Source organism: Oenanthe melanoleuca, chromosome Z, assembly GCF_029582105.1.
Source record: "Oenanthe melanoleuca isolate GR-GAL-2019-014 chromosome Z, OMel1.0, whole genome shotgun sequence".
Classification (NCBI taxonomy): Eukaryota; Metazoa; Chordata; class Aves; order Passeriformes; family Muscicapidae; genus Oenanthe; species Oenanthe melanoleuca.
This window is the reverse complement of record NC_079362.1, coordinates 71,279,287-71,351,375: the sequence shown is the minus strand read 5'-3', so window position 1 is coordinate 71,351,375 and position 72,089 is coordinate 71,279,287.

Genomic DNA, 72,089 nt, shown 5'->3' with positions numbered 1-72,089 from the left:
CTCTCTCCTAAGGTGCAATATTCACCACACAGGGGAAGCAAAGTCAATCCCCTTGAGGAAATAGTCAGTGTGGAATTTTCACCCTTTGCATGTTTTAAGCATACATTTCAGTTTCAAGGCTATCTGTACAGCATGTGAAGGGTGAGGTAAGAAGGAAATAGGAGAAAGGTAGAATTCTTTACCCTGAGAATTTGAAGAGGGTGCTTTGGCATTATCAGATGCTACTATTTGCCTCAGGATTTGGGTTGTGAACTTGATTTGGCTGTCAACAAATTGATCCAAAACAGCTGTCTTCCCCATACTAGGTCCTTTAAGCCATCTAGTCTCTCTAGAGGATAGGTCCTTTTCCATTTGTGTGCTGTGATTTGCTTTTTTCCCCCCATTCCTCTTTTTACCCCCAGCACTATCATTAATTCACCCAACAGCTTACTTACTACACAATTTTTAATTTCCTAGCATTTTGGTGGCTGAAGAAATTCTGCAATGCCCTCTGAGGACTTGCACAAACATGTCACTTCTTTGCAAAACATCCCCTGATTTTGTCAGTTGCATGAGCTAATGCCAGTGAAACTCCAATGCTTTGGAAGAAAATCCACGGGCACCTTGAGGGGGTTTATTTTTTATTTATTTTTTTTTTTTTTTTTGTAAAGTTCAAGATGATTAATTATATGGGACTCAAGATATGTAAAAGTTATCCAAGTTTTCACCATTAATCACATAAATGAACAGAAAATAATTAGTTCGTAGTGACTTTCTGGCTTATTATAATCAGCCCAACTCAAATCGACTTAGCCCAGAGAGCCAAATATAGCAAGGAAAAAAGCTCGAGGCGTTTTTTCGCTATGTGTTGCCTGTTATCACACAGTGAGGTTTCTGTTCAAATGATGTGCCTTATTAAGGCAGGCGAAACCCATTTAAACAATGTATCAGAAATGCAGACAAGCTGCAGAAAAATACATGTATAAAGGGTGTATTTTTCTTGAAATTTATTGATGGCTAAGCCTTTTAAAACTTTAGAAAATGTCTTTTCTAAACCATTTATATTATGTTTTTCTAGTAATATAATTGTTTGTTGTTTATTTTTTTATTTTTAATTTTGCAGTCATTCCTTTCTCTCCTCTTACTTCTCTTTGTAATGGACTTGAAGAATGGCAATTATTCCCTTTTATTTTACTGGCTTAAACCATGTGCTTATTAGAATAAATGTTATCATTACCCTTTTTATTTTATGATTAGTAATTTTTTATTTGATTGCCAATGCTTTTACTGTAGGCTTAAAGTCTTGAATATTACATGTGATTGAACAATAATAAAATGGAAAGATTTGGATATGATTCTTTCTTTCTTTTTCCTAATAAATACATAAATATTTCTTGGATATCTATTCTAACGGTATGTACCCCACATTATGTTTAATTTACTGTTTCTTTTCTGTAATTTATATGAAATGAAACATCATGATCTTTGGCTTTTTCATGTTTTCATGATATAAAATTACATCAAATCATTGGGGCTGGAAAATACAACTTAAGTTATTGAGTTCAACCATTTCCTCACCACTGCCATGCTCACCACTACACCATGTCCCAAGTTCCACATATTTTAAAATCCCTCCAGGGATTGTGGCTCCACCACTGCCCTGGGCAGCCTTTGACCACCCTTTTGGGGAAGAAATTTTCCTGATTTCCAATCTGAACCTCCCCTGGCACAACCTGAGGCTATTTTGAGTTGTCCTGTCCCTGTTCCCTGGAGCAGAGCCCGACACAACCCTGGCTGCTCCTCCTGTCAGGGAGATGTGGAGAGTGAGAAGATCTGCCCTGAGTCTCTTTTTCTGCAGGCTGAGCCCCTCAATATCCCTCCTAATAGCCTGGGACAGTGCTCCAGACTCTTCCCAAGGTCTGTTCCTTTCTCTGGACACACTCCAGCTCCTCGATTGTCTTTCCTGCAGTGAGGGGCCCAAAAATGATCACAGGATTTGAAGTGGCCAGGACTACTGTGATGGAAAATGGCTCAGAGCACTTCTGCCAGTTCCTCAGTTCACTTGTGTGGATCCCATCTGGCCCCACAGACACACACACATCCATAAGTGCAGTATCAGAACACTTCCCATTTCCTTTGGAATACAGGTTCTGCTTCCCATCCCTGTTTTCCACCTCAGGGTGCCTGGAGAACAACAGTTGGTTTTATTTTGTTGCTGTGTTTAACCCCATCATCCAGTAAATGATGGAGGAATATAAAATTGTACTAAAGTTTGCACCCTAAAATTTGGATATTGCAGTGTCACCAGACTGCTGAGACAGACACCCTGACAGGTGAGTTTCATTGCCAGTACACTTAAGCAAGTAAAGTGATAAACTTGTGACTACACAGGAGGGTTGTCAGTGCCACATGTCAACAGAATTGTGATGTTGAGTCAGAAAAGATGCATAATTGGGTAAAAAACTCAGACAGGATCCCAGAACTTTCTGTGGCATCAATAATGGAGAGGTAAGGCTCAATAGATCCTCCTTCTGATACATTTTTGAATTTTTGCCCTGTAATTTCACACTGGTCATGCAGCAATCATTTCTTCTGTTTTGAATTATTATTTTTAAAAGCTTTTTATTTTATTTTTAATTTTTTTTATTATTATTATGATTCCTGTACTGTGTAGAAGACTTGTCAGTTTTAGCATGGAGTTTAAAACAAAGAGCAGGGAGGTACCTGGAGACAATGAGATGAGCAGGCAGCACCTATGTAAGTACCCAAGAAATTTAGAAGACAGAATATTCAGTCTTCCCGATCATGAATTTGATGTTTGCATCCTAATACAGAGCGCAAATGCTTTCTTTAAAAAAATAAAATCAGTGTGCAATGCTTTTAAATCATCACTGTTAGAAAGAAAAATGCTCAGCTTTATTGTGGTCATCCAGAAAATGAAAACATGCAATTTGAATATGCATCCTTTTTGATTTGGATGAGATTTTCTGATTTCAAAGAGTTTGATTCAGATATCTGCACAAATTTTCTGAGAACAAATGCATGAGGAAGTGGAAACAAATAACCAAGTTACAGAGCTCAAGAGCTCACAGTACATGAACTATCACTGACTTTGTACTCCCATCAGGAAACATGTATAAGAGATCATCAAGACCTATTTCTTTGTTTGTTTGGTTGCTTTTTAAATTGTCTTTTCTTTTAACCTTCTGGTAAAGTATGTCACAGAACCATATCCCAACCAAGAATGATTTCCCTATGAGGGAAATGTAATCAGTTCTGGGAGGGACACTCCAATCTGAAATCTAAAACTTGTTTCACTCCCCAGAATATGTCATCACATTAACTCTCTGAGTAGAGGGTCAGACTGAAAATTACAGGATTGTAAGATTGTGAAGGTTCTGTTCTCTGATATCAACCCATGGAAACTTCATCATTTTGCCCCTCTGTTTTTGCACCCCTATTTTGTGCGTTCAGACTAAACTACTCCTGGCAATGCCATCCTGTTATTATATTTGCACAATCCCTAGTACAAAGCATCTAGAAAAGAGCTGGAGCCTCTAGCCACCAGTACCATAAATAATAACAGATTTCTTTTTTCTAAAAGCAATGCATGTACATCAAACAGGGTCATAACATAAAGATTTGTAATAAAATAATAATAAAAAATTGAAATACAGTTGCTAATAAAACATCTCTTCAGGTTTTCTCTTTCATTGTCCATGTGTATATGTGTTGGTGAATGTGTGTGTGTCTGCAGCATAACAGCCAAATTAGATTTTGCATACTATATCAAAGCAAGTGCAATCACAGTAACCATTTATTTCTTGGCATTTTCTTTTTTTTTTTTTTTTTTTTGAGAACTTCCCCTGAGGACAGTCTTACAATTGAGCATTTATTTATTATAAGTACCAAAAGGAATTTTGATTGTTCCAGCAAAGAAATGCACTTTGATAAGCATACCACGGATGAAAATATCAACAAAAGCAAGTAATTAAAAACTTTGTAATTTAAGGAAAAAATTTAAGGAAAAAAATTCTACCATCTCCATAATATTTAATGAAATTATGGGAGAGATTTGGGGCCTTGGAAAAAGGAAATTATCTAATATTTGGCCGTATTTCCCCATTTCTCTAGAAGAACTTGTACACATCCATCCCAGGCAAAAAAAAAAGGTCTTAATAATTTGAAATCTCAGTCTACCTTTTTTTGAAGTCTGAAAATATAAGAATATATATTTATATATATACACACACATATATAGGTATGTATATATATTTTTGTTTGTTTTCATATTTATACATGATGGGAAGTAAAGGAGGAGTGTCACATAGCAGTGTCACAAAGAGAGTCTACATTAGGCATAAGATAATCCATTTTCTTCTGGGTAAGAACACACGAGGAAGTTGCCCTGAAGAAAAAAGTTCCTATGAACCAGTTTAACAGTAATCATTTTATTTATTCCTTTAACTCATTGTGAGGTTTTCTGTGCCTTTTTAACCTAAGAAGGTGATAGAAAAGGATGATCTATATCACATACAGAAGTCAGATGAGAAGGAAATATTGTGGTATGTTGTACTTCTAAGCAACATTATTCATAGAAATACCAATTGGTTAACTGCTTCATTGTACATTACAGAGTTGCAAAAAAAAAAAAATTCTTTCTCTTAAAATTGATGAAAATACAGCTTGAAAACATTTTTTTAAATATTTTGTTTACTCTGCATATGAGGAACCGTAAAATTTCATAGAATGTTAATAGCTAATGTTTTACATCTGAAAAAGGCCCTCCAGATGTTTTTTATTCTCCCTTCTAAGAATCACAGTTTCAGTTTGTTGATTTTTTTTTTTCCATGGAAGTCAAATTATATGAAATGATCAATAGCAATGAAACACTTTTTATTCATTCCAGCATGGCAAGACCTAAAGTTTCTCATGAGAAATGATACAAATTTCTTCCTGCTTTGATTATTAACTCTGTCTCACAGCAGTATAGCTAGTGCTTTTGTGATATAAAATTTGGTGTTTAGATATAAAGGTTTTGGTGTTCATTCATTTTGGTTGGTTGGTCAGATTTTTTATTTCTGTTTGGGGCTTCTTTATTTTCTTTCTTTAAAAAATCTGCCAGTTTTAAGCTGATAATCTATTCAGTTAATGGAAGACAAGGTACCTGAGATAAGTGTCAAATTTGGGAGGATGTTTCTGCAGCTTCAGGAATATCACTGGAGAAGGATTCAGGTGTTGAATGGGAATTATTTGCTCTCCCTCAGCAAAGCATAATGGAAAGCAAAAAAGTACTTTTGGGGAGAAGACTTAGATACCACAGGACTGGTATTTCTAGCAAATAAAATGCAGGTGATATAACAGCTCCATCAGCAAAATGGAGCTGGTGGCAGGAGGCCTCGTTATTCAAGGAATGAGTTTGTGTTTAAGAGTGCTAACAAGGTTTATCTGCAGCACTTTGTCGTGAAGGGAACTCAGCAGTAGATGTGAAATTACATGAAAATGTATGTGAGAATTTTTAGTAAATTTTTGGGGGCATTTGCCCAAATTTAGTCACAGCTCAAAATCTTTACTCCCGCCTTATTAGTTTAAAGCTCTGATGGAAACTCAAAGTGACAGCACTGTCAACACACTGAGACAAAATTCTACAGAGCACTGTGCTTCTGGGCCAGCAACAAAACATCAGCTTCCAAGTGAAAAGGCATCAAAATAGGGGAAAAAAAGCAACTGCATGCTGTGCATTATCATCATATAATGCTATAAAGGAGAACAGCACATTTACTAAGGAAAGCAGGGGCAGGAGTGCACATGTAGGGAGATTCTGTTCATAGTAGTGCCATAATCAGAAGTCTAATTTATCTATCTCTAAATTTCCATGATGGTGGGATTGGCTATTGGTAGTATCCTGCTATTAGTCTGAATGGCTATAAAGGAGAAAGAACTTCCCTCTTTGAAAAACATACATAAAACAAAGTGGGAAAATCATGAAGAAAAGTCTTATAGTGTACTTCTTGCACACAAAAGCGAGTGAGACAAGATGAAAAGGATTTGAAATTATATTTAATGCTGTAGCAGCTGTAATGCATTATTTCTCCATTAAACTCAAAAACTGAAAGGATACAAAGAAGCTTTGTCTCTGTGTTTTCTGCTGAAATTCAGACTTTTCACACTTTCTAGGGCTGTTCTCAGGCAGTAGTGTATAAATTTACCTGCAGAGGAGGCAGCACCTTCAGCTGCACTACTTTGGGTGAAAACTCAGGAGGAAACTGCATAGTGAATGAACAGGGCCATGGAAAAAATCACATTTCCTCCTTCCACCTGCTCCAGTCAATTCTCCACAGCAGCCTCCACCTCTAGGGTTGAAAGTTTTGGGAAAGAGGGTGAGAACCAGCAAAGAAATGACACAGAAATGAGCATAGCTTGTGTGACTTTGTGGTCAAACACTGTGAGGTTAAGACCTTAAACAGGTGCATTTCACGTGGAAAATTCAATTTCATTGGAGAGTGACAGTGAGTTAAGATATTCTTAGTGACATACATAAAGATATGAATACATAAAGAAATACATAAAGAGAAAAGAGTATTTCTTCAAGATCTACATGGCTTCTATAAAATCTCTTTAGTGTCTCTGAAGGCAGGAGGGCTTGTTAGCCTGTCAGGAAAGACATGAGGTCTAGGAGTTAAACCTCTGGAAATTGAAAACTGGGTATTTCTCCATTGATTTGATGGAAGACCAAATATACTCCCATCAGAAGCCCCAAAGCAGCTTTACTCCCACTCATGCAAGGACACATACAATTTTGATTGACAATATGCATCATAAAGTTGCCTTATTAATGCTGTTTACGTGTAACATTTTTTACTAATGCAGGTAACTACAGTTTGTTTTTTGTTTTGTTTTTAATAATTGTGCAATAAGGACTTTTAACAAAGATCCAGTTTCTGACCTTCCAAGAGATTTTTAAAAAACAGCTCAGAGACCAACACAGAAGGCAAGAGCCCAATTAGAGGGTTTAAGCCTAAATGGAAGTGCTAGTCTGGGTATATTGGGAGAATTATAGCCACATAATAAGTTGTCATACAGAGCACTAAATATGCCAAATCCCTGGTGTTACAGAATCACTATCTTGAACCTGCAGTCCCCTGGTGAGGTGCCAAAAGGAAAAGGGGAGGACTCTGCCTCCTGCACCTTCTCCCTCAATGACACAAGGTAAGGCAATAAACTCCCTTTGTTGGCTTCACTGCATCTGCTTCAATCATCTCACAGCATAGTGGTGTCAACAAAGTGATGTCATCTTTTCCTGTCCTTCTCTTGCAGCAAATACATCAGCCAACAGTGGGGATTAAGCTTTAGAGACCTTGTGATCAGTACATTCTGAAAAACCTAACAACAGAAAATAAGCAACCCATCATGAAAGTGAATAGCACTGCAATCCTCCTGATGGTGCATTATGAAGGTTTTCTCCTAAAATTCTTTGCTTCTCACTAGCAAAAAAAGTGCAGAAAATTTTATGGATGTATCTTAGTTATACAAAATATAGACCAGGGTTGTATTTAAAAATAAATGCTCTGCTGCATGATTTCTGAAAGAAAGCATAATCAAGAAGAATCACCTCAGTTTTTCAAGATTGAGACAATTCTTTTGGCTGGTACAAAGATTTCATAAGTTTGCAAATGCTAGTGGTGGACAAGGCCCTGCAGACAATCAATCCAATTGCTATGATATCTGGGACTATTTGCCATACCTTGTGTTCAGAAGTCTTAGTGATTTTACACGACACAAGACTTTTGCTTGTAATATGCTACACTTTTCCTGCCTCTGTGCTTTATGTTCTTTATGTAATTTTCCACATCTGTCTGGTTACACATGAAGGAAACAGCCTGAGTACTGAACTGCAGTGTGAAACTAAAGTATGAAAAAGTTGAATTTCAGTTCTGACCTTTCCATGTGCTTCTTTGTTCATGGCTCCAATTGGCACTTTTATTTGAGGAATAGATGTTCCAAACACCACCTCTTTCCTTATTCCAGAGGTCAGCTTAAACATGGCCTACAGATCTTCATGATAGACATCCACGTAGAATCAATTTGCAGAGTTATGATATCCTTAGAATTTGGCTGCTTCACACAAATTGAGGATATGTAGTTGTACATTTTTTCAAGAAAGGTATCTGCAAATTAATTTAATGAGAGTTATGACTAAATAAAGTCATGGAGCCTCCAGAATGTTAATAAGAGTACTTAATGACACATCAAGATTTTCTTTTCACTGTTTTACTTATCATTTTTAAGGATATGCAATAACTGTTGTTCCATATCTGACATCCCTGTGTCTGTAACAGTAATTAAATAAACATTATTTGTCATTAGAGAAATTTTTAAAACCACAAAAAATATAAAGCACTTCTAAAGACTTCAGGGCTTTTGCCAATTCCATCCTTACATCTTTTCATATTGCCTTCAAGGACTGATCAATATTCTAGCATGGAATTCACCTCACTAAGGCACAAACGTAAAAAATCTGATGTTTGAACTAGCAGCCTGGGCTCCCTTCACAGAAACATTGCCAATTTCAAAAGGAATTGAGACATTTTACATTGATCTGACATTAGGAAGTAGACCCACCACTCTATATTGGCAGAGGAGGAAAATTAGCCCATCACCAGCCAGGACTTGATTTTCAGGATGATGCAGACTGATTAATAAACCCCATTCATTCAATTTAGAATTATTCACAAAAGCATAACTGTTTTCCTTTTTTCTCCTCTCCCACATTCAGCATAAGACATGCTAGCACCTTTCAGTGCTTTAGAAGAAAATATTTCTTTGACACAAAAGATGCAGAGCCTTTGAGTTTCTCTGGCAGAGGAAGAGGGGAGTTGAGCTCAAAAGCCCTGCTGATGTCTCACAATCTGGCAATAGCACAGTATTTGTTAGCTGATGTTAAGCAGTGGACTTCATCCCACATTAGAAAGGAGAAATAACTCTACACTGTGTGCTAAACTGACCTGAGGGAAAATTCCTATTAGCAGGATATAAAACCAACAAGTCTACTTGTATTATAAAAACAGAGTAATGCAACTTCTTCCAGGGGCACTGTTTGCTCACACAGCTCACAGGACAATGAGGCCTTATTCCTCATAGTGGCATCATTGCTGTAATGAAAGTAAGAAATAAATGCAATAAAAACACCCCAAAAGGCAGAATAATGCCTGCCTTAAAACTCATAAGATTAATACAGCAAGGATTGATTTCGAGAAAAGGAAATTAACCTGCTGAAGCAAAATACAGTAAGCTCTGACACAGAAAATGCTCCCTAAGATCCCCATGGTAGTTTTGCTGGAGAAGGGAATGTTGGGCTCAGGCTGTGAGTGAATACTGGCAAGATTTAAACACAAAACAGCCCTCAGTGGGGAGAAGGAATGGAGAGAAAGGACAGCACTCTGGTTCCCTGGATAGTAGACCTGGATCCCCAGCAGAGAAAAAGCAGGAGATGACAGATGAAGGACAAACACTTAGGAGTACATGGGATCTGTGGCAGTACGTGAGAGGATTGCAGACTACATTCAGCTGTACAGTGCTAAAAGGGATATATGCACTGTAATTGTCACTGTGCACAAATGGTGCCATACATCTCTAAGCCTTTCAGCACTCAGGATACCCTTTTGGTGAGTCCTGAATGGTTTCTGGTGTTTTGGCAGCTAGGCCAGCAGCAGCATTCCAAGGAAACCACAGCTCTACATGAGCAGAACTTCAGGAGGTTTAGCACAGTCCACAGCAAAAAAAACACTTCCTATTGCCACCTGGACTCTGAAGGTGATTAGAGTTACACTGCAGATCTGAGAGCTCACATTCCTTGTGAAAGCCCTTTCATTATGATTCCTAAATGCTGCACATAGTTCATTGCACTCCTTAGTAAGGTTTACTGGCTTAGGTTCAGCATTTTATGAACATTGCTGAGACCTGCTGACTGGAGCAATATTGTGTCTGGAGAGTTCAGCATGTGCCTGGCTCCATGAACAGGCATGTTCCTCAATGCCTGAAACACATTAATGGTATTTTGGGTACAAATATGCTGGTTTGGATCTAGCTAGTAAATAGATAGCTCAAGGTTACATGCTAAGCCAAAGCTGAGAATTGTCTTCCCCCTCTCCATGTCCAGCCCTAGGCTATACTCTGATCTGCTAGTAGGTTATGCATATTCATGTTTTCATAGCCTCAGGAACCAGGACCTGGTACAAGGCCTCAGACACAGACAAAAGTCTTCTCTTGGTGGAAAGCAGCACAAAGCATTAGAGCAGAAAGGCAGACCATATGCAAAAGAGAGGATGAAGCCAAGGGAGGCTCCCAGACAGCTCTCAAGGACCTCCAGTGAGCTTGAAAGCTGTTTCTTCTGCAGATCTTCTTGCCTGCAGATATGCTGTTTGCCCTTTGAAGGATGAATTCTCCCTCCAGCACAGAGAGCCTGGTGGTGTGGGGAAGGTGTGACTTTCCTCTCTCCTCTCAGCACCTTTGTTCCATCTGTAACCTAGTGGGTTATAATCCCTCCAGGCTATAAAACTGCCACATTAGGGTTCTGAAAGGGCCCTACTGATACTCAAAGCATCTCCCTTGAGCACATGTTGAAGAACCAGGTACAAAGATTAAGCTCCACATACACGTAGCCCCACAGTCTTAATATAATTGGCAACCTAGTTATTTAATTGGATATCCCTCCCTTCTTCACAGACATTTGTTCTTACCTTTGGATTTTTCATACTAATCAAGCATCAAACACAACACAGTGGATCTCTTGTCTGAGCCCCCAACACAAATTTTGTTCATCAAAACACCAGTTACAGACTACAGGTCCAATCCTCATATATTACACTGGAAACCCTAATGGAGGTGTCATTCACCTCTGTTACTATAATAATTATACAATTAGAGACATGTATGCTTTAAAAATTAAAGTCTGTATATTCCTATACACAGTAAAGCCTGCCTGTATATGGGCTTTAATATGCAAACAGAAAAGTATTAATGAAGCCTTTAGAAAACAAGGTGAAAGAGTTTTTCCTTTTCTTTCAATACATTGCTTTGGCAAAAAAATCCCAACTTTCATGGCACATTTTTGATTCTGAAAACTTTCCAAGCACACGTGCACAGAAACAAACAGACCACGTGAATCTTTGATAGACAAAACTGAGTTTCCCAGTTCAATTTCTTCAACAAAAAAGAACATAAAATCCTAAATGTCTTCTGCAGAGCCTGAACAGGTCTTCACAAAGCTTGTCAAGTCTTGGTACATAATACCCTTGCAAACAGAGTTGCCTAATTTGGACTCAGTTTGATAAATCTTTTAAAGTAGGGCTGATTCTCTGCTGGATGAAGTTATGGATGTCATGATGATGTATGATGGAAACAATACCTTCAGTGAGTTTGTACCATTCTCATTAGAGGGTTGCCAAAACCTGCAGATAACAGAGCCAACTCATAAACCAGCACCACCTTTACTGCTCTGATAATCTGGCAGCCCTCGTGTGTTGCAAGGATCAGACACAACAAATATCAGAGGAGATTGCTTTAAAACAGAATCAATCTGCCTTTCACCTTAATCTTGAAGTTTTTCTAGCAGATTATTCACACAATTGTCCAGCATTGTCACACTGAGCATAATTCACTCATCCTGAGGACTATAATGTGCAACTGGGGAAAATCGACTGACAGTGATTCATGTAAGGAAAACAATGTATGTGATACAAAAGTACTTGAGGGGGATCCATTTGATTATCATTGTTTGTTTCACTTTCATTTTTTTGATTGAACAGTCCAGACAGATGTTCTTTATACTATTTTTTTTTTTCATGCAAGACCTAACCCAATCCATTCAAAATCTTTTATATTTTGTAAACTGAGGCATCATCAACAGTTGCAATTCCACATAGGCAAATCTAAGCAAAACAAAACAGCCATTTTCCTCTGATGAAATAATTAGAAGAATCCTAGTCCTAGAGATTGAGAAGTGATTTTGGATCAGAAGATACTGTAATTATCCAGGAAATGGAAAAAAAAAAATTACCTGCACCCTTTTTGTTACAGAGAATTATTACTATCTAAAGAAACAAAATACATACAGAGTATATTGAGAAAGTTCTTTAATTGCTTTCATTTATTTTAGAGATCAGAGGACTTGAGAACTAGGAAATTCTGTTTTCTCTTTGACTGCTGCTGCCTCCCTAACCCCAGGGATGTTGCTCACAGGGAGAACCAACATTGTATTAAGGGTCTTGCACAACACATCCCATTTATATGCTCCAGATAGCAAAGACACAGCATCATAATTTCTTCCCTCCAAGCATCATGATGATGTGTCTGGAGAAGGTGCTGACTGCTGGATATGGAAAGAGTTAATACAGATTCCTGAAGGAAATCTGTAGCTGTGTCTCTAGCACCAGAAGAGTGAAACAGTCTTTATTCTCTCTGTGACCCTGCACTGCCAGCTGCAAGCCTTTCCCAGGCACAGGTTATTACATGGCACTTGAGGAATGCAATAGCTCCCCTCCATTATTCTGATGAGGTATTTTGTATTTTCCTTTTTTTTCCGAGAGCACTGTGTCTTTCCCTGGGAATAAGTCACCAGGAGGGAGCTTTTTAATCTGTCACTCAGGGACTCATATAAGCAAGTACCTGTATAACAGGGTTTGTGGGATCTGGGGAAGATTGAGTTCTTCAGTCAGGACTTGAAGGTGTGACCTCCTGATTTAGAAGACAGAGTGCTACTTCTGGAGTTTACCACTTCCACCATCCTCCCCATCTGTTTTTGTCAAGCTCAAGAATTGTGCTGCCAGTGGAAAAGGCTGCAGTTCTTAATGAAATCAGAAGTGCTGGGAATTAAATCTGTGCTTTCTGAAAGATCATCAACACTATGTTTTAACCCCTTTTTCTTTCCTTTTTTTTTTAATTTTTTTTATTTAATATATTTCAGATTCTTTTTTCCTCTGTTAAAACCTTGAAGACAATAGCTTTTCTTCTTTTTATTTTTTCCCGATTAATTTGCATTATTTGTTTACAAGGATGATCACTAGTATTCCAAGATATTTTTTATTACTCTTCTTCATTACAATGCCAGACAAAGGTGTGAAACAGACAAGCAGGCAAACATAGCTCAAACAAAAACTCACTAAGCCACAGGAGACAACTGTGGAGAAAAGATACAAATACTGATTCTGTTGGAGCAAATCTGGAAAACAAATGGAAGTGTAAGCACCAACTTTTCAGGTGATAAATAGTGGTTTGAATCTACAGCAAAGGATACATTACTCAATTTACTTCTAGGCTTCCTTCCAGCTGTGTGGTAAGATGACCCTGACTGGACATGAGGTTGCCAACAGAGCCACTCTGTTACTTCCCTTCTCATTTGGGCAGGAGAGAAAAAATATAACAAATATAACATGGGTCAAGATAAGGACAGGGAAGGGTCTTTCATCAGTTACCAACATGGGCAAAATGGAATAATTTTGGAAAAATTGGACTCAGTTTGGGAAATTAGTTTATTTCTAAGAAAATCAGAGTAGGGTAATAGGAATAAAACCCAATTCTTAAAACATCCCCCCTTCTTCCTCTCCCCCCCCTCCCCTTTTTCTTGACTCAAATTTACTCCCTCCTTTCTCAACCTCTGACTCCTCAGTGGCTCAGAGGGATGGGGAAAGGGGCTGTGCTCATCACACACTTTCTCTGCCACTCCTTCCTCCACCTGTGCCACCTCTTCATCCCCTCCCCCTGCTCCAGCATGCATCCCTCCCATGGCAGACAGTCCTGCATGAACTGCTCCAGTGTGGGTCCTTCAGGAAAATACATTCCAGTTTGGGTTTCACACAGGGCCACAGCTCCTGCCAGGCCCCTGCCCCAGCACAGGAACACTGTGGGGTCACAGCTCCTTTGGGCATCCCCTGCTCCAGCCTGGGCTCCCCAGGGCTGCAGGTGGATCTCTGCTCCCCCTGCCCTCCCTGGGCTGCAGGGGCACAGCTGCCTCACCATGGGCTGCTCCAGGGGCTGCAGGGGAACCTGAGCTCCAGAGCTGGAGCAGCTCCTGCCCCTCCTCCTGCACTGCCCAGCTGCCTGCAGGGCTGCTCCTCTCACACATTCTCACTCCCCTGTCCAGCTGCAGCTGCTGTTGTGCAGTTTTTTTTCCTCTTTTCTGTTACCCCAGAGGTGTTACCACTGTCACTGAGGGGCTCAGCCTGAGGGTCCACCCTGGATCCAGCTGGCACTGGCTCTGCAGGACAAGAGGGAAGTGTCCAGCAGCCTCTCACAGAAAGCACCCCTCTAACCCCCCAACATCTTGTAATGCAAAAGCAACACAAGCTGAAATAAGAACATGAAGACTTTGGAACTGGTAGTACAAAGAGCCATAGCCTCAACATACATCACCTGCCATAGCAGTACACCTGCCTACAGAACCTGAGGCATTTGACATTATTTTTCATTGAGGCAGTTAAAATCTTTTTCTAAAGATATTAGGCCTTTTGATCATCCTCTTCTTTTTTCCCATTGTGATCTTTTCCTTTTCTTTTCCTTTTTCTCTGTTTGTAGTTTTTTGGTTCATTTTTGTTTTGTTTTGTTTGGTTTGGTTTGTTTTAATTAAGAGAATGCAGATAGTACCACAGATGCACCTAGGAGTCAGAGCTCTTGTCCTGTGGACAGAGCACAGGACAGATGATTAAATTTGTCTTCTTGTCTTTCCTAATTCTCCTCTGTGTGGCTTCAGGCAACTATCTTCCCAATCATTCAATTCCTCCATCTCAGAAATAATAAATGATCATGAGCATGCTTGTAATATCTATTGATATTAAGATTTATTGTGAATCTGCTGTTTGGTTGTTATTATTGTGTTAATTATTATTAATAGTAATAGTAGTAGTAATAGTACTGCATGGTGAAAACAGCTTAAAGCATTTACCACTGTGCTGGGATCTACAACTTGCAATGGAAAAGCCTGAAAGATAACCTTGCCACTAACAAGGAAAAAATTAGAGCACCAAGCAACTCAATAGCCTGCCTCACTGATAACAAGGCTTTCAAATACCCTGAGCCAGATTCTGCTCTCTGCAGGATGAGTGAAAATCTGAGGGGTCCTGCTGAGGTCCACAAGACTATAGAGAAATTACTGAAAATCAGAATTTGGCCCTGTGGTACTTAAAGTAAACGTGCTCACTCTGAAGGGTCTGATATGCCTTGGTGCTCAGTGTGCTACACAGGGAAGGAAAAACAACAGAGACACACACATGCTAATTAAAACTGCAGATGTGACTTGGTGGCTAGATTAAATAACACCTCTGGAAAGAGGGAGAGCTGCCAGCTATAAAAGCAGAAAGCTCCTCAATTAAATTTCTCAAAGGGCTGTTGCTGATCTAATTTCTCCTAATTCCTGGAAGCAGAAATGATAACCCTCTCTTTCTGGATGATGTCTGTCAGTTAAATGCTGACCCATACCTACTCCCAGGTGCACTTTGACTTTTTCTCCTTGCAGTTTACCCAGTAGCTCAGGTGAACATTTAAAAAGGTTTCTTAAACACTCCTATTTCCTCCTGCTTGGGTGAAAATAGAGCAGGCAGTGCACATGTGGGACTGAGGCTACCAGAACAGCTCATTTTTAGCCCTTTTTATTTGCAGAGTGAGCGTGGAAAGCCTGAGTTACAGACAGGACAAAAGGCATCAATGTAGATGGAAAAAAACACGTGTCATGTCTATGTGTGCTTAAGTCAGATCTTCACAGTATTTCTAATCTCACAGGCAAAATCATTCCTATTTCCACTGGACTTGGTTAGTTGGCTTGCAAGGTATTTACAGTGTCAAAATGAAAAAATGCATGAAAATTTTCTATTGGGCTATGGCAGTGGCAGAGGACTTTAAACATTCACATCATTGCTAAGGAAGAAAAGAAACAGCACGCCAAAAACTCTGCAAATGAAAAACTGAAAATGAAATAAAGCTAAGCCTCTCAGCCTGGCTTATCATTGCTGGAGATGATGTCTCCTGTGGCTGCTATTCCTACAGCAGCTGCTGTGTGGCATTGCTCCCCTTCAGATGGAAGGGAAACAGTGCTCAACACAGTGAGTCAACAGCGCTGGCTGTAGTGCTTTTCTTCCAGACAGCCCTATTCCCTGCCCTCATAACAAACTGTTCTAATTGTTATGTTGACTATTATGGCTAAAATTGCAGTGCTCTGCTGTTCAATTTTTTTTTTTTTTTGTCTGTATTTCTATAAAGCTATGGGAAGGGGGAAAGTGTGCCTTTTACAAATTATTTTTAAAGAAAAAAAAAAAAAAGCCTGGAAAAATAATCTGCTGGCTATAAAATCTATTATGAAATATATTTCAATTAAAAGGCTACATAATTTATATGCATAAGCTTTTCTTCTGTCAAGTTTATATTTTTGTTGTCTTGTCATAATGCCCTGAAGTAACTACTTTTGAATTTTAAACTTTAGCATTTATCTTAGCAATCACGCTGTGAAGATAAATATCCCTTGAGGAAGATACACAATTGGATCTTGTATACGAGTAAGTTAGGCTTTGTACCAGTTATTACTGCACTAGGAAGCATGGGGGTTCAATAACAACCATTAGCATTTAGAGATACTCTGTTTATGTTCAGTGTATTGTACATGCACCAGTTAATTAAAGCCATGCAGTGGCTGTGATCCCGAAGCTCAGCTCTGGGATCCTTGGAAAACATTTGGGTGGCATAAAAGGGTCGTAAATGAGTTTAAAATGTTCATTAAAATTTCCCCTGGTGCTAAACTTTCTGTAGGGGTCTTTTTCTTAGCTCTCTTCTAGCACAGGGGATATGGAAGGAGCACAGCTGAGAGCTCCTATGGTAAAGCAATACTTTAGAATAGCAGCAGCAGCTCCTGAAATGGAGGGCACACTTCATCTTTTCACCAGTTTAAACGGATCCTGAACCCCTTTGCATGGTCAGTGTGAGCAAAAGGGTTTCACTGGAAAATCACCTTTTTACCTTTTGTTTTGTTTTGTTTTTGTTTTTGTTTTTTTGTTTGTTTGTTTGTTGGTTTTGTTTTATTTTTAACAGGATACTTTTCAGCTTGCTGGCTCAGTACTTTGATTTGATTTACCCAGTGGCCATGTAGAGATGCTAGGGGCCAGCACAAGGGAACAGGTTGAGAATAAAATGTATTGGGACAAAAGAAAGGTGAGGATAGTCACACAGGTGAGTATTCACCTGTCACAAACCTTAGTTTCAGGATGGCAATTATGCCAGGTTTTAACTTAAGTAAGAACCTGGTCACCTTTCAGCTTATCTGAGACTGCACTGTTATAAAGCAGACAGCTATCCTCTGTAACACTGTGCCAGCACTCAGATGGCCTTGTGGCTGGCCAGACCTTACTGAAAAATCCAGAAAAACAAAATGATTACAAAATGTCCTAGTACTGAATGGGGAGGAGATATTAATGGAGACTCGGCTGTAGGGTAAAATATGTTTGTGCTTTCCTGATGCTTGCAAAGATGTGGAATAGCTGAAACTGATGGTGAATCTGCTCCTGTAGACTTGCTCTAGACTGGCCTTTGAAGGAGTGTTGTACTTTTCTGACCACTGAAAAAAATAAATGACCATTAGACCACCAAAATACACATTAAATTAGCTTTTAAATTAAAATTAGGAACAATAAGAGCCTCTGAGCCGAGGCACAGGCTCAGGTCCTAGAGATAAACCTGATTTCCCAGTGCATGACTTAGGTAATTCTCTGAAAGAGGGTCTCTGTGAGAGTGGTTCTGAAACTGCTTTGACTTACATGGGAACAATGTGTCCCCCTAATTTGGACAGAGAGCCTATGACTAATTAGAAGGTGGCCACTCCACAGGCAAGCAGGTGAGCTGCAAGCTGGTCCCAGCCTCTCCCTGCTGGCTGCTCTCCTCTCCACTTTGCCTGCCAGCCTGCAAGGAGTCACTGCAGTGGTTATTTATCTTTACAGTGAGGACCTGCTTTCAGGAATAGTCTTATTGATTTCAGTGTTGGCTATACTGCTTGTTTTGTAACCTGGACAACTCATACTCTTCTCTGCCAAGTTGCATGAAAGCCAAGCAGGTATCAGAACCCCAAAACATATCAGAGAGTGTTACAACCTTTGTCCTGTGCTGTTATTGCCTTTAGGCTTCATAAGAGGTGAGGATCCAGATTTATGATTCTTATGATTGCCAATATAAGTTCAAGAGCCTTTTTGGTTTTGTTTTTTTTTAATTTTATCTTGATTCCTGACTTCTTACAGAAACAAATTATTTGTGATCATGATCATTCTACTTGGCTCTAACCTGGCTCCCTTTTCCCTGCCAAACTTTTGGAGCTCTTAGCCAGTTTCAACTAACTAGGGAAGATGAGAATTCCTATTTAATTTCTAAAGCCTTTTTAGGAAAAGTGGGGATTGGTTCACAGAAAGGACATTCTACCAGGAAGGATGACTGATCAGTTGTCATCAGGTGTTGCAGCCAAACAAATAATTCTGGACCCATTTCTAATTATACTAATCTTGCCACATCTTGTAGACTTTTAAGGGTATAGGTTGGCAAGAATATTCTGGGACAGTATGGGGACTTGTAGTTAGTTGCTGCAAAACGGGTTTCTGTAGTTTTGTTTCTAATGGATGTTAGATTTATTTCCTCTCTTATCCCTGTTGACTGCTGCCCTGATTGTGACAATCTTGTTTTTATATAACGAATCTAGAGATACTGCCCCAGTAAGCTGTTAGATGCACAGGGAGCAACTGTCTGTCCTCAGCATTTGATACATTCTTTTCCTCTCTCCATGAAAGCCTGAGAAAAGAGAAAAATAAAACCCCTTAAGACTTGCCAGAACTGTGGCTCATCTCCCTCCCTGGCCCAGATAAGCTGGTGGGTAGGAATATTATGTACTAAGACTGAGCTTTGCAACTGACCAACTGCTCAACTCAGATTACTCAGAGGAAATTTCCTGATACCCTACAGGCAAAAATACCCGGCCAGTGTACTACGTACACACACATATATCCAGGTACAGGAGGTTTGACTTTCCTTTTCTGAAGGTAAATGCTGCCCTGATCAATTTAGATTGAGAGTTTAGGCAGTCTTACTTGTATGTGAGAACTTGCAACCTATTTTTATTTTCAAGCATTAATAAGAATTTTTAAAGAAATTCCCTAAAGTACAGTTATTTTAGAGCTTTTCTCTGCCAGTCCAGTTTTTCTTCTGTGTCTGTCACTGTGACATCCCCCAAATAGCCCGGGCTGACATTTGTGATCACTGCTACCATCTCTTTAGCTTCACAGTATATAGTCTTTAACACAGACTGTAGTCTTTAACCATCCTGGGGCTAAATTTCTGTCCACAATGTGTTCTGTGGCACCTCATCTCCAAATGATCCTTCTGGGTATGAAAGAACAGATTCCCCCTCCTCCCAGAGCAGGAGGGAACATGCACATTGTGCTACCACCCCACTCTTTCCTATCAGGAGATTTGTCTGTTCCTGGATGCATTCATGCACTGGAGCAGAAAATAAGAACTAATATATATATATATATATATATATATATATATATATATATATGTATATATACACATTAAAAAATATTCATCTTTAGGGGAAATAAAATTATATCCTGATATTCACTAGATGAGAGTCCATTTTATAATTTGTAGCTGCCGTTTTACCTTCAGCTTTCACAGAACACCAGTATTTTAAGCATCCAACAAAACAGCAAACCACAGTGTAGCCACTGCTTCCTTGTAGCTGGTTGCTTATTTTAGACAGGATGAAATCTGTTCTTTTCAAAATATAATGGAAAAGATTACTAGCCACCAAATATATAGCAGCTGGAGGTGTCAGTTTGAATGCAACACACACATCAAAATACAAACATTTTTAACAGGTTCTAGTGCAGAATCAAAAAAAAAAAAAAAAAAAGAATTAGCAATGCACTTCTTCTATCCATAGTCTATGCTTCCATGTATTTTTATGGTTAAGCATGTTAAAAGAAAATAAAATCTGATGAATGCATAAAAAGAGAAGGATTCATTTTGCAATTGTAACCTAATCGGCTCCAAATCTCTGCAGGTTGTGGGGCACACCACTGAGCTGAAGTCATGTTGAAGAAACAGCTTAAAATGACTCATACTCCCTGGTTTCTGGGTAGATTAGGTATTTGAGGGGAGAGGGAGAAAAGCAGGGTGTTAGGGACTTTTTGTCATTTTTTCCCCAAAACACAGAAAGGAACAGCTTCAAATGCTGCAAGCATCCTGTTTGAAAAGGTGACTTCAGAGTACAGGACTACCTGGATTGATTTTCCCAGACATGGGAAGTGGCACTGGGTGGGCTGCGTGATCTCCAGACAGCTGTGCTCTTTCTTTGTGAAACGCTTTGAGATTTACGATTTCAAGCCACTGGTGCAAAGGAAAAAGACTTAGCAAAATTAAGACAGAGAGAAATAAGTTTTCTATAGGATTTTTAAAGCAATCTGAACAATTCTATTTGCAGGAATATTATTCTCCCTTCAGATTTATCATATGATGCAAAAATTCTACAGAAGGGGTAGCATCTTTTATTAAATTAAGGGGCTATTTAGAGTAATTTCTATAGAATTCAATTTAATTTCTATAAACCCCTATAGGTTTCAATGCTTTTCTATTCTGTAGGATTTCTCCATAGGGACAGTTATAGCGGCTGCAGGATTTGATTCACAGCAAAGTTGTTTTGTTGAAGGGAAAAATGGCTTCACTAGGAAAGATTTTAATGTAAAGCAGTGTCTGCTTTTGCAGGTAACAGCCCTAGGCTGCTCCTTTGGCCAAACTGGGGCTGGAGATACCCACAGTGGTGAAATAAAACTATGCAGGGGTACAGTGAACTTTGCCCCAGTGACATTTGGAGGGTTCAGTCCTGAGAGATACACATTTTTTTTCCCTCCATCCTTTTTTTTGGTTATTTTTGAGGCAGACTCACACAGCCATCAGCTGAATGGGAAGTCTGACTGCTCATAGTGAGTAACTCAGGTATAAAAGCAAGTTCTTTTAAGGGGGAAATGGCTCCTTAATCTGCCATTTGGTGGAAGCTGGCAGTTTCTCAGCACCAAGCTGCATCCTATAGATCTACCTGTGATCGTGCAGCTTTTATTGCCCTCCCCATTACCTGACTGCTTGCCAACAATTTGAGGCTGCATTTTATGAGGCAACAACACACATGGGCTCAGCCAAAGCCGGCTCGGAACAGCGCGGAGAGGAGAAGGGACTCAGCCAGCAGTGACAGCCCCTCTGCTCCTGCTCAAATGACTAACTGGATAGGAAAATCAGATTCACAGACTCTCCTAAACACCGAATCGCGCTCTTGTGTCTAAAGTACTTTGCAAACACATGTTCCCAGTTGCCTTTTCCAGCACACCGTGGCCCTTTGAATCAGCAGCAGTGGGAAGGAGCGCAGACCCAGGGTTTCATTTTGCCAGCAGCCTGCAGCACGGAGACCGTGCAAGTCGCACACACCTTAAGTTTTAGCGGTTGCCATGGCGATGAAAGGAGGCATTACAAAATGCACAAGCTGTTGAACATGTTGCAGGAGCTGAGAGGAAGGGCTAAGAATAAACTTTGGGCTAATTCTCCGTAACGGCGCGCTCCAAGCAGCTGCTGCTCGGCCAGCATCACATCCCAGCATCACATCCCAGCATCACATCCCAGCATCACATCCCAGAGTCACATCCCAGCACCACATCCCAGCATCACATCCCAGCGCCACATCCCAGCGCCACATCCCAGCACCACATCCCAGAGTCACATCCCAGCACCACATCCCAGAGTCACATCCCAGCACCACATCCCAGCATCACATCCCAGCACCACATCCCAGCACCACATCACAGCATCACATCCCAGAGTCACATCCCAGCATCACATCCCAGCACCACATCCCAGCACCACATCCCAGCATCACATCCCAGAGTCACATCCCAGCACCACATCCCAGCATCACATCCCAGCGCCACATCCCAGCGCCACATCCCAGCACCACATCCCAGAGTCACATCCCAGCACCACATCCCAGAGTCACATCCCAGCACCACATCCCAGCATCACATCCCAGCACCACATCCCAGCACCACATCACAGCATCACATCCCAGAGTCACATCCCAGCACCACATCCCAGCACCACATCCCAGAGTCACATCCCAGCACCACATCCCAGCACCACATCCCAGAGTCACATCCCAGCACCACATCCCAGCATCACATCCCAGAGTCACATCCCAGAGTCACATCCCAGCACCACATCCCAGAGTCACATCCCAGAGTCACATCCCAGCACCACATCCCAGCATCACATCCCAGCACCACATCCCAGCACCACATCCCAGAGTCACATCCCAGCACCACATCCCAGTCAAGCAGCTCGTTAACACGAGGCAGATTGGAGCAGGAGGGTGTTGCACCGCTGGCCACTCACGGGTCCTGGTACCCAGCACAACTGGCTGCAAATGGAACGTTCTAAAGAAAGAAAGGGCTAGTTTTTGTTATGATTATTATTATTACTATTTAATTCCTCATTTCCATGGGGCTGACAGAGAGGATTGAGCCAGCTGCTGGGTGTATGAATAACCTTTCTTTACTTTAATACTGGCTGCAAAAGTCCACTCATGACGAAGGCTGTAGTGATGAGCTGGAACAATAGGAAAAGTGCCCCTGCAGCTGAGACAAGAGCAGGAGTTTTGAAGGGGAAATAAGATGAACCTCACCCTTCACCATTTCTGTAGCTGTGTGTGCTCACTCCCAGAACCACACAACAAAACCACAGAACAGAATCACAGAAGGTGCTGAGTGGGAAGGGAACCAAAATAACCACTGAATGCAACCCCTGTCTCTGCCTACCAAAGAGAAAGCATATCAGGGGGCTTGGCCCCTAGCACTGGGACAAAGAAAGCTCCAGGGTGTTTTTCAGGCAGAGTGTTCCTGCCTCCCAAAACATCCTGACATAGGATCACATCGAGTGAGCAGGGAAATGCTCTGTGTGCTTCTTGTAGAAAGCTGGCCCGAAAGACAGCTTTTTTCATTTTCCATATACCTCAGACCTGTGCCTCCACACTCGCTGATCTGAGGCAGAATTCTTTAGCAAAGTCTTTTTTCTGCCTGACAAAAACCCACTAGATGGCAACATCCCTCATCCCCTCGCGCGGCGCGGCCGGAGCCGGATCCCTCTCGGCGCAGGGGCTGAGAGTGTTGGGGCTGGCAGGTCAGACATGGTGTGCTGCGACTTCCAAAGTGCAAACAGGAACAAACCAGCAGAAAATTCATTGCCAAACCCACCCTAGCTTTAAATAGAAATTTAACAACCGGTGGCAGAGTGTGTGTTGCCTGTGTCTGTGGACAGCACAGAGAGTTACTTCTGAGCGCCTGTGCAGATTTCAGGCCCTGTAACTCAAACAGCCAGTTCATTAAGGATATAAAAACTACAAACCCCAACAAAATCTGATCAGCAAACTTCTTGCCCTCTGCTCTCGCAGGCTTTCCCTACTTTTGTGTCATTCTCTTCAGTATTGTCTTAAACTAATTTTAATTACAAGGTTTTTGTTTATATATATGTTTACATATCTGCAAAGTGCTCATCACATTTTGAGCATAATTTACAAGATTAATAGGAAGTTCTCCAAGTTTCTTTGTGCACAGGGCCCATCCTATCAATCTCAAACATACCTGCATGCATACCAGTTCTTGGAGGTGCTAGAAAAGCACCCAAAACCATGCAGGGAAAATAAATGTGCTGCAGGAGCAGCAGATACAAGAAAGTATAGGATGGAACTTAAGAAGAAGGACAAAAACATGAATATACAGAGTGTTATAGTGATCCAATATTAAAGCAGAGAGTAGGATAATATCACCATCTGATGTGGCAGCTTATCATGAAGTAGAAAAGGTCAGGTTTTGAGTCTGTGTGGGTCAATACATGGCACATTTCCCACAGCTATAACCCCAGCCCTGCCACAGGATCTGTAATGATGGCCTGGATGATGATGTGATTTCATCCTGAGCACTCAAACCCATGGAACCCCTAGAGTGGATCCTGCTTGACAAACTGATAACCTTTAATCTTCTGGTTTTATCCACCCTTTTAGTTCCAAGGGCAGGGTGGATGCACCTCTCATGACAAAATTTGCCTATCAGCACATGTTAAATGTGGGTTGCATGTTTGCTCTCCCTTTTCCCAATACAGACTGGTTTTGATATTACTGTGATAGAACCTCCTCCAATTTGCATCCTGAAGCATGAGCAATGTTCAACACAAACTCAGCTTTTTAAAAAGATAAAAGAGAAAGAGAAGCCTGGGAAGGTGTGCCACAACCTTCTCCACAGAAATGCAGGCTAGGAATGAGAAAGCTGTGAAAATCTATGAGATTTAACATGTTGGCTTTTGTCTTTAAGTAAGGTCCTACTAGAAATATCCCCTACCTGCCCCCCCAAAATAGAAGGGAAGGGGAAGAGTGAGATGAAGTTCATTGAACATGGATAAGTAGAGTGTGACTGGCATAGAAAGGTTCATAGCTAGATTGTCTGGAGCACTACAGTGCAAGGAAGACCATCCACATGACAGATAAAACCCAGAGGAAATACCTGCAGGGCAACAAAAACTGGAACTGTGCTTTTGTAATGGTTAAAGCTAATGCAGTAAGAAGGCTCTCAGCTTCAGTAACTCATCCATAACCCTCTGGTGTGGCTCTTACAAGGAGCAAGAGACTGGTGATGTCTTACCTCGTGCTGACCACTCCCATCTTTAATCAGCAGATGAAATCTGTGCCACGGCAAATCATAGACCTGCAGGAGCTCAGGACACTTTGGCAACGGATTCAGATCATTTTCCCCAAGCTGTTTAAGAATGGTCACTAAGGACATATGTACACTGAATGGTGAGGGAAATTAACACTGCCACATATTGGTTATCCACACCTACGCCTGAAACGAACATGTTTCCAATTAAAAGTGAAAGAGACAATTGTTGAAGTCACTTTGGCAGTGAGAACTCTCCAGCTGCCTCTAGATTCCCGAATAAGTGAAATGTTTGACACAGAAGCATATGTTTTTGGCAACGTTGTTTAATCCATGTTTTAAAGGGAAAATTGAAATTCTACAAGGTGTGAAAAAAAAAAAAAAAAGATCACTGGAACATTTTCTGTTTGGAGTGACAGAGACCATGTCACCCTTCTATTCCTGTTCTCTGTAGACTTTCATTTTGCAAGAAGTGCCTTACAAATGAACAGAGAGGGAACATGCTGGGTAGGCACAGAGCAGGAGGAAGCAGAGATAGATAGCAGCAGACTCCCAAAACAGTCACACTCTGCAAGATACTGAAAAAGGGCCTTGGAAGGAGAAATGCAATCTGAATTATAAAATCAGTGAAATCTCCTACAAGATAACGACACATGTTTAAAAATTTGGTCTTTCTATTTGTTGTTAAAGCTGAAAGGTGGGATGTAGATGAGGAAACACAATGTATAAATGTAAGCTGGTGACAAGTTACAGTTTACAAGCATCCCACAGCTCTGCCTCCCAACCCAGCACCCAGCCTAGACTGTCTCTCACTTCAGCAAGCCAGAAACCTGGATAGGCCAAAGTGAATCATCTAGCACTGTCTCTGCTTCAAGCATGTAGCTCTAACTGGAAAAGGACACAGAATGCTGTGCCTGCATGTGCCTGAAGTGCACTTTCACAGGGTTTGGTTCTAGAAACCAACACTCAACTAATTTCCTTTAAAAAATCTACTCTTAATTTGCTGAAATGTAAGCATTTTTTTCCATATATATCAAATTTAACACTATTGAATAATTTCTATTTCAAGCCACAAAAAAAACTTCCCAAAAAAAAAAACAAACCCCACCAAATTAGTTTTTTCAAATAGTAGGCAATAATAAAAGAAAAAAAAAAAAAAAAAAAAAGAAAAAGAAAGTAGATGCCAAAAGAACACCAAAACTATAAAAACTTAGCACATATCACATGCTTCTGCCAAGGCCTCCTTAAAAAGAAGCATTTATTTCCCTTCTAAGTTTTCTGTTTCTTATCCAGTCTTTGCCCCATTATAATGTGTTTTCCTTCGTATTCCATGACAGCTTAGTTTCCTTAACAGCTTTTTGTAAGAGAATTTCTCAAAAGCTTCTTGAAAGTCCTAATAGATTATGTCAGGCAGTTCTCCTTTATCCAATATTTATTTGACACTTTCAAAGAATTCTAGTAAATTAAAGAAGCTTGGTTTTCCTTTACACAACACACATTTTTTGTCTGTTACATATCATGCTTATCTAGGATTCTTTTATAATCCTACTTTTAATTATCACTGCAGTCCATTTGCTGAAGTAAGACTCACTGATGTGTAATTCCCAGGATCATCCCTAATGTCTTTTTAAAAGACAGATAAAACATCTTCAGCAGATGATGTTAATGAGAGATTGTTTCATTTCTGTACAGCTCAACCACTTCGTCCTTAGGTTTCCTCAGCATCTGGTCCAGGTGGCTTGTTACCCAGGTTGGAATGTAGCCAGGACAGAGGGGTTAACACCTCTACCCATGAGAAAAGTGCTCTGAAATCTTTAATGGCCAGATGCATCAAGAACATCAACCTCTATGTATCTGCTGATATTCAGCTTTTCCAGGAGCAAGGTACCCCATGCTGGGAAAATATCATGGCTGTCATCTGTGGATTCACAGGGCAGAATTTTCTTGCAATTTTATAGACTACAAAACTGATAGAACCATTTCAGCCATTTGTATACAAATATGCAGCAATTAGAGTGAATGAATGAAGCTCATTCCATAATTCCACTGAGCACTATAGTATCATGTAATCAGTTTATTCTACCTGCAACATAAAATTCTACTTAGTTACACAAGAGTACATTTTATCAATTATTGATTTATGAACATCTAAGGCTTTCTTCAGTCACCATTTATGCTCTTGGTTTTATCATCTCTGCTGTACTGAGAGCAGTGTCATCCAGTGGCATAGTCTATACTACTTAAAATTCCACATACTTCAGTAGATTACCCCATTAACCATTATGTTTTCCAGGCTGTATAGATTAAAGTAATTAAACTTGTCCTCAAAGACCTAGCTTCTTGATTATGGGATCATTCTACCGCCTGCAGCACATTTGAGGTGATTTGCAGTAATATTGTCTTTGGGAATTTAGTGACCATATTACACTGACAGCAGTGAGAGCTGGTGGCCTTCACAAAAAAACCAAATTCCACCTGTGCCCCTCAGAAAAGATCTGACAGTGGCTTGCTGGGGCAAGGCAGCAGTGTTATGGGTGGCTGGATGGCTTTGGAGACTGGAACTGGCCAGGATTTATTGTTTTGGGCTATAATGAACTTGCAACTGTGTTCTGGTTGGAAGTGACTGAAAGAGGTCTACAGAAGACTGTACACTGGCCTGTGTGAAATGAGCTGGATAGTATCAGCAGAAAAACAGGTGCCCATATTGTACTTAAACCAAAGTATCCCACTCAGTTCTCAGGATAATAACTTCAGCATCAAGGCCAAGGATAAAATGAGAATGGTGGCTAAACTGCTTTCCCCTCCCATAGAGGTGTCCCTTCAGGTTAAATGAATTCATGTTGGTCTGAAAATCTGAGGAAAACTGCATATTTCCTGACTATGCTTTATCTTCTATGGATAAAAGGGAGATTTAAGAATGTCAATCCTCCATCTTTCACTGGAATAAAATTTGCTAAAAAAAGTGTAAAAGAGGCAAAAAAAAATATTGATGCTTGCAGAAAGGCTGCTGATACATTGTGGAGAAATTTTCAAAACCTTTCCCTTTAGAAATAACTCATCTTGTGTGCCATATATTTTTCTCTTTTTCTCTGTACTTTTTCCTCCTTACAAAGGACTGGAAAACAGGATCCTTGATGCTTAAGAGTTAATCTGCTTTTGCTACCTATTCCTCACCTGCAGTCAATATTCCCCTCTGTGACAACCACAGCTATGAATTTATTTATACAGTAGCAGTGCCCAAGTGCCCCAGTAGGGATCAGCATTTCATTTATAATATGCAGCAAAATATAGCAGAGCCCCATGTGACTTTTTTTCTTAATAAACAAAGGATGAAAGGATATAAGTGGTTCTTCCCATTTTACAGATGGGGAACTGAAATGCAAAGAGATTAAAAGGCAGATGCAGAAAAGGATTTAGACAATGTAGTGACTGCCACTTAGCCTGCATCCCATATACTCATTACTCTGACTCTTGGCCATCTGCTTTTGGAATGATCTCTATATTTAATGGATATATTTCTTAGGTTTTTGACTAGATTTCCCTAGAGACATGTATTTCTGCCATAATATAACCTGAATCTGGAGCTGACCAATGTCTATTTCAGTCCAAAATTCCCAATGGGATTCAAAAACTAGATTTTCTTTGCTTGGCTTGTCAATGTTCCTGCTGGATTGAGCTTCTCATAAAACAGAGACCTCTTATACACAAAGAACCTAACAGAAACCAGGAACTTGGATGACTAAACTCATGGGGATGCTTGGTTTTCCTTTCTTTTGTTTCTCTCCCATTACTTTGTATGAAATCTAGAATGTGGGTGTAGGCTTGTGTCCTTTGCATTTTAGATACAAAGTGCAAAGGAATGATGTTTAGTATAGAGATGTCCAGATAAGAGACAAGGAATAAAAATGGAGGTTGTTTGTTGACAATTCTGAGTTTAGCAGCTGAACACAATTCCCAGAATCCAAAAGCCTATTTTTTATTTTATTTATGTCTTTTATTGGGACCTATTAATATTTTAATTAAGACTGCTGATCCAATGTGGTGGTCCAAGCTTACCTGAAACAAGACACAGGTGCTTTGACTGCTACAAATAATACTTAAGTAAGACCATTACAAATTAGTGATATCAGGTAAATTCTACCCAAGTAAGACAGAAGTTTCTGGAAAGGACATTAAAAGAAGCTAAGTATCACTGCTGTATCTCCTTTTGTTTTTCTAGCTTTTTTTCTATACAGCTGGGTTTACAAACCTTGCCAGCTTTAGAAAGTTGCTGGATTTTACCCTGACCCTAACTATAGCTCTGATTCTCTTGTCTTGCTGTCCAGCATTCACAAAGGGACAAGAGTAAAACAATATTTCTCAGAAATTCTGCAATCCACACCAGTGAGGAATATTTCTGTCTAGTGTGAGGTGTACCTTGAATTTCTGTGTTCAGAAATGGTTCCAGGTATCAGAGGCCATATACAATGAAAGTGTCTCTGCTATTGTCAATTCAGGGAAAATTTTATTTTTCTCAGAACTTCTGGGGATATTCAAGACTAAGTACTAGGAGTACTGCCAGAAAGAAGTTAGTTGTTATCATCTATTCTTTGGTTAACATAATTTAACATTATGGAGACAAGCCATTTTGTACCACTTGTCTTCAGTGCTGGAAAATAGTTCCAATACAAATAATAATAATATATATGCTATTGACTAATGACTCAGATGAGGAGCGAGACTTTTATTATCCTCTGTTTCTAGAAGTTCTTGGTTTTTTTGCATAGCTGTGCATTGTAATGAAGAACAAGATTTATATTGTTTTCTTGTATAAAGAATACCAGTCTCTGAGCTACAGTAAATTTGCATGCTTTCACTGAAATCCACAGGACCGTGATTAAATTTGAACTACCGATTAAATCTTTTGTTCAGTTATCACCCAGGTTCTTAGTGCTTTGCAAGATCAAGCTGCATGGATCTAATCCAATTATCTTTGCCAAAGGAAGGTTGACTTTGACTACACCAGGATGAGTAACTGTGTGTCATGATTTCAGAGCCACCGTAATGAAACCCCCCTGTTCTGCAATTATGCAGGGAACTTTCAAATGCACATTTGACAAATGTTGCACTCTTGAGAGGTGTCAGAGTGATGCTCCTGAAGGTTGAAGTGTTTCATCTCACCCCACAGCAGAAAAGGAGCAGGTAGCTGCAACCCACCCATTCTCTAAATTACCCCAAACTGGCAACCCCCACTCCTGGAAATCAGAGATTTGTAGTGACAGAATTATGCATTCCTTGGAAGAAAACCTCTCCCAGGTGTGTCAGGGAAAAAGGCTCAGAGAACAGCCCATCAGCAGCCTCGAATCTATGCAACACATCACTGATTTTGTGCTTTCACTCTGCTTTTTGTGTCCTACCCCTTTTCCTCTCTCCTGTGAGAGAGAGAGTTTTAGTCTTCTGTTTAACAGCAGTCTGGGTTAACCAGACAAGATAATTTCACAAACCTTCTGTGATCTGGTCACCAAAATGCAGCTAAATCAACATCTTAAACAGTTTACCATGAGTACAAATTCCTGGGGAGCTGATAGGAATGTGCAGGGTGGTTCTTCTTCCACACTTTGGAAAGTTGAGTCAGCGTAGAAAGAGAAGCTGAATTTTGTAAGGTTGCTGTGTTTTTCTCTTTGTTGCCTTTCCTTGTCTTTTCCTCCCTCTCCTGTTTCACACATTTGCCATGCTTTCCCTGAAAAGAAGTAAATTAGCAACAACAGCAATCCTGGCCCGTCTCAGTTAAGTTCTTTAAGGATATATTTTGCTTTTCTGTTCCAAATAACATTTATTACTATCTTTAACTCAGTGTTTCAGTGTATTAAAGCACACTATGCTCTCTAGAGGTTTTATTTTTTTTTTTTCCACAGCTGAAGGGGTAATAAAGGATACATTTAAAGCCTCACTTAATAGTTTAAAATTTCATGCTTCCACCTCTTTTTTTTTTTCCTTCATTCCCAAACGACTAAGCTGATTAACTCAGAGGTGCTGGACTGGGAGAAGCAGTGACATTAAACATCGTTCAGTGAAAAAATCAGGGAGTTCTACTGGAGCAGAAACCAGAGGGAATGTCTTTTCCCTGGATCTATTATACTGTAAGATAATGAATTGTGAAAAAAACCCCAAACCCAGAAACAAATACCACAGAACAAATAAAAAATAAAAGGAAAATTGAAGGTGTTTTAAAATGTGTTTTAAACTTGCCTATTCCATTTCTTTTTTCTCAAAAACTTCTACTACCTTCTGGCAGAAGAAGACCATGAAACGTTCAAGCTCAGGACAACTTCAATCCTGAAATCCCATCAACATAAATGAGAGGGATAGAATGCTTTGCACAAATATGCATGGCACAGCACACCTGAGAAATACCTGTATGGGACAGCTGCTCTCCTTAGAATTATGGACCCAAATTTTTCTTGAACTGTAAGCAAAATGTTAGGACTTGGCATGATCCAAGTAGAGGTGTGCTGAACTTCATTTATACATACCAAATTTTAGATTTTGGACAGAGAAAGCAAAGCTTGCCATTTCCAGAACAGGTATCACTTATGGTCTTTTGACAAATATTTTGCTCATACTAACACATGTGCAGCAGTAGCTCAGTAGTGAATATATCTAACAATGGAAAGCTCTACTGCACTTCAATCCATGCTTTCAATTTGGAGCCAGGCAGCTGAATACATCTTCAGTGATCCTTGGATTCCTTTTTAACTCTATGAGTTGGAATCTATCACTTCCCAACATTTTCAAGTGTGAGAATTTGAAAGGTTTATTCTGATCATTAATCAGCCCCTCCAATTAAGCACAATTACACCCTATAATGATAGTTATAATTATTGATTGATTAATCTTTCAACTATTAATTAAAAATCTCAATTAAAGGAGTTTTTTCATGTTATTTAAACTGAAACATGACTAATTATTTTATAATTTACCCAGTATGTGCAAAAACTGCATTAGTTGTGTTGTGTTTTCTCTGTTTCACTGCTGCATTGCAAAAGCTGGGTTTGGATTTTCAAAAAGAGCTATGTCTCCATCCTTGCACAGCCAACTTGCCCATCCAGGTTTGCAGAAAGAGCTGACTTTAAAATGACTTTTGTAACAGGAAATGAAAAGTGATCTCAAGAGATTAAATAGTTAATTTGAAAATCTTGGACTTTGCCTGCAAACTGTCATGGATATTTGAGTTATTATTCCTTAGCCTTCAAGGTGTCTCACAAAAGTAAGTAAAGAAGCAATTTGTACTCTGGCATAAATGTAAGCACAATGAAATCTTACTAAGTGAAGGATGATACAAAGTTCTATTCCTCAAAAAAAATTCCAGTCTCTAGTGTCTTTCTTTGGGCTGTCACAAAACTGAAGTACAGCTGCAGAGATGTATTCATAAAAGCAAAGAAAGGTGATGAGGGACATATACCTAAATAAACCTAAAGGCACAACTTTTCCTATTTGGAAGAAAATATTTTTCAACTAAATTTACATAGACAATAATTTCTAGGACTGCTTATCATTGTTTAATTCAATCTTACACATGTATTACAGTAGACTGAGCTCTTTATCTCAATGCTTCCAAAATCATCTTTTGGGGGAACTATCTGTTTTTCTGTTTTCTGTTTTTTGCTTGTTTGGGTGCTTTTTTTTGTTTGGGTTTTTTTTTTCTTGTTTGTTTGTTTTTTTTTTTTGTTTTGTTTTGTTTTTTTTTTTGTTTTGTTTTTTTTTTTTTTGGGGTTTGCTTGTTTGTTTTTCCTTTTTCCCCAGTAAATCCAAGCTATTTCTTTTCTATGAAACCATGGCCTTACTTCTACCAAAAATAATGGATGCATGTTCAAGTTTTTAAAAGATTCCTATCAACAAAATTTTAGATGCCTACAACTAAGTTAACCTCTCTGGTAGTTACTGGATATGTATGGTTACGGGATAGAAACAAAAAATTCTAAATTGTGAATAATTTGATGCTTAGATAGATCTTTAAAATGTCAGGCAAGTGATTGTCTCTTACAACTTATATTTCCTTGTTGATTGTAAAGGAAGGAAAAAAAGTCTAGCTCAGAAATATAGCTCTGAAAATAAGCAAAATCCACCTCTTCCAGTGTTTTGAATTCTTGCAAATTTTATTTAAAATTTTAACTACAGTCTGTGCCAAAATTTTTCTTTTTTTTTTATTCTGCTGGAATAAACATTCTGAGAATATTCATTTTAACAGTTGTTATGTTGAACATATAATGGGATTATTTGTGTGAACACAAATAAAATTGGAAGAATCACATTGTTTAGTCCAATAATACAACTGATCTTGGTAGAACACAACTTAGAGACATACATTTTTTATTAGGAAATTAATCAACAGGGGATATTGATTTACAAACTAATAGATTCTGTTAGAATAGATTCTTCTAACTGTAAAACTTTCAGTCTGGAGCATGTTATTTTACCTTAAAAACATCCAAATTAATTGTTCCCTGGTTATATTTTTCTAAAAGTTTTACCTCTAGGGAATAAAAGAAAGTTATATCATCTCCAGCTAATCCCTTGCCATTTTAGGAAAAGGAAAAAAACAAAAAACAAAAGAACACAAAACAAAACAAAAAAAAAAAAGAAAAGTGGGGAAAAGAAGCTTCAAAGAATAAGTCAGCTGCATGTATGGCAGATGCAGCAGTGGTACCTCATTCAATTAGTAATGGGGTTTGTTGATAGTATACAAGTAAGCTGGAAATCCTTTAAAGCTCATGATGTATTTCAAAGAACATATAAACTAAAGTGCCAGACAAGGCTAAAAAAAAATTATAGAAGTGTGTGCTTTGAAAATTCACTTGTATCAGACCCTGCTGCACCTGTCCCAAACTTGGCAGAGATCAGCAGGGGCAGAAACCTTTGTACCAAAGGATGTTAATTTCTGAGAACTGTCCTGTGTTTCAGGTTGTGAAGAAACCTGCTTCTGTTTGGGAAGGATTACTGGCTTTGTTTTGTTTTTAACCCAGCCTTACACACCTGCAGATGGTTATAGCAGCACCTTGTCAAGATAAACTCTGGCTTAAATCACCCTTTGCTCTGTATCAGGAGTGGGATGAAAACACTACTTGGAATGGAACTTAAAGGCCTGGGATTTTCACTGAACTCATGATGATGTCTGTACAAGAGAGATATTCAGGAATGAATACAATTCTTATTGTATGAAGTGCTGGTATTGACTTCGGGCAGCTTTTCACTGCAAGTTCTTCTCAGTTCTCATCAGAAGTCCATTGTAGCCAACTGAAAGAGTTTCCTTTTCTGTGAATATTAGCTGGGCTTGTACTTGTCCAAAATGTCTGGTGTGAGATTTATGTGCTGAGACTGCAGTATGTTCAGTCTCCAAGCATAGAACAAATCTCTATATATTTTCTACATTATTTGACCAATTTCCCTTGACTTTCATTGAGTTTAGATGAAGTCAAAACTCATCAGTAAATTGTATAACCTCCTTTACAGTTTGAAAATCAGTGACCTCTATCCATCAACAAGTATTTGGAAACCAGTGCTTGCCAGATCAGAAACCATTTATGAACATAAATTTGCATAAGCTATGAATCATCTGCTTCCAAACAATCTGTGTAAAAATCACAAAATTGAAAAATTACGTTAATTTTTTTTTTCTTATCTACCTTTTCTGATCTTAAGGATATAAAAATATTCTGCTAATCTATTGACTGATAAATATCCATGGTCAGATTCAAACACTCAACAAATCTCTTACTAAAATAGGTTCTGATTTTTAAATCCTTGCTGTTTCACCTATAGCCTTGTTAGTCCAGGTCTTAAATTACCCACTCACTTCCTGTCACTGGAGACGATAAATATTGGCAATCACTAGTTTGGGTGATTTTTCTGTCTCATTCAAATTGCACCACAAGGTGAGTTCTCAGCGATGAACTGAATTTCCCTGAAGTTCACAGAGCTTTCGTTATCAGCATCTCTCCTTAGCACACAGGGCCCTGTGCTGCTCACACAGACAGCACCAAAATGCACTGCAGAGCTTTTAATGCATTCTGAATAGCTCTTGTCATTCAGGATCCTTCATTTCATGTTTCAGATTTTCCCAGGGGGCTTTGATGTTAATCCATTTCACACTTCTAACACATCTGTTCTTCTTCTGGCTTTCTTATCTCTTCTGAGCATTCAAATAAAAAAATAAAAAAAAAAAAAAAATAAAAAAAAATAAAAAAAAGGAGAAGAAAAAAAGTTTTAGCTGTCATTGTGCAGTTTCTGAAGCCAGACTTTAATGATGAAGCACACTCCAGCTAACTTCATTGATACTTGGTTTAAGCCACACAAGGAGTTATGTATGCACAATATATCCAAGGCTAACTGCTTCCACATTACTTTGAATTTCTCTTGACTCTTTGCATAATATAAGAAAAAACTGCCCATCACAGTCCCTAGAAATAAGACAGTGTGGTCCAGTAATTAATTTTTGTACATCAATAGGTTTTATAAGAAGAAGCCACCCTTCTCCAGCAGCATTAATTAAACTGTGACCAAAACAATTTCCAAGTGTAGATGTCAATACAAAGTAGAATGCTGAACAAACACAGAACAATGGTCACTCCTTGTTATAACAGGAGTTGTCAAAATTCAGTGTTCTGATCCTTGATTTCAGAAAAATTAACTGTTCTTTCCTCAGAAGGCCAAGATTTAGAATGGAAATAAGTAATGTTAGTATGAAAGGCAATTCAGAATTCCTTATTGTTCTCCACAAGTGAAATGTAGCTCATGTACCTACACCAGCCCTAGTCAAAGCTGGATGCTCAGTCTCACTCCATAGTCAGTGAAATACTGAGTGTGATTCATCCTGTCCCAAGATTTCAGTCTTGATGGGATGAATCACCATCTCCAGGTGTCACTTTCCATTGACACACAAAGTTTCTGGATGACAGCTTTAACTGAAAGTTTAACATTCAGGTAGCTAAAGCCAACTAAAAATAATCCTAACTTTTGATTTTATCTTGCAGAATAAAAGAACTATTATAAATGTCCTTAGTTTCCTTTTTATCCTTTTTTTCCCCTTTGGCTGGGTAAAGCATTAAGGCTATTAATGATAGTCCCTATTTTAAATATGAAAATGTACTATTTCATGGTTAAACTTCACAGGAAACATTCTATTGTACAGTTGCACCTTATTTGAGGCATGTTTTGTGGGACTGACCAAAACTGGTTGTTTAACAAAGGCAGTAACTTAACAATGCAGGAGAAGAATTGTATTCAAAGCATCTCTGTAGACAGGAGGTTACCTAATAACTTTCTATTGTAGGCCTGTCACTGTCTATGAAAGACATGCATTATCATATAAATGAAAAGACTGCTCTTTTCCATCATCAATATCCTCACTCCCCCCTCAAAAAAAAAAAAAAAAAAAAAAAAAAGGAAAAGTCTGTCCAGATCAAACTTTAAAAACATGAATTTCTTTGCAAATTCTTACCAACACTTGGCAGTTCTCAAGTAGTTTTAAACCACACCAAAATGTAATTATAATGAGGCAACTGTGACATCTTATTAGTGCGTAGATAATTAATACTAGAAAACAAAATAATCCCAATAATAGCCTGTTGACCATGAATTTCCCATGGGATGATTTTTTCTGGCTTAATCCTTTGTTTTCTGTTTTCCCAGTACTCCTGCTCAGCAGAGGCAGGTACTTAATCACAAAACTGCTTGATGTGTCCCCGTGGAAAAAAAAGCAGGATGTTCTCATTTGGCCATTGCAGGTGGTGGTTTGCAAAGATGCTTGAGGCATTTATGATTGTTTAAGCATTTAAGATGATTTAGGCATTAAAAAGTTTGTCATAAACAGCACAATTTCTAGTGAGCAGGAAAGTCAAAGGATGTGTACAAACAGGGAGGTAATGGATCTGACTAGAAAATCTGATTAATATAACAAATGTTATTCACATAATCAATCCTGTTTTGTTCAAAAGAAATCAGCTACTGCACTGTAATTACATTAAAGCAAAGAGAACTTTTCCATGAGGGTACAATCAGAAAATCTGATTTTTCCAAATGAAACACTATACCAGAAGTGGTTTCACTGCTATTTTCAGACAAAAAGGTAGTTGAGAACAGCATCAATAGAAATAAAACATATGGATGAAAAGAACCACCTTGTTTCATCAGAATAAAATGCTCTGATAAGGTCATGTTGATTCTCTTTGTCAGAACTATAATTTTGTGTATAATGTAGATGTCTGGATAGTTAATACTGACTTTGGAAAAAGAGACATTTCAAAGAAGAGAATCTCCTGGGAAAAAGAAAATAAAGTTTCAGTGATGATTGGACTGCTGTGTTGAAATAGTTACAGATATAGGCCTAGAAGTCCCAATGCTTAGGAAATTTTGGGCACCTGCCCCAGAATATTTGAAAGACAATGTATGAAAGAACAGCATAGATGGAAAACAGTGGGACCTTTTGTTTTGTTTTGCTCAAATGGAGCCGTTTATCATTGTACTTTTTATTACACCCAAGAAATGGCTCAGAAGTAGGTTGTTCATATGTATGCATGTGCATATGTTTATATCTAGGATGTTAGGAATTGAAGGAAAAAAAACCCAAACACCCCAAAAACAAGAAGGAGTCAATAGAAAAACAATGCATGGCAAAATAAAGTAGGCTCAACCAGTATTTATACCTCAACCAGCCTTTTATTTTCTCCAATGCAGTCAAAATCCATCTTATTTTTTGACCTGATACTGAAGATCTCTGGGAGATATGACTTAGTTATTTTTTCTTGTCCTGTCCTTCATGGTGCCAACAGGAATTTTGCAATTCTTGCAATGTTTTAATCTCCATTCATAATGAACTCCTAGTTAGAAGAAAGCTCTCATCAAGCATTTCAGGGGTAAACTGTGACAATGGGCACCCTGTGAGATGGGGTCCATCAGAGAAGAAACGGGAGGAAGGGAGCAGGTCATCAGTCAGCAATGTCTCCCTTTGGGTAAATTGGAAATAAATCAGTGCTTCTAACTTCAATCTGGTAATGCAAACTGATTGGACATGAAGGCTTCTTTAACAAAATAAAATAAAAATCCATGCTGACTTTTTCCAGTCAGACATAAGGAATTTTTGACATTTTTCCATGATGTCTTTAAGGTGATAATTGCTTCCTGCTGCTGTTAGATAACAGAGCTACTAGTCAAGTGTATTAAATTTCTGGTTTGAAGCTACACAATTCAAGGTGGAGATGAACATGTGGGGGGATTTTTAGTATTAAGTGTCTGAAGTGTTCGTCATTTTTCTTTTACTCAATACAAAGAAAACTGGAATTCATCACAAACAAAAAGACTGAGACTGATTTTGTCTGGTATGGCTTAATTTTGCACTCTATGTTACCAATGTTCTTCTATGCCCTCCATGTTCCTCTTTCTTTTCAGAAATAGTCACACAGCTCATAATCCTCTGTTCTGTGTTTGCTGGCAATGGCCTTTGAGTACACAGACTCACCTCCTCTGCTTTTGAGTAACCTTTGTTGGCCAGATATTGTCTGTCTTGAGCTGAGTAGTTTGTTTTCTAGGAAAGAGGCAGGTTTTCCTGATGGAATACACAAACACTCCCATCCTCTCTCATCATTCAGTTATGGAACATTTTATTCATTCCTTTTGGCCCCAGTATCTCCTAATTCAAATATGTATGACTGAAGAATATGTCTGACTTCACTTAAAGGCTTATAAAAGACCTGATTTTTTTCTTTTTTTCTCTCTTTTTTTTTTTTTTTCTACTTCACAGTGGATTGAATGACTATTAAAATGAAGAACAAAACACCCTTCTCTGACTCATATTGATATTTTGTTCCAGAATGAAAAATAACATAAGAATGTCTAGGATGTCTGTGTAGTTATTAGAATTATGAACACATCTAAGGTTTCCAAAACAGCTTGCTCATTTGAAGAGTAATGATGCCTAAAGTATCTCAGAAGCACTATCAGTCTCTTCTGACTATATTTTAAGCTGAAGGATAACATAATTTCTTAAAAATCACCAAGTTTCTAAAGAAGATCTTAACTCAGTTACACAAATAGCCAAGTTACCAGTTACCCATATGTTCAAGATTGGGTGAGGACTTTATTTTCTGAGGATGCTGAGTTAATTTGCTAGCCTGGCAAGTGATGCTTTGTTGTAGGAGGCAAATTGTACAGACTTTTCTATATTGAATTTTAGTCTCTTCAAACAAGACAGACAAACAGTACGGAAGTTCTTAGATACAATTTTGATTTTAGACTCACTAACCTCAGATCACAGAATGTTGGTGGGATTTGACTCCCGCCTGCATGCTGGAAATCATGACAGCACATTCACACAGGCACACACTGTCAAGGGAAACAAACTGAAAAGCCTTCCCAAAGCAAAATGGTCCTCCCAGAATAGAAGGCTGATGTTGGGTCAGGAGCTCTTTAGACAGGGGAAGCATGTGACAGAAATTAATTTAAAGGAAACCCACAATGTAATTTAAGAAAGCCAAAAGAGTAGCAGAGCTGATGCAGAGCAGTCCAGTGCCACTGGATGCTGGGAAAAGAGAAAGTTTCAAAAATGTTATGAAGGCAAAGGTTGTAGAGAGGAGAAGGAGAGAGCACATATTTTAAAAGGACATTTTATCCTTTGAAAAACCTGTTTGCTTTGGTCTGTTACTAAAAAAATTAGGACAAGGATTATTGTCCTATTCGTTTCACCCTGTTTCATGGAACATTGTTCTATAAAAATAAGTTACTGTTATTATCATGATAAATAAAGGACAGATCTGAACAGCGCTATAAATTTTGGTAGTTTTAGATCTATTGCATGAATTTAAATGGATGTTTTTGTCACGGTTATCTATTCCCTTGACCACTCTTTTCAAAGAATTAAGGATATAGAATTTTAATATTCAAATAAACTGCATTCTGCAGCATAATTTCTTCAGTGCAGTGCTAATAATAATGATCATGCCAAAATGTAAATACTAACTATAAATAATTGCTGCTAGACACAAGCAAAACACAGAGCTTAGATCTTTTCATAATCAAGTTCCTTTATCCTTGTTCAGTGAGCTGTTGGATTAGGATGAGGATGAAGACCTTGAAAATTCTGACTTCCTAAATGATACAAAATCACTCAGGTCTGGAAATAAAACAGAAATCAGAGAAATTTGTCTACAAAAAATCTTAGATATTATGAAGTACTAAACAAAACCAGCCTGTAAACATTTCCAGCTTTCACAGAACTGTTGGAGACATGTCATGTTCTACAAGTTACTGCTTTTCACCCACAAGACCTTCTAAAGGACACTCTTTAGCCACACTGACATGCACTCCTAAAATTAATTTCGAAGTAGTAAAAAAAAAAAAAAAAATGAAACAAAATCCAGTCAATAGTTGATAACTACTATAAGGTTTCAGAGAATAAATAAGGTTATCCACACTAAACTTTGTGTACCTTATTTTCTGTTTAGATTTGACCCTCATCCAAGATATCATGGAGGAGAAACAGAAAAGTTTCCTGTGCCTATTTTAAAATGGCATGGCTGGTTATGTTTTATTTATTTCAGAGGGAAGAGAGGGCATTGTGGAAATAGTTGGATTTGGCAAGAAAATGCAGAGTCATCCAAACCAATAGCTTTGGATGTGAAGTTTCAGAGTTGTTTCACTGCAATTTTTAAAGCTTTTGTTAGCCTTAAATCTACATTCTTATTGAAATAAAAAGAAAAAAGCAACCACACAGTCCTAGAGAGACAAGGTTCTTTATGTTGTTACTCATCTAAATTCAAATTATTGCTCTGTCAATATTGCAGAATGTCAAAACCACTTACAATTCATTAATGTTCAGGTGTATTTTTCTCAGTCTTTAAAAATTTAGAAATATTCATTCTTTTTCAACAAGTATTCACTGGAAAAGTGTATTTGTACTTGAACTCTTCACAACAGAAGTCAGCTTGACTACTTTCATGTGCTACTCCAGTGAAGAATGGAAGGAGCTGCATGAGAAAAATACATTTTGAAAAAATAATGTATTTTGTAGATTGGAACATCATTTTTCTCTGAGCTCCTGCTAAAATGCCTGATAATTTAGGATCCTTTTCCCTTTTAATTCCCAGAATTCAGTGAATATTCCATGTAAATTGATCCATTATTCCATGTAATAACCTGATCCAAATTAGCCCTGTTTCAGGATGGAAATTTCACTAGGTGACCTCCAAAGGTCCTTTGCAGCCAAAATTGTTGTGCTCCTGAGGCTACTGTTCAGAATGACTTTTTTCAGGTTGTCAAAAAAGGAGAAAGAAGAAGATGTCTAGGCTTCAACAGTTGTGTCTGGTGACATGCAGTCAATTGCTGATCCAAATTTAGTCAATGCTCGATTATATAAGGTCCTAATGGAACAGGGATATAAAACAGAAAAGATGAAATACATATTACTAACTGATGTTATAGGAATATGTCATTTATTCACCTTTAAAAAATCAGATAAGAAGTGTTGGAAACAGCTTTAAATACAAACAAGTGGTGTGAGTGGATTTTACTCTATTTTAACATATTGACCTGCAGAACAAAACCTGAGTGAGTCTAAGCAGTATCTAGAAGTGGGTGGAGGGTTGAAAGTCTTGCTTAACATATACTTGAATAATCCAGAAAAAACATAATCACCTCTACTTTAGAAATTTTTATTTTTGGAAGTGAGTAGCCCATTTTTTCCTCTTCAATCTGGAGATTTGTACTTTAATTATTGTAGCTTATTTTATTCATGAAATTAGTAGAGGCTATGCTGGCATTATAATTACTGATCAAAACCAAGAACAGGAAGGAGGCAATGAAAATAACCTAAAACTTTCTCAACAAACAAAACATAAAAGAACCCATCTGAAACAATGTTAAACTGTCTGCCCTGTATTTTTTTCAACAGAGGCTCAATTCTTCACGTAAAATAATGAATAATACACACTAGGCACTGAAAAAATAGGTCTGTAATTATACTATAGGGGCTTGGTGACACTGATAAAACATTCACCATCACCCTCTCATTGGAATTAGACTAATTATGTACATAGTTGGGTGTCCATTAATCCTATTATTATTATTATTATTATTATTATTATTATTATTATTTAACAGTATTATTCATAATGTAAGTTTTCCTTCCTTTAATGTCAGACCTGTAACACTCAAGAATGTTCCATGCTTAATTAGCAGCCAAAAGCTTGAAAGTACAGTATAATGGGACATTATGGGGCTCTATGGTGAATTAATGATATAGCAACGAGCTAACGAGAACGAGGAATTTCTACAGTGGCATTCTAAAATGGAAACTGCATGGAAACACAAATTGTGCCAAATAACATCATTGCCAGCATCCCAACTTAGTCTCCAGAGGCGAGATAAGGTACCAGAACCACGTCCTGTACTCCTCAGATGAACAAGATTCATCCATGCCCTACCTGTGGTTTTCTCTAGCAGAAGAAAGCTTAGTAAACTTTGAGTAAAACTTGCATTAGTAGTGCTCATCTCTGGGAGTCACCCTAGGAGCCACTCCCTGAGACCAAATCCTGTCTCAAATAAGGGAAGAAAAGCAGGGACAGGAGAGAACAAAAAAGCTTAGGCTGAAAGAGTCTCAAAACAAATACCTTTTTATGAAAATGCCCTTTGTGCTGGATCGTGCTAGGTTAGTCTGCAGGATGGCAGTGCTCTCTATACACTATGGAAAAGGTGATTTCTAAAAAGGGAAACTTTACTGAATTCAGCATAATACTAATATTTAAGGAACCTGGATTATTTGTGTATACTACACCCCCACACAGAAAATGTAATAATATTATTTTACTTCAACTAGATGCTGGTTTACAGAGGACAAAGAACAGTTTTCTACCAATTGTTCATTCTTTGACTGTGTAGCAACAAAGAGCCTAATATGTTCCACAAAGTTTTGCATTATTAGTGCAACAGCAATTCAAATTAGTCTTATTGAAGTAACTATATTTTTACATCAAGTGATTACAAAAGCCTACACAAAATATTCTCTATTCTACTTAATTTAGTAGAGGTTGAACTATTAATTACAACTTTCCTCTGGGAATAGTTCCCTGTGCTTGTTTAAGAATAGTCAGACTTGCAATCAGACTAAGATATTTCTCTATAACTGATGATATTACCTACTTTCCAAAAAATGCTTCTCCTTCGACTCCAGTGCCTTACAATACTGTGATTTTTGTTACAGCTCAAACTCTGAGGTGGCTACATTTAAATTATGTGAATTCTACTCACATATTCGCATGATTTGCTCTTTTAATAGTGCCAATTCAGACTCTTTGTATCACTAGATATGAGTTGGTGTGAGTGTAGATCTCAGGTGATAATTCTTCATGTATTTGTGATAAAGCTCTATAGGAAGGAGTCATGAAATAAAAAACACTCTGTGTTGCATCATTTCTACCTTTGTTGCAGGAAGTATCTGCTCTCAAAACCAGCTCCTGAGTCAAAAAAGTTGGACTGTGAAAGTCAGCTCTGATTCAAGAAATTTTCTGGGTTTTTTTCTGGTTTTTTTTTTTTTTGGTTTGGTTTGGTTTTGGTTTTTTATTATTTTTTTAATTAGTTGTTTGTTTGTTTGGTTTTTTCCTAGTCAGTGAAAAGCAAACAACAACAACAAAAAATCTTAAAAGTTGACTTGATGGAGAAGTTGAATGTCTTTTGCCCCCACCTCAAAAATATGTGGGAAAATAGTCAGAAAAGTAGTTAATACAAAATTGCACAAAAAAAATAAGTGGAAAGAATTATTGTCTCATTTTTCTGTGACTGAAAGTGGGTTTTAACATATGAATAAGGTTGCATGGGAGAAAGCAAAAGGAGCATCAAGCAGAAATTCAAAGTCTCTATTGAACAACATATACCTCTTATTTTTGGGAAGGATGAAGATACTACAGCAGAAAGAATTTTTTTTTTCTGTTGATGCTCTTTTCCTGCCTTCCTTGCATTTGTTTCAGTGATTACATCTTTCCCTTCAAGTTTCTATACTAGTTTTGAGCTAAGCTGAATATAGGAAAGAATAATTTTGATTTGCTATAAAGTCTTGACAAGACATGTAATTGTTTACATTTGAGAATTTAACCCTAAAACCAAAATAAGCCAAAATAAACCAAAATACAATAATTTCTTATTCAAGTGCAATTGGTCCTGCACATATTCTGCATCAAGAGAAAAAAAAATAAAAAATACCACTTCTCTCATTCCCTTTGTGCAAATCAGAAATGAAAACTAAATAACTGGGCATAGCATGCCAAACACCCATAAATCAAATCTGCACCCAAATAAGCACTATTCATAATAAAAATATGCAAATAGCATTGACAGAAGCCATGCAAATAATTTCAGAAGTAAATCATGGTAAGTGGGCAGTAATAAATTCCAGTTTGACTGGAACGGCAGAAATTTAGACGAATTAGTGAAAGGTGGGAATGTTTTACAACCAGATGGAAAGACAGTAATCATTTGATCAAGTGCAACTGGACACTGCAAATTATTCCATCTTTCTCTTTAGCATGAGACATGTGTGGGATATTAACCAGACTCCTTCCAGACTTAATTCTGTAAATCTTTTGAGTGGGAAAAAGAAATGCACAAAAATATCAACAACACAGTGATTCTGAATGCAGACACAAACCAGTAAAAATTGGAGGAAAAAAAAGAAAACAGAAAAATTCTCTTAATCATTGCGGACTTTCAACAAGACTCCCTCCATTATGCTTGTGCAACAGACCTTAAGATAAAATGCTTATTGTATTCTCCTTCCCTGGCTGCATCACATAGGACAAAGGGAAGCAGCAAAGACAGCCCTGAGGAACACAGGAACACATAAAAGAGAGGACCACTTGCTGTCTCTTTGGACAGCACTTAAGCTGTGTTAATCCTTGTACCTGGTGCCTCAGAACTAGGGTGGCAGGAGTCTCAGGAGCTGGACAGACAGACAAATCAGGTAGTTCAATGGGAAGAACCATGAGTTTCAGCATCAGGCTTCTGGTTTTCCCACAGTCCTAAACCATCATAGTATCTGCATAGAAGTGTATCTCCTGCTGGTGTGGATATATTACCTTAATGTTAGAATGGCCAAGTAGAAAGAATATAACCAGCAGCCCGGAGTCTTTGGTTCTCTACCAAGCAACTGGGCCCGTGGTAACGCTCCTACTCTGGAATTAAAGCATCTTCCTTGCTATTTGGTAGGCGTTTATGGCATATTATTTGAATTTGCTTATTAAAAAACAGATGGACAGGTTTTCAAACAGGAGTATAAAGCTACTGCCCCTTTAAAATTTCTGAAGAAAAGTAATTATATACTTCCTAAACAAGAAGCCAGTCCTGCCTTCAGATGAAATAGAGCTTCAGGCAGCAAAATTTTATCAGAGCTTAATTTCTCTTGTACCTTCAACTCCTTCCCTACTGGAAAGATACTTTTTCAATAGGTTTGGGATTTTTTTTTTCTTTGCCTTTTGTTTTGTTTTGTTTTGTTGTGTTTTTGTTTTTGTTTTTGTGTTTTGTTTTGTTTTGTTTTGTTTTGTTTTTTCTTCCAAGGCACAAACCTTAGTCTAATTTCTTAGGTGACTGAGATGCTAATCAAGCAACTCAAGACTGAGAGGCTAGTGAAAATAATCAAATGTGAAACTGTCCAGGGGAAACACTCTGAAGTAAAAGAGAGGAAATTGTCATTTTGAAGCCACTAGAGACAGCCTTCTTGTTACAAAGAAGACCCTGGGGAGTCACTACCTGATTTGCTCTTAGTCAGGCTGGCATCTCAGTGACAGGGCAATTGTAATTAGGATGAATAAAATGAGAGAAGTGCCAGCTCCCCAATTTGTAATTCAGTGAGCGACATTAAAGACACAGTATTATGTTTAATTTTTTGAAGAATCAGTCACTGTGCTAACAGGTAGCAGGACTTCCCTCTACGGGGATGACTTACATAAAATTTGAATCTCTTTCCACGAAGAGAGCAAATATGACACAGGCAAGGGAGCCCAGATGGCTCTGGAACTTTATGGAACTTCAGGCAACCTTTAGGAAAAGATAAGATGAAAAATCAGATGTTGGGATTTGTTTTGCCTTCTGAGATGAGTCACACAAGAGGAAAACAATGAAGCTTCACTGACATAACTGATATTACAGTCTGATCTTTCATCTTTTCATCTGACTAATGAAAATTACAGGGTACAGATGCATCAAAGACCATTCTTATTATTGCCATTAGAATTAGTAAATCCAAAGTATTTTCAGCATAATTTTCTGGGTATTTATAATTATTTTTCAGGTAGAAAATTGTTGTTCCAGAAAATGTACAAATTTACATATGTAAAAACTAAGAGTTCATATTTAATAACTAGACCCTATTCAAAATATTTTCTAAAAGTGGGATGTCATGACTTCAACAGAAAGGCATGCACAATGGGAAAGTTTGATGTCAATCTTCATTTCCAAACATGAACCTAAATTCTCGGAATAAATTTCATCTCCTCTAAAGCCAGAAAATAAACGCAAAACCTTTTCAAATAATAAGTTCAGATTTCAAAGAATATGTGATGACTGATACAAAATAATCAGTCTGTGGATTTATGTATAAAGGATATGGTTCCTAGGAAGCTGAACTTTGGCTTCAACTCTTCGTTGGTAGCCACGAGTGTATATCAGGTACCTTATGAAGACACAGCCAGGGAGTGATAAATATACTGCACATAATTTTGCCTTTTTTTTTTTTTTTCCTGTGAGTTGGAAAAAAAAAGCCCTGAATATGAATATAATTCAAAGATGGAAAAATTTTCCTTTGTACAAATTTGAATGGTCCAGCAAGGCACTGAAATATGCCAATATACAACACACTCACAAACACACACACACACACACACACACACACACACTGTAGTTTCCTGTCTAAACTTGCATTTTAAAATTGGAGGCAAAGATAATTCACATTTGAGTGATTCTGTGACCATCAGCATTGCTGTGGCCATGAGTTCTACACAATTAAGTCCTCTGCCATAGCAGCTCAAAATGATAAATACAGCAATAACCATGCACTGTCACTGAGCTCAACTTTGGCCATGTCTAATTTGTATCAGTGCCTAAGTCTAATCCTAGTGAAGTTCCTGTCTATGTTACAGATTGAAACTGGTTTGTTAGCAGGTGGGTTGGGAGACAACCTTTCTGTGATTGGTCCCTCTGGCAGTTCTGCATCTGTAATGTAGGTGGACTGTCAGGGTTACTTTCAGATTTCTTTTTTTGGAGCTGTCAGCTCAGTCAGTGCCACAGCCATTAAATTCTGTTGAAAATACCAGTTTTCAAAGAGAAAATACCTTCCCTTTCTTACTTTCTCCAATTGTCTTTCCCACCTTGTTTTGTCACAAAAATCATGAAGGCAATAGCTTTGTATTGCTATTACTTGTGTTTGTAGGTTTCTCAAGTTGATTTCTTCTGTTGATGTTTAAGTCTTGGCTGTCTGTCCATCCATCCATCCATCCATCCATCCATCCATCCATCCATCCATCCAGCCATCCATCCATCCAGCCATTCATCCAGTTTTTTCCTGAACCTGGAAATCAGCAATTCCAAACTCTGACATGACATCCCACAAGAGTTGTCCCCAAATTCCAGCCTCATCAATATTACATCATGTGATTTAAAACAAACAAACAAACAAAAATTACAAAACAAACAAAAGCAAACAAACAAAAGAAAACAACAAAAACACCTCCCAAATAAAACCAAAATCAAAAACCCACCCCCCAAAAGCCCAGAACCAAATAAAATCAAACAAAAAAAAAAAAAAAAAAAAAAAAAAAAAGTACCAAAAAATCCCAACAACATCCCTCTCCCCAAAAGAAAACCCCCCAAAACCAGAAAAATGTTCATCCCTTACAATGGATCCCCCCAGAGTCTCACAGGAAATCAAACAGAGAGGTAGAGCTGTGCTTTTTGAAGGAAAAGTAAATTAAACTTTAAGCAAAGGGAAAGAAAACAGGAAGGTAAATCAGGTGATTTCTATTAAGAACGCAGATGAAGAAAAGCTCCTTGGTTATCATTCCTCACCTCCAAATGAGTAATTCTGTTTCTAAGATAGTGTTTTGAAACTTCATAATTTGAAAATCAGGATATGAGACATTTGATTAAAAAAAATTCTTTGAGTCCAATATGCCACCCTTACATAATTGTTCAGAAAGTAATCAAGCTGGGTAAAATCTTAAAATCAAGTTTGGTAATATCTCAAGCCCTCTGTTTTTAAATCCCCCCAGCCCTGTTACCCCATTTCGCTGAATCCTAGCAACAGCTTTGTTTCCAGCTTTCATCAACAACGTGGTAAACTTTTCTGCTGGAACAAGGGCTCATGGCTGTTTTCTAATAGCCCAGCAACAGCACAAGTATAAAATCTGTTAAGGTTTGATGGGAATAAAAACACCAAATAAATAAATAAATAAATAAAGCATTGCAAATTACTGCTAGCCAAAGAAGATAAGTAGAATAAGAGGACTTTATGAATACATCCATGGAAACTGGCTAGAGAGTGTTTAGACCTGCTTTAATGAGCAAAAAGACAAGCTAATGATGGCTGGGAAGTAATGGGAACATTGAATTCAACAAAATACGTTGCGTTCAAACAAACCCATCTTCAACAAAACACTTAAAAAAAAATCAGTAAATAAGAGTGAAACCCACTCACTATATCACTAAACAATGAGAAAACTTCAATAAAAACTTGAGAACCTTTAAAAGTATCCCCAGTGTGAGGAATTCTGGGTATCACAAGCAATGACTACTATGTCACTCAGTAGCAATATCAATATCTCCTCCTACAGAGTGAATAAAATCTTCTAGGGAGGATTTAGGATATCTTAGTATCTCTTAGGATTATGATCTTGTAGGGAGAGATATTAAAACACTTTAAAGGCAGGTAAATGATTGACTAAGTGAAATAAAAACAGCAGATCAGAGCTAAAATATAAACTGTATGCTTGACATTTGGGGATAGCCTATATATGTAGTATAAATCATTAATAAATCATGGAAGACAAGACCTTTACTTCCATTATATTTTGGATAGGTAGGCAGGGTTCACTCCACATGAGCCACAGGATGCCAAAAAATCAACCTCAGTCTGTAAAAGCATGTGCAACTTCCTGTAATAGTCCAAGAGTGTGGCAACACACTTCAAATGCACACAGAGCTTCCCATAGAAGGTAAAAGTAACTAATCCATGCTATTTTCTCCACTACATTTGAAACGTCAAATGGAGTGCAAGGTGTGTTCAAAAATCACTTTGCACAATGTTATGGCAGCCTAATTTTAGGTGTATGTCTGAGTTCTTATTTAGGAAATGATGATGGAGAAACCTCAGGTTCAACCCTCTATTTGTAGGCAAAGCAGAGCTGACTTGCAATGCATATTGTGCATGTCTTGGCCACTAGCTCTTATCTCATAGGGACTGTGGAAGAATCATGAATTCAGGGCACCTCTCCAATGACAAAAAAAAATCCTGTGATGAAAGAGAGATGGCATTTTTAATGAGCTTAATCTTGGGGAGTAACAGATTAGTTGCAGATAGACAAGGGAATATGGGTTTGGGATCACACCAAGTATAAGAACGAGTCTTGGCTCAAAATGGCAAAGTCCATGTAGGCAGACATAAATGCTACCCACTGCCTTATTTAGGGACTCCAGCTTGTAAAAGTAATCCATTCTGTTAGGGATTACACCTGTGCACTAAGCCACAAGGATGAAAAGCTTTGCACTATTGGAATACAAATCTCCTTATTGTGTGCACAGACCAGACACAGAACTGAGTTGCTAATGTGCTTAAAATTCAGGCTCCTGGTTCCAATCAGATAAATCAGTTCTTTTTCAAAGTATAAGAGAAAAGGCTCATTTTCACCCCTGGCATAAGAACATGAAGGGGTGTAACGAATCTAGCTCCCAGTAGAGCTGAAAAAAATCTGTGAAAAATCTGATAAATATTTGTTCAAATGCTTTGGGCCCTGACCCAAAAAAGCATGTGTGCAGATGAAAAGCAGATGAGTGCTCCCAGCGAAATGAAAGGAGTATCTGTAGAAATATTCACAGGTCAAAGTCAAGCATACACTAAAACATTTTTCTGGGTGGCTCTGGTCTATGGCTGGGTATGAGCACAGACTCTAAGCATGGAACTATTGGTACAATTTGTTTCAGGCAGAGAGGAATCATTGCTATTATTGTTCTTACTGATACTTTGCAGCCCTTATAGTGAGTGCACTTTGACTTTTATAATGTTTTTCCTTGATCCTAGTGTGGCTTGTTCCCTTGCCATATATCACAAAGAAGTTTATGCTGGCATAACTGCATCTACAATAGCACTTATATTGGTATTTCTGTAACAGTACATCAGGAGCTGATGAGAAATAAATAAAAACAACAATAAATCTCTCGGTCTCCCATATGGAACATCCATATCAGACATGGAGTACCTTCTTTCTTGTCCTTCTACTTCTTAGAAAGGATAAAACAACCAATAGAAACATGCAGGCAAGACTGAACATAGAAAACTTTTTCTGTACAGGAAAGCATTAAATAGTCCAAAGTTCAGACAAAAAGTCTGAAATGATTGAGAGAGGTCTCTAAATTGTGAAGAATAATAAAAAATTAGTATTTATTTTTTTCTCATGACACAAAAATTATAGGTAGTCAAAAAGAATGATCAGATGTGAAGTCCTAAAAACAAACAAAGGAAAGGACTTTTACATAAAGCAGAATTAATTGTGCAACTTGTTGCCACAGTAACTTGTGGATGTTAACTGCATCAAGCAGTTTCAAGAGATGATTAGACAAATTAATGAAAGTCCTTTCTAAAGGATAGACAAAGATGTAAACAGTCTAGGTGTCAAGACTCTGCACTGAATAAAGACAGGCAATATTGGGAAAGTATTTAGACTGTGCATGTTCTTGTTCTGGACTCTTTTCAGGCCATTGCCCAGGATACTGGGTTAGACAGCAGAAAGGTTTAGATCATGGGGTAAATATTGAGATGCAATTTGCCATGGCAGGGAAACATGGACAGGCATTTCCAGTCTCTTTTTACAGCAAGGCCTGTAGCACCTACATTTACTGTGGTTTTTCACTTACTCTGTGTGTCCACAGGTCCAGTGCAAATAGGTCAGGCTAACTGCAGTCCTCTAATTAATTTTGTTCAGCACAGTCTGAGCTGAAGGGAGAGAGAGGTTCTGGCACATCTGTGCATAGATAACTCATGGAGTCCTAGAGGGACAGGCCACTCCACCATGAATGGATGCGAAAATACAAAGATTTTTTTTTATTGTCATGTATCAGTGCAGTGTAAAATACCTAGATTTGCTTTGACAAATATTTAGTTGCCAAATTCCCAGGACAGCAACTCTGCTTAAGTTTACATTTAGATACCACTTCCATTTCAAGTATCTCAGTTTTCTCTAAGTACCAAATTAGGAGCTACCTTAGAAACCTTAGCCTACTACACTCTTTAACCTGGCGGAATTTGCCAGTATAGATGACTTAAGTTTGTATTTTTAAAGACACTAAGTAGGCATTTTACCTACTCACCTTCCTGATCTTTTATGCCTTTTGATCCATGTCACAGAGGACATTATCCTGAAAAACCTGTGTGAAACAGTTCTACAGTCAAACAGCCCTCCCTTGCAAACATCTGAGTGCTTTCCAGTCTCCTTAGTTGTGATTAATGGTTCTATTCATGTGTGTAAAGTTATTAACAGAAATATTCATAGAACCAGATACTAAACCAATGAAGAATGAATTAACAGGTTAAAATGGGTGTACAGAGCTGATCAGGTTATGCTCCAGCTTAACTTCTTTGTAGTGACCTAAATTATTTCTTTATAGCCTACCAAAAAAAAAAAAAAAAAAAAAAAAAAATTCTCCAAGAAGACTTTAGAGCTGAAAGTCCTAGCTGGTAGATTTCTGTCTTTTTTTGTTTTCCTTGTCATGGGTTCACCTTGTCTATGAGGCAAACTCTCACCCAGATGCTCAGTCCCCACTATCCATCAGAAGCAAAGGGGCAGAAAGTAGAAAAAAAAATCAGAAGCAAGAAAGCTTGTGGGTTGAGATTAAGACAGGGAGATCACTTATCAATTACTGTCACGGTCAAAGCAGACAGGAAAATGAACTTAATTTATTGCCAATTAAAATAGTGAGAAACAAAAAGAGACAGACCTTAAGGCTGCTTGTTTCCTTCTGCTTTCCCAGAGTCTTCAGACTTCTCTACCCATTCCCAAGTTGCCCTGGGTGTACAGTCAGTATTGGCATCATATTAGTGATACCTAAAGATTTTTAGGTTTTTCACATATTTGTAATTTTGTAGATTTTTATTATATAATTCTATGGTTTCTAGGACTTTTCCTGCCTTTTGTCACATCTTAGAATGATAACCTAACCCTTTCTAACACATTCTTGAAATTTTGTTTAATCTTATCATTAACATGAGAAATTCTGACATATTTTTTCCCTTGTCCTTGTGGTTGAACAAGGACATTTAGTTTTCCACCAGAAGTTAAAACTCCTAAGAAGAAATAGGACAAAGAATCCCCAGGATCATCTTCAAGGGGTTGACTCAAGGGTGGATTATGGGGCAATTGAATGCATCTGCTAGACATACTAATTAATTAAACTTATAACATTTGCAGGAATGTTTTAGCCATATTTTGTGCACCTGAAAACTTCCATTTTAAAATGTTTTTTTTGTTTTGTTTTTTTTGTGGGGTTTTTTTTTTTTTTTTTGTTTTGTTTTTTTTTGTTTTTTTTAATCTTACCACTCTTAATATTGTTTGGAAAGTTTTATCTTTTGATTCCAGGCAACATCAGTAACATCCAGTCTCGTTTGCAATGTGGTCCTTCACATGAGTATCTGCTCCAGAGTGATCCTCTTGACTGACAGCAGTGTGGGCATCTGTTCCAGACTGACAGTCTCCATAGGATGCTGGGGGGTCTTTGCTGCTCCTTCCTGCCTCCTTCTCCAATGTTTGCATTGATGTTTTTACTCTTGTTACATTCGCTGAAATCACGAGGAAATTTCATGGAAATGCAAAGCTGAACACCACAGTTGGGAAGGATGTGTGGACAGGCACTTCTTGGGCAGCAATACAGCCATGTCCTCTGCTGTAAAATAAATCACAAATAGAGAATACCGTTGGACATATCAAAAAACTTTTGCTCTCAGGGTAGGTGTTCAGGCTGGAGGTGAACCATCATTATACAATGGCCAAAGATCTGAAAACGTGACCTAGCAGACAGTTAGATATCACACATCACATTAGGCACCAGCTGGGGGACCAAACATTCTCCAGAAGGGATACAGGTGTCCATCTCTCCTTGTGTAGGAGCTGGTAACCTGAGGGAGAAGGTGTGACTAGAGGGACACTGGTCTGACCTCTCTGAAGAAACACAGATTTCTGCACTGCCAAAAGGTATCTGAAGTCAGAAATATGTGGGATCATGGCTCCTTTCTTGATGTTGAGTGTCACTGGTGAAGACACCTCCTGAGCATCCAGGCAGCCCCACCTCAGCTCCACCCACCTGTCCCTGCTTCACCGATTTGTGATAAGGGGCATGCTACACATTTATCAAGGGATAGATGAAATATTACAACAACTTTTCCTCTTTTCTTCATCAAGGACAGAAAAGGACATTTTGTGCTATACTTCAGCTGAAATCCCAAATGCTGAATATGAAGAAAATCTTCAACCAGTCTAAAAGGAAGAGTTCAGGCAATGGAATAAAACACCAGAAAGGGTTCATGTAAAGGAGGAAATAATATTCAGGGCAGGATGTGATAACCAATTATTAGGGATGGAAAAATCTGTGAAGACAATCCTGCCACAATGCAGGGGGATGGAATAGCTGTCCAGAGGCCTCTATTCCAGCCTTAATAAATGTGTATAGGGGAATACTGAATTAGCAGTTAAAGGAGACACCAAGGGTGCAAACACAGAGCTGTGATATTAAAGGACAGAGACAACACTCTATTTACAATAAAATAAACATCGTTTACACATGTGTTACCCATTTAAGTGAGGAGTTCAGAAATGGAAGCAGGCACTGTCAGGCTGCATTTACAAGAGATGTGTTTGATGGAACATTTCAACATGCTTTGATTGAGACCCCTGCTACTTTTCTTTTGAAAATTGTAGAGTAAAATGTGCTGGTGGATTGTAAAGGTTTCATCCCCCTTGATGTATTTTTATTGAACACGACTTGCAGGCTTCAAATTTTAATACTCTGTCCCCAGACTGCTGTCACTCACCATATCACATTTCTCAATTCATAAGGGTTAGAGTTTGGGAGAAAATGGCCCAAACATAATCATTGGGATACTTTGTTTATCATAGGGATATATTGTCAAAATGTAAATTTATATTCTATAATTCCCACGGGAAATAAAAAAGTGGCATTTAAAAGCGAAAGCACCAAAAAAAAAAAAAAAAAAAAAAAGAAAAAAAAATTTTTTTTCTTCCTTGCTAACTGCCATGCTCTATCAGAAAACAAAAGTATTTCCTGATTATATAGCATTTATTTCCCAACTGCTTGCTTCTCCTTCATAGGAACTTTTTCATCAGGGTTTTAGAATAATGTCATGATTTTCTTTCCTCCCTAAGCCTTCCAGTGTTCAAACTTACAGATGGCAGCATCCTTCTCAGACATCATTTTCATTGCTACAAACTTCTGTGCCTCTGGAGGAGGCCAGCTTATGATTCTGCTATGCCACTAATGAGTCTCCCATCTCTTCAGCAGTAAACAGTCTTTTTACTAGTCAATATTTGTGCTGCATTGTGCACACAAAACCCTATGAATCTTGCCCTCACTAGTGAACACATTTTATGGATATAAATAGATTTTTTGTTGTCTTCCAGAGACTCAGGATTACTGGCCTTTTTTGTGTATTCACAATGTCTTGTTTACTTAGATCATAAATTTTCCATGAAAAATGGATGCTTGTGGCAGTGGGCAATCTAAATATCTCTATTATTTATTCAGTTTCTCTGGAGCAAAAACTAAATATATTGACTTTTGGCTAGTTAGTTATGCTTGGTCCTTGTGATTCTACCTAGAATAAAACACAGATCGAGGTCATTTAAAAAGCGTGAGCTTTTCCAAGAAAAGCTTAAATTCAATATTACTTAGTAAACACACTGGGCTTCACTGTAAAAAAATGAATGAAATGGGTTCAAGGAAGATCTTATTGGCTGAATTAGTATTCTGTGAATGTGGGAGCACAGTATGGACACAATAAAGTACAAGAGACTCTTAATTTTTGCTTGTTACATAGGATGATCAGGTAAAACAAAATAGAAACCTGTCTTGCAAAGTCCTCAGAAAATAAATAAATAATTTTTACCAAGCATATAACTTGAAGTTAAAGCTATCAGTAATAGCAGGAAGGGTTCATGAGCTAAATAAAACTAGCATAAATAAAAGCTATATGCTTCCATCTGTGACCATTCCTGAGGTGGAATTTTCAGAGGGGTGCCAGGACAGGTCTGTTGAGCTGCACTGGTCACATTGCAGCTATTCTAGGTTTACTATTATGTACCTCAAATGAGAATTGAATTTTGATCAGCTGAGTCCAAACCCCTAAAAGAACCATGAGTACAGAGTATCTCAAACTATACTTGAAACTATATTTCAATCAAAAGTGACATGGAAGGAGCCCATTCAACTGTTAGCATTGAAAGCATCCAGAATCCTGGACAAATGTTTTTTCCCCAGCCTCCCTTTCCTGCTTGCTTCATTCTTAATTCCAGGTCTCTTGATAGGCAGCAAATACTGCATGGACCCCTCAACCTGGGTAGAAATCTATAGGGCTGGAGGTCATTAAATCAACCTCCCACTTTCATCCACCACCCTGTCTGCATTATGCCAAAGAAAACTTTAAAATACAAATTAAAACTTTACAAACTCACGTTCAATTATTATTATTCATCTTATTAATACTTGCTGTTGTGAGAATTATCAGGAGATAATTGACCTTGTCAGTGTTATGCCCCCTCTGCATTACCGTTGGATTCTTCCACTCCCCTCACACTTAATTATAACTTGATAAAACCAAAAAGAAGTTTATTTTCATCTTCCCTGCTTTAACCATAGAATATCAAAGAAAAGGGAGCAGGGAGGCTGGGGGAGGAGGAGGGAATAAATCTCCTAAAACACGTAATCTGCTCAATTAATAAAGTGAATCTAACGGAGTTGCTCCCTGGGGCCTGACAAATGCACCTGTCGCCATCACCAGACAACTAATATAAAGCACATGTCCAGACATTTTCCCCCTCCACTGTTCTCTGTATATGTACTTTAAAAAAAGAATTCTCAAAATCAAGCTAGTGGACTAATCTGTTTGAGTTTTTTTTGTTTGTTTGGTTGGTTTTTTTTTTTTTTTTTTTTTTTTTTTTTTTTTTGGTTTGGTTTGGTTTGGTTTTTTTGTTTGTTTTTTGTTTGTTTTGTTTTGTTTGTTTTAACTGTAAAACAATGATTTTCTGCCATACTCATGCTGCTCAGCTGGCAACAGTTAGCACAGCAAATACAGGGGGCTTTTCAAAAATGTATTAAATGGAAGAAGGAATATATATACACACTTAAAGAACAGACATTCTATCCCCCATCTGCAGCCTTTTTAAGCACCTTGTGCTGTCATTCCGGCAGATTTAAGACTCACATGATGGGAACATTGATAAGGAAGTGATGCAGGTACTCCTGCGTGTGCAAACTGGTGGCTGTGCCCTGGGGATTAGAGGGGAGATGAAAACATCCAGTCCTCCTGCTGCCATTGACGTCGTTGTCCCCAGATGCAGGGCCAGCTTCCATCTCCCCAAAGACCCCTTCAAACACTCGACACAGGGACTGAGTGGTGCACACAGGATGGAGAAAGCCTTTGGCCCTCTGGGTTTCACCTTGTGTGACCTTCAGCACTGACTAACCCCTTGGGTGGCTGCGTTTCTCAGACTGTAAAAAAGGTTGAGTAGTCCCATAAAGAAAGAATTGACTTACCTGTGGCTGTGACTCTCTCCCTGAGCATGGATCACACATGTTAAAGAAGATTTTTGCAAAAGAGATGTTAGCATTTAACTTCCTATTTAACAAACAAGGTATCCATGGAGATAAAAGATGTTTACTGCAAGTCTTAAGTTTTGACTGCTTGGGCACTACAAAATAGCTTATTCTCTAAAATTGTTGCCATGGATTGATATTTTCCTCATACAGCTGACCAGGAATGTTTCTTTGTTGGTGTGATATTTGACTCACTAAGTTCATGCTCACTACTGGCTGTATATTCAGTTAAACCAAGTATTCTTCTTATTTATTTTTCTTTTTGAATTTTCAGGGCAGTAGGAGGTGAAGAACAAAGACAATTGTATCCAACTTCTTTTTTTCTTTCATTTTTTTTTTCTTTTCTTCTCTTTAGGGGTATTCCTATGCTGCCCTTTGAATCAGCTGATGTTTTTTGCCTTTAGACTGAGTAAGAAAAGAAGTTCTTCTTCTTCCTCTGTATTGGATAAGTTTCACAGCTGAAGCTTGCACTACAGATGTGCCTAAAAAAGTGCTGTAATTGGTGTTTCCCTTTGTGCCACATGACAGATTCAGAGGAATTTTTCTGGGTATTCCTATGGGATTTATCCTAAACACTTTTTTTTTTTTTTCTAATAGATATCTTAGATGAAGTACTTTAGATATTTATCTCCTTGGTCAGAGAACAAGGCCCAAAATTAAATAGTAAATTTTGGAAGTGGGCTCAGTTCTCTTTAAAATCAGTTAGCTTCTGTCAGTTGAGTCTTTGAATACCTTGTTTATAGGATCAGCAGAGTTAATCAATGGGAAAAAGTATTTTGCAAAATATTAGACTTGTCTGAAAATAGGGTCCTTTCACAATTAAATTCTGTTACACAAGAAAAACAGAAATGACAAGATTATAGAACATCTTAATTCTCCAAAATGTTTGATGCAGAATTATTGATTTTTGTAGAATTTTTTCAGAATTTTTTTCAGTGGTATGAGGCCATCATTTTAGACAACCATCCTACAATGATTTTAAAGTGACTCTTATAGTTAAACTAGACATGCTTTCACAGATTATACTGAGTCCAATTCTGAAAAGTACATATGTGATTTGTTTGCTTCTGTGTTTTACATTTTCTATTAAAATTAAGGGACTACATAACATAAATAAGGTCCTATTTAATGCTAATAATCTTGGAAGTCCTATTACTTTCATTGCTTTCAGGTAGCAAGGCATATTTGCTTGTATTGGCAGACAGAATAGGTTACAGGATAGGGTAGAGGGAGCAAGCAACAATTTTTTTTTTTCTATCTGAAGCCATTGAAATCAGACTAAGTCACAGATATAATGAGCTTAACTTTAAGTAAAGGGAAATCCAAAGTAAGTCTCTTGATGCTGTTCTGCTTGCAAGCATATTATTGTCTACTCCTACTCCCACTCATTCCACACAGGATCACAACAGTTTCTCGTTCCATCATCTACATTTAGACTTGTTTCCTGCACAGAAATGAGCCAGTCTGAGCACGCAGACTGAGAAGACTGGATAAATAAAGATCACAAGGTATTTCATCTTTTTATGCTTGGAGGTGGTGTGAGGGTGTGCTCCCCAACCCCTAAATCATAACCACCCCTGAGGCTGCAATGACTGGAGACAGATTGGTTACTGGACTGGCAACACGGTAAAAAGCCAAAAAGCTTTCTGGAAGAGTGACTCAGAAATCTTGCTGTTATGCAAACATAATTCCATCTTCTTGCTCCAGAAATAGTGGGCAGCCTGGGAGCCACTGAGGTCTCCTGCCCTGCAGTTCAAGGGCTCTCCCCCTGAACAGGGACACCTCTCAATGCCACTCTTGAGGCTGAGACTGCTTCCTGAAACTGATCCTTGGTAAGTGATTCATAGCCTGCTTACTTTGAAATCTGAGGTAAGGAATATTAAGAGTTGACTAAGCGCATATAAACCATTAGAAGCAAACTTCTGACCAAGTCTGAGATTAGAAGCAGATGCAGGTGTACCCAGAGTCTTCTTTTAGAACGCTTTTTCTGAACTTCATGTCCCAGTGGGAGTGTCCCCTTCACAGTTCTGTGTGACCCTGTTTCTTATGCAGCAAATAATCCAGTGTACCTCGTCCTTGAATCTTGTTAAATCACTACCACATTCACCAGAGAATCTTGATAGCTCACTGTTTTGTTTCAACAGAGTATTGCACCTTCTCTCTTCAGAGTGAAATGCACCACTCACTTGGTTATACAATCTCACAAAGCATATCCAGCCAGTGTCTGGATTGAACACCTTCAGTATGTCCTGAGATGATCACTGGGTCAAGGAAAAATGAAATAATGTTCAAAAGAGGATTCCTTTGGTTGCATTCCCTGCATAAGCCATCCTGACCATCCTCACATGAGATTTTGTTCCTGAGATGAGGTTGCTGAAGGTCCTGTTACAAACTGTTATAAATCTGTCTGATTTGGACACCAAATAAGCCCATTTGGTTTGGAGGTGGAACTCAGTGCTCCACCACTGCTTGCCCTGAAACAATGGCTGTTTCAGACTCTTCCACAGGCCATATTAAACATCTAAAACATCTTTTTAATGAAATAGGCCTAAGTCTAGTTTTAACAAATAGATAGAATTTAAATAGATTTATTGTACTGGAAAATAAGCAGAATGCTATCAAAGCTAAAGTTAACATTTTTTCAGGGTTCAACACAAACATTTTAAATGTCTTTGACTCTGCCTCCTCTCCAGTGACAGGAATTATTAAAAAAGCAAATTTATGCCTTAGAGCATGAAGCAGCTTGAGATATTATGAAAGCTAGAGTACTGCAGTAGAGTAAGCTCTTCTGTGCTTTGTGAATACAAGGCATCTGATTATTAAAGTGCTGGCATAGATTGCAAGTCTCTTCTTTTTTCTTTGACCATAGATTGCTTTCCTGCCCAGCTTTGGCCAAGTCACTTGAATTTGTTGATTAAATATTAAACAGAAAGAGTAATACTGCCACACCTCACCGTGACAGAGGGGATAATATTTAGATTCTTTATACGGGACTGACAAAGACACCCTTGACAGCTGAATGGTAAATTGAAGAAATATTGTTAATAAGCCCCAACAATTAACAACTATCCTATAAGCCAGTACCTTTGCATCCTCTATATCAAATTCACCATGCATAATCCTTTCTTGTGCTGAGCTCTGCTGATAAAGGAAGGAGTCGTTAAAAATTATTTGTGCTATTCATTATGGAAGCCATACAGGGCTCCAGCATGACAGCAGCAGTTTTAAGAACCAGTCGGAAGACTTTGGGAAAAAAATATAAAAAGTCTCTCCGTTTAAAAGCAGAGGGGGGAAAAAGAACACTTTTCTACACTTCAGGAGGAGCTTTAAGAAACCAGTTTGGTTTTCAATAGTGTCCCTGTGAATAGAAGCCAGATGGTCTTTAAACCAGCATTTCCCCCACCATTTTAGGCATGAAAGCCACTACTCTGAAGAAGCTGCAAGGGGGAGAGATAGGGATGGCAGGATACAGGCAGCACACAAAGGAGAAATAAGAAATCCTTTAAACAGGGATTGAAATAGTCTGTTTGACAGCTAGAAAAGGGGGGAGTGTCAGGAAGGTAAAAGGGCAGGCTCCATAGGGGTAAGCAGAAATAATGGAGTGTAGAGAAACAGGATGTGAAGGGGTTATAATGATCATGGTAGCCAAGTGTGTAATTTGCAGTGAATAATTGATCCAGTGCCTTTTTTTTTTTTTTTTTTTTTTTTTTTTTTTTTACTGCTTCTCATCAAGAAGATCACAATTTTCTTGCATCTGTTCCATCCTGATGATTCAGTGAGTGATTTCTGCAATTGAAGCATGGTCTGTATACTGAACACAAGCAAAATTCATTGTGAATATACAATATCAGAAATCCTAGTTTTGTTTTGATGGAACACATAAATCACATGGTATTTTGTACTTTCTCTAATTAGTGAGTGCGACTCTAACAATTGCTGTGACATTTCTCCCAATTACACATTCAGAAAGTGTTTTTCATGAATATTCTTTGAAAATGGACTTTCTCTCCAAATGCTTATGACAGTAAACTCATTGGCAAGAATATTACTGCAGTGTCTGACAATCTACGGATTTAAAATTCCATGGTATTTTTTTGTTAAAGGGGAAGAGATTACATGTGAGACCAACCCTAATTCCAGCATATAGAATTACTCATGAAAATATCTGATATGGTCTTTATTAAATGAAATAGGTCTCCAAGCCTCTGCTTCCCTCTCAGTCTGGAGACACCGGTGCATGTGTGACTGGAAGTAAATTTGCAGATTTCTCAGACATGAGATGGACTGAAAATACCTTCAAACCAGGATGTCCCAACTGCCTATCATGGAAGCTACAGGGAGATTGCATGCTCAATAAGCAAGTAAATGTTTTCTCGGAATGCTAAGAAGGAATTCTCAGTGCACTGTGGAAAAAAATTATAAATATATGAAGACGGTCTAATTTCAGGACAAACTCATAAAATTCCGGAGGGTAGAGTTCAGTCTAGGGAGACTCATGGAAAGGACAGGAACATAATTAGCACCCAAACAGCATTCCTGGGAACTAACAACAGGCAGGATTAGAAAAAATGATGGTGAGAGGAGAGGTGTCTGGGGTGAGAAAGACTTGCCCTTAGTATAAGAGATCAGGTTAAAGAATTCTTAAGCAAATTAGACAAACATAAATCTGTAAGTCCTGATACCATGTACCCAGAAATGCTGAGGGTCTTGGATTATACCATTGTGAGGTCTCCTGACAGTGACTGAACAATTATGGTGACTAGAAGGGGTGCCAAGGATTGGAGGAAAGCAAAGGTCACTCCCATCTTCAAGAAAGGTAAAAAGGAGGGCTTGTGGAATTACAGGCTGGTCAGTCTGCGGTCCTTGGGAAAGTGATGAGTTAATCCTGGAAGGCATTTCCAGGTAAATGAAGGACAAGAAAGAAAACAGCAGCAGCAGCATGGATTCACTAAGGAGGACTAATATTTGACCAATGTGATACACTTCTGTGGTGAAATTGCTTTGCTGGCAGGTAAGAGAAGAGCAGCGGACATGTCTACTCTGGCTTCCACAAGACACTGAAAATTGTCACCACAGGATCCTCACAGGGAAACTGGTGAAGCATGGACTAGATAACACAGGAAGACAAGACTAAAAAGGGCAGGAAGTGGCAATCTGTGACACAAAGTCTTGTTAAAATCCAGTCACTGGTTGTAGATTTTCATTCTTTTTCTAGGTGATGGAGAAAGAACCGTACAGAACTGAGAGAGCTGGCTGGTACACCATTTGTCATCCAGAGGTCATCTCAACAGGTTGGAGAAATAGTCTGGAAGAAGAGTTATGATTCCTGGACACTAGGAAGTCCATTTCAGGGAGAAGAGAAGGCTGAGGGAGAATGTAATGTGTAAATGTTTTAAAGGATGATGAGAAGAAGGTGAAGTCAGGCTCTGAAAAGAAGGTGAAGTCAGGGTCTTTGGTATGGTGCTGCACAATGGTGGGCACAAACTGGAACACAAGAGGTTCCTGCTGGAAATTAGGAAACACTTCCTTACTGGAACTGATGAAGCACTGACTCTCTGTAGTGGTTTAACCTCAGCCAGTAGCCCAGCCCTACACAGACACTCACTCCCCCACCAGCAGCATCTGGATGGAATCAGAAGGGTAAACACTGGCGAACTCATGGGTTGAGATAGTTTAATAAGGAAAGAAAAAAACTGTTTACACAAGCAAAGCAAAACAAGAATTAATTCACTTCTTCCATGAGCAGGTGTTCAGCCACCTCCAGGAGAGCAGGGACCCACCATGCAGAGTAGTTACTTGGTAAAACAAACACTATTACTTCAAATATCACCCGTCCTTCTTCCCCCCTCCCTTACACACAGAGCATGACTTTACATGGTCTGAAATATCCCATTGGTCAGTTGGGGTCCCTTGTCCCAGCTGTGCCTCCTTCCAACCTCCCAATCTCCCCAGCATCCTTGACAGTGTGGCAGCATGAAAAGCAGAAAAGGCCTTGTCTGTGTAATCCTATTCAAAAATAACAAGAACATCTCTGTGTTATCATACCTGTGCTCAGCACAAGCCCCAAACACAGCCCACTCCAGACACTGGGAAGAAAACTCAATTTGCCCCAGCCAAAGCAAGCATACCCCCCTCTTCATACAGGGCTTGTATAAGGCGATCCCCGTCCTTTCAACCTCCTGGGCTCTCCAGCTGGGGCTGTCCCACAGTGCTGCAAGGGGACAGTCTCTGGCAACCTTTTCAAAACACAAGTCAGGGAAAGTTTTGCACCAAGAAGGTCACCAGGTGCACTTCACTCTCCAGCAATTTGCTGGGCCTTTGTGTTGATGAGAAGATGGTAACATCCTAAAAAGCAACCTTTTCCCCCCTTTAGGGCATCTGCATCCCTGGCTGAGCAGCAGCTGGAAGCAGCAGCAGGGACCACTCTGGTGGCACTGGGTAGTGGCTGTTTCTGCCCCAGCATTGCTGCTCTTCAGCAGACACACAGGCTTTGTCCCTTGGCATTTAGTCCAAAGCTCCTGTGGCCACACGTGTGTGGTGTACATGGATGTTCCGGCAGGGATCTGGTCTTTCACATGGAGGGGTCTCACTGAGGACACTCTTGGCTGGTGGAGGTGTTGTGGTCCTGCACAGTGGCAATCCCAGGACCATAGGCACAAGGAGAGTTCCAGCACCCTCAGGACTGCAGAAGACTCCCAGTAGCTCCTGAGCCTTCCCAGAGCACCTCCCAGAGCACATAATATATAATATAAAAGGAAATGGATTGGGCACTCTGTATCTCTTTTTCCCTCTTCTCTTTCTCCTTTCCTCTTTATTTTTTTCTTTCCCACATTTTTTACACCTTCATTTTCTTTGTCTTATAACCCCAGTTCCAGAACATCAATGCAGTAGCACCAATACAAGATCTAAGGACTGGTGATACCCTTTGTTTTCTTCCTTTGCTTTGTCACGACACATTCTATTCCATTCTCTCATTCTCCATGTGAAAGTTTGCTTTGGGAGGGGAGAATTTGTAGAGATGTTTGTGGCTTGTGAGACAGTACCTTTAGTTGTGGGTTGTACTTTGTGAACCAGCACCTTTTGAGGAGTTTGTGTGGGAGTTGTGAAGTGGCAGAGTCATTCTCCCCATGCTTGGACCTCCAGTTGTGTCCCATATGCTTCCATGGATATCTGCATTCCAAATTTGCCTAAACAACTCCCATTTTGATCTTTTAGCACAGTGCATGGTATTGCAATGCTTTAAACTCTGCTTCTAGGCACGGGAAAGCTGGAATGAAGACTGTGCCACTAAAATCTGAGCAAAGGAAAATTCATGGACCTTTTTCATGTCCTTTGCCAGTGATTTCATTCAGTAGTGGATACAAACCTTCTTTCATCTGTGCTTTGTATTTTATGTGACATTGGAAGTCTTTCTGGTGGCTTTTCTTACCTGTTACCAATTTCAACTCCAGGTAAACCTTTAATTGTCTAATTGCATCACTCTGTACTCCTTCTGCTTTCCCAGTGGTTTTCAAAGTCTACTCACTATTTTTTTCCTATTTAAACTCAGTGAACCAAGTCATCCTCTTGCCAAAGCTGCTCAACATCCTTCACACTGAAATAGATATTTCTTTTGCTCTAATTTTGTCCTTTATGAGCTATGTCACATCTTTTGACTCTTCAGGACAACACTACATGAAATCTTACAAGTTCCCTGAACAAGGTAGGAGTCACTCATTATTCTGCTAGTGGTTTTTCTCAGACTATTTACCTCCACTATTTCATCTCAATGAAGTTATGCACAAACATGGAAATGAGATTTGAAGATAGGTAAAGAGCTGGCCATTTGACCTTTTCTGGAGGGAGGAAATTTTGGAAATTAAGCACATTCTTAGCAATGGTAAAAATCATACAACATTTGCTGACAGAATTTAATAAATATTATCTTTCCCAATCAAACTAGACTGTATTCCTAACTTACGGCTTACTATTTTTAACATGAGCTAACATATATGAAGATGAAAGAAATACTTATTATATCAAAATTAGAATTCAGGTATCTGCAAGTAATTCAAGATATTCAATTGCCACATTAGAACCAATCCTTTTTTTTTTCCAACAAAATTTAGCCATTTCAGAGGTACTGTGTGGAAAGGAAACAAACTACTCTCAGCAAAGGGTCTGCAGGTAAAGAAAGACAGATGTGTCCACCATAAGGGGAATGTGTCAAGACTCTCCTGCGGAGAAGTGAGACTCATCTAATTGCCTCCTGTCTCACTCTCCTTCTCTCCTAGAGAGAAGTGTATTTCACTCATTTTCAGCACAGCATCAGAGCCTTTCTTTTGGTCCATGACCGTCACACATGACAGGTGTGGCTGGACACCAGCAGCCGCACCTGGAATCAGGTGATTCTTAAGGTTACAAAACCAGAGAGAGAAGAGGAACTGCAGTGCCATCCAGTACCACAATGCATCATGTATGGCCAATCTCATTTATTAAGAGGCAATTTACCACAGAATAAACTTTCCTAAAACTGAGGGATTTACAAAATTTTCTTTTCTAAGGGTTCTTTACTATCTACAAAGATTTAAGGTCATATTCAGTTACATTTCTGTAGGGTTTTCGTGGGTTTTATTTTTAATCCAGACATTTCTTTTATGTTAAATTCTAGGAATTAAGTTTCAAGACTAGTTCTCCTCATCTAAATTACTTGAAACTAGGAAGTAAATCAAAAGGTTTTCACAGAATCACAAGGGTTGGAAAAGACCTTTAAAGTCATCAAGTCCAACTGTCAACCCAACACCACCATCACCACCTTTACCATTAAATCATATATTCGAGTATCACATCCATACATTTTTTTTTACACTCCAGGGATGACTATTCTATCACTGCCACAGACATGGAGGGATTGGGGGAAAATATAAATATAGGAAACACAATTCCTAGAAAAATATAAATATAGGAATCACAATTGACATTTTATATATGTTAAGCCCTCCCCCTCCATCGCCCCCCCCAGCAGTAACACAAAAAAACCTAAAATCTAGAGCACTGGGTGACAAAAAGTGCCAAAAGCACCACAGGAGGAGAAGAAGGTACCTGGATCTGTAACATTATCACATCCAAAGCCTTTTAGAATTTACACAGAAGAAAACAGTCAAATGTATTTGCAACAATTTTAACTTGATTCTTCATTGATGATGTAGGCACCCCCTGTGTAATTCCAGTAGCATAGATAAGCAGGCATATTAGACTGTAATAATGTGGTCAAATGTTGCAAACACTGACATAATTCTGAGGCAGCTGGTAAAAATAATATCTAAGATACAGCATGCAGCCATTGATAAACCAGTGCTCATTCTCCTGAGAGACAGGGCAAGGGGAGCCAGGGAACTGGAGAATATAGCACACCATACTGTGTCTTGTATGAGGAACACAGTCACTGCAAAGCTGTATGGAGTATTCTCAGAGAATACAACTTTTCGGAGAGAGGAGATGTTTCTAAGAGAAGCCAAAGTTTAGAAGAAATTTGCCTTTTCTGCCTCTCTTGGTTTGATTTAGGTTTGCCAATTTCAATATATTAAAAATTTCTCTTTGAGATAGGATTTAGGAGCAAAAACAAAGCAGGCCTAAAAGGGTATAAAGAAGAAATTTATTAATAACACAGAGAAAATAAGGAATTTGGAATAAGATTTCCAGATCACTCCCTCCTCACCCCACCTTCCATACTTCTTAACAACAACATACAGAGACACCTCAGTCAGTCATTCACTTAAATAACCATTTCAGTTCACTCTAGAGAGAGAAGCTCCTTCTTAGTTTAGCCATAAGTGTGTCTTCCCTTTCACAATTTGCATCTGCTCAGGAAAATCTGCAAATCATGGAACTCCTCCCATCTTCACAGTCTTCCAGAGCTCTGTTATGGGTCATGTCAAAAAAACTCCTGGGACATTATTTTTAAGAGAAAGCTGTTTAAAGGCAAAAAGTTCTCTTCATTTCTTTTTCCATCAAATGTCTCTGTTCATCTGTCCAGTCTCCAGAACTGAGACTCCCATTCCCTCGGGGCAAAGGATCTTTTTTCTCAAGCACTTCAACCCTCCCAAGTAGTTATCCACAATTTAAGGTTGCCCACAAAAAGGTTCTTTTCAGCCAATCTTTTCATGCCATTTCCTCAGTCTCTTCCCATCTGAAAACTTGGCTCCCACTTGACTGACTAATACACTTCCTGCTTTATTCCTCTCATTCAAGGTAGGTCAGGAGATCTGCAGTCATATCTGAGCTTTGGAAGGGTTAAAGTTGCACAGAGGAGGTGAAGGGAGCCGGGCAAGGCCCTGCTGCAGCCGTGCCAGGCCATGCAGGCCGTGAAGAAGACTGGACTTTGTTCCAGCTGCATTTCTCCCAAGCTGCGTGGGCAGCTGGGGGGGAAACCAGGATTTTAGCAAAGGTTTCCCTTTCCCCGGGCCATCAGGGCCCCTAATTGAAAACGGGGAGGCCTCGGTGGCTCCCCCACCCCTGCCCGGCCAGGCCGCACGGGGAGGGGGCCGGGCCAGGCCGACCTTACCTGTGTGGAGGCTGGAAGACAAAATGAGGGAGTTTTACTTTACTAATATGATTCATGGAGACGAAGTAACTTTTTAATTGGTTACCCAGGCTGTCAGTTGTTAAATTAACTTTTGGATTGGTCCCTGTGGCTCACAGAGGAAGTTCTCATAGAGAAAACAGCCCCAGTGTGTGTCTCTGTGCTCTGTGCTCCTCCTCCTTTCGTACAAAACCAGCACACTGCCTTTAAAACTATTGAGGCAGAGTGCTCCGTAATACTGATCGACCACTATGGAATAAACTGGTGGCCTGACAGGAACTGATGACCCAAGACCAAATGGGTAAACACTTTATCCATGTGAAACTTGCAACAGCATTTTAAATAGAGGGATGGGGAAGTAAATGAGTATCTGTAATTATCCAAACTCAGTTAAGACTATGAAATACATTAGTTGATTGTTAATGTTTACTGCATAGTGCCTGTCTTTTGGGTGTTTTTGTTGTTGTTTTTGTTGTTGTTTTTTAAATGTATTTGTATACAAAGGAGACATGCATAATCCATTAAACTACCTGGAAAATTTTGCCACCATTTTAGAATTTAGGTTAGGAAATGTTTCAAGATTTCTTGATACATGCATGAGAGCATCTCTTCCTGAACCTGAGAACTAGTGACACTTCCAGTATTAGTTATATGTCTGTCAGGTTGATTATTCTACTTCTCAAGTAGGGACTCCAATTTGACCCTCAAAAGTGGAAATTAACAAACTAATAATAAACTTCTGGGATATGAAGGCATTCTAGGGATTATTTGCAGGTTTTAACAGCTGTTTTTTTAGAATTTGTGTACAGCTAGTAAAGAACTGTAATTTGATTGGAGAAAGGGTGAGTTCAGATGAAGTAAAGAAGTTTGTCTTTTAGCTGTTATGTAGACTGTTGTTGTACGTAGTATAATTTTCTTCCAATATTCTTCACATAACTTTATAGTTCAGCATAGTGTGAAAAATAATGTTTATTCCCTTCACTCTGATTTTTGCATAATTAAAAAAAAATTCCCTAGACTTCTAAACTAGAACCAATCAGTGAAAATTACTGAGTTTGAGCTGCTACAGAATGTGTTCTGTCTTTGCAATCGCATCTTTTTTGCCTTTAGATCTGTGTTTGATTTGTCCTTGTAGTAGGCCAAAGTCCATGCCACCCACAGGAGTACTAAACGTTTTGAAGTGTTGTGTGACTTAACTGTATATTCAATTTACTTGCTGTGGCAAATATGATTTTTCAAAAGACAGATGGTTAAACAAATCAGTCAATTTTCTTATTTTTCAAGTAATAGTAGAAATGAGAGGAAAGGTGGGGTCCTAAAAAATGGCTCTGCTATGGCAAGTAGCATCCAGTATGAGCTCTTTCACTTTCCACATTAAAAAATATCAGGATTTTTTCCTCCCAGGTCTCTGGTCAGTGCGTTTCTACAGAACGTAGCTTCTCTAATGAGTGAGAATGCTCTTCAACTTTCTAGTTTAAATTTATTTTCACTTTTTACCCATTTTGTCTTTTGCAAACATTTCCCTTTAGCTATAATCGGCCTTTTCCCTTTCTCATGTTACCATTAATGTTATTTTAGACATCAGTTAAATCTTCTGGTGTATCCCTTTCCTTTTGAGAGCCTCAACAAACCAAGATTTCTAGACTGCTAAGAAAATTTCTCCATTCCCTTGACCTTCTCAGTAGCCTTTTTTCGGCATTTGTCCCACTCTGTGTTTCGTATCCGGGATTTCATAGTTCATTTATATTAAAACTTTATGTGAAACTGGCAAATATACATTTGAATTTCTTACTCTAGCACTTTAAGGGGAAAAAAAAATCTTATTGAAGATTAGAAAATAGTCCATTGTCAGTATTCTTGCACCATAATTTTGTGGACAGTTACCTTCTGTTTTTGGACTTGCATTTGTTTGTTTTGTTATGGAAGTTTTTAAATTGGCTTTAAAATGTAGGTAAATTATCTGTTACTTATGGGACACACACAGGGGTGACTTGTACAGACTGAACTTGAAGTGCCAATATTATAGGCACTATACTATAGTTGCCCATAAATTCAAAATGGAGATTTGATGACAGAGAAATCCCACCCCTCTCTCCTCCTCCCAAACCACCCCTGGAATCAGTGAATTTTACCCTCTTACACTTCTGGGAGTATCACTGTTCTTCCAAATAAGCTTAAGAGATGTTACCAGAGTAAATAAATATGGCATGGACAGCAATGTGTCTTCTCTACCTGCCATGTGCCTGGGGAGCAAAGGACTCTCAGTGAGGGAGCACCAGGCAGGAGCTTCCTCCAGGTTGAGCAGAGTGTTTTATCAAGAGAGGAACATTACTGTCAAGAAATTACAGCCTCAGCATTGACATAAATGTTGACAGCATCATTTCCACTGATAGTGGTATCAGAACAGATTATGATTCACACAGGATTGCCCAAAGAGTGATGATTTAGATGAAATGTTCAGAAATAAGAAAAAGTTCTGAAAGGAAAACTGCAGATGACAAGGATTTTATCATGCCACTACTGAGATGGAGCACATTTTCTCTTCTGTTCTCTGAAGCATCCTGCCTGTGGAGATAAACTGACCATAATGAAATCTCTTTCTCCACCCATTCCTTTCCTGATGGCAGTAAGAGACATGATAGTAGGGCATGATAAATCCTGGGTGGTGATTGAAGGTGTTTAGCTGCAAAAAATGTCTTCTTCCAAGTGAATTTCTATATACATTTGAGGAACTCAGGCCCAAATCTGTTAATAGTGTGACCTGAAAGAATCCATTAAAGTCTTTTGACAATTTTTCATGACCACAGTTTCCAAATGCAACATTTGGAGTTTTCAGTCTGATAAAGACTAAATGGCTTTGTCAAACAGACAGAATTCATGGCGCTGTAAAATTTACAAAGTGGGTCTTTTTTTGTTTATTTGGGGTCCTCCCTTCTTTTCTATTTGGTACATATTCTTGTATCAAAGAAGTACATATATATACTTTCTCTCATCCCTAAACTAAAAACAAAAAATGAAAACAAAACCAAAAACCAACAGAAAACAAAACAAAACCAAATAAACTAACAAATCCAACTACAAACAAATCCAATTGCAAACAAAAAAAAAAAAAAAGAAGCAACATTAATAATTAGCATATATAAAACAATAAACAGGGATGACTTCAATCTGTAAACCCTTTGGAAAAAGGAAGTAAACATTTAAGAGCACGTAGGAACACTGGAGATGGGGTGAAAAGAGGAATGCTGAGCTGTAACATTGAGGTGGATATGGCAATAGTAATGATACTGCAATATCAGTGATAGTCTCATGATGTAAATTAGTGAATTTTTGTAGGGCAAAGCAATATATCTTAAACTTTTTTACATAATTGGAAAAAGCAACACTTTCTTGATGATGGAAACTTTTTCCCCTCAGAAATTAAAGATAAAAATTCTAATTTGGAAATCTAAATAGAATTTGACATAAAAGGCAGTTGATATCTGGGAAAAAAAAAAAAAAAAAAACAAAAAAACAAAAGGTGAGTTAATAATAACGAAACTATAGTCTAGCCATGGACACCTGGAAGAGTGATTTTTCTGCTCTGAAAAATTCATGTAGGTTTTATTTAAAACTGGAATTAGTGAAGAATTCTTTGAGTCAGAGATTCACAGATAGCTCCTCCCAGTAGCTGAACAGAGCCTACAGAAAAAATTGAGAGAGACTATTTGCAAGAGCCTGGAGTCACACAGCAAGGGAGAATTCCTACAAGCTGAAAAATAGTCAGTTTAGACTGAACATTCGGGAAAAATTCTTTACTGTGAGGATGCTGAGGCACAAGCTCCCCAGAGGAGCTGTGGATGCCCCATCCCTGGAAGTGTTCAAGGCCAGATTGGACAGAACCCTGAGCAGCCTGGTCTAGCAGAAGGCAAACCTGCCCATGGCAGGGGAGTTGAAATGAGATGTCCTTTAAGGTTCCCTCCAAATCAGACCTTCTTTGATTCTGTACAAAGAAGCCTATTGCAAAGTATTAGGTCTGCCCAGCAATGTAGAATTCAATTCTTGGAGGTGCAGTAACATGACTGTCACTGCTTGAGGTTTGTGATCAAAATAGGAAGCAGCATACTTGTATAACTGGAAACTTTGACATGTGGAATGTACAGCAGAAGAATGATATTATAATATGCATTTTCTGACACTTGTAAACTACATTGCATCCCTTAAAAACACTTCTTTATCTGGTGACACCAGGAAGGCAAGGTCTGACTACTGGAGCTATGGCTTATTATACTGATGAATTTACATATATATTTAAAGAAAAAAAATTGGTAGAAAGATCGTTGGAAGTTTTCACCTTTTCTTTTTTTTTCTTTTCTTTCTCATAAGTGGACTGGACCTGCTTTAATTTAAAGGGAGTTTTTAGCCACATTTCTCATTTCACTTTTAAGAAGCACTCACTATATTTTCCACTTGAGGTGAATTGAAGGACGGTAAAACATAGATTGGAGGTGTAGAAACCAAAAGAAAGATGCAGTGATGCACAAATGCAGGCGTTTCCCCACCACATATGACTTTCTGGTCACCACACCACTTTGAAGGCAGTCTCACTCTAGGGCCAATATAGCTGGGAGTAAATAAAGAAAAACTCAGATACTTGATTTTTAAAAAAGAGTTGAAATAGCTCATATAGATAAAAGATAACA